General features: G+C 40.0%; 2 protein-coding genes across 3 annotated transcripts; both read right to left on the bottom strand.

Annotated features, from left to right (window-relative positions):
- Positions 1–31,601: 31,601 nt before the first annotated feature.
- COX7A2L (cytochrome c oxidase subunit 7A2 like) lies at positions 31,602–36,037 on the bottom strand. The gene is made up of 3 exons (XM_072332610.1): positions 35,706–36,037; positions 33,434–33,568; positions 31,602–32,614 (listed from the first exon to the last, which is right to left on the bottom strand). The coding sequence occupies exons 1-3, from the start codon at positions 35,775–35,777 to the stop codon at positions 32,471–32,473; spliced, it is 351 nt and encodes a 116-aa protein (XP_072188711.1). The 5' UTR covers positions 35,778–36,037; the 3' UTR covers positions 31,602–32,470.
- Positions 36,038–50,222: 14,185 nt separating this feature from the next.
- Positions 50,223–63,340, bottom strand: KCNG3 (potassium voltage-gated channel modifier subfamily G member 3). Of its 2 annotated transcripts, none has more exons than XM_072332609.1 (2): positions 62,265–63,340; positions 50,223–53,546 (listed from the first exon to the last, which is right to left on the bottom strand). In XM_072332609.1, exons 1-2 carry the CDS (start codon positions 62,915–62,917, stop codon positions 52,901–52,903), a joined length of 1,299 nt encoding a protein of 432 aa, XP_072188710.1. In that variant the 5' UTR covers positions 62,918–63,340; the 3' UTR covers positions 50,223–52,900. The 2 variants fall into 2 exon arrangements, with proteins under 2 accessions (XP_072188710.1, XP_072188709.1); XM_072332608.1 differs by having other exon boundaries at positions 62,298–63,055.
- Positions 63,341–72,089: the final 8,749 nt, after the last annotated feature.

The raw sequence follows: 72,089 nt of genomic DNA, 5'->3' as shown, positions 1-72,089 counted from the left end.
GAGGCCTTTAATACGTCAGCACGATAGCCCTTGTGAGGAAGATAGGACAGGGTTCTTTTCCCATTGTTGTGCTCAGATTCAAGTGATGAAATCTGCCAAGGCACAAAATGTCCTTTGCTAGGAACTTCAGCATATTCTATGACAAGTCTAAGACAAGTTGGAAGGGAGAAGTTGGAGATGGTGTCAGTATGTTACTAATACTGTTTAGATCTATGAATCATTACCAGCAGATGTAGAGTAAGTGAAAAGTTTTCTGTAAGTTACACTAGTGAAATTGTAGAACTACTTTAGTGGTTTTACTTTGGATTTAAATTCATGTGGCTGACAGAGAAATAAGCTCCAAAGGTGATAAACTTCTTAAGAGCCAATGCTTCCAAAATAAAAATAAGTAAATGAAAACCAATCTTGAGGAAATTTTAACTAAAGGGAAATTAATCATACGCTTAATTAAAACAGAAGTATGCTTTGATTGGGATAAACTGGTTAAACTTACTCAGTACTGCTGACCTGAACCAGTTCAAAGCAAAATAAAAAATAGTAACATTGTACAAACCTGCATTTATGTTAACATAAAGCTAATGCCTGGGAAGCCAAGGAATCTTCATTTTGGCACTAGGACACAAATGGAAAGCCTGCGAATTGAATCACCTGGTTATCTTGGTGCATTATATAGAAATGCTTGAAATGCATTTGAAACAAGAATTCAAAACGCAGTTTTATTGAATGTTATAGCTTTCCTCTGCATTGTTTTTTTGTATTTATTTATTTATTTATTAATAGATGATGGTCCTTCTTAGAATATACCTGAAATGAAACTATGAATAGGCCTTATGCTGAAGAAAGCTTCTGTTGGAGAACTGAAATGAATGTGACTGCTAGCACTGCTGTCTGGCTCGCACAAAACATGCCCTCAGCCTTCTCAAAGAAACACATGGCAGTTCCCTTTCAGGAATATATTGGAAACAAGCTATTTGAAGAGGTCTGTGTTTAAAAGATTAAAAAAAAAGGGGGGGGGGGAGGGAGGTTAAAAAAGCACCTTTCCAAAACTGCATTGCATTCATCTGCTTAATATGGAAAACCTTCAAAGTACAGAAGAGGTCATTTCCCCATAGGTGTTGAAACTGATTCTTTTTAAAATATTCTTTTCTGCCAGTTATTTCTGGATCATCAGAACTTTCTTGTTTCTGTGAGGCTTCAGGGCAAATTTTTCCCTGGCCAGTACATGGAAACCTTTGATAATTCGATCTTCATCAGTGCTTCGAGTGCTCTATTCTTCCTCCACCTTTGTGGTGTACAATACTACCTTTTCCTGTCTTTCACATTGAAATATCTTTTGGTTGTGATGAAGAAAAAAACATCAATGACAAGTTACTGGATGAGTCCTCTCTAGCTACCTGGCAGATTGAATAATTCTCTCTATAATAAGAAACAATCTATGACAAGTGCAGATCTCTTTCTGTCTGGAGTATAGGTGGCAGTCTAGTTCCAGCAGTTCAGCAGGATCTTGTACTGTGACCTCAGGTAGCATCGCAGTTCTCTAAGCTACATCCAGAGCTGCTCTGTAAAGTATTGTACCTTCTGTGTACGTGCTTGCTTGTATGTTTTTTCTTGCTGTAGTTCTGCTTTTAGATACAAAGAAGTAGTGAATTTCAGCAACAAACAAGGAACTGGTGAAGGCCAGTAGTATCCTGGCTCTGAAGCTGATAGGCATGGATGTAGGTAAAGTGTCTGGGTAATTCAGGTGTTAGTGTCTCCCAACAGGCTTTAGGTGGCTGCTTTTCTTTGGTGAAACTAACAAACACAAGCTCATGCTTGACTGCAGGCCTTTTAGTTTCAGCCATCAGTAAGTGCCGTAGGAAGGACTGAAAACCCTGAGAATTTTCAGCATAGGAAATACTGTGGCCAAAGGACAAAGTAAAGTTCAAGGCCAGTGCACTTCTGGGCCCCCCAAAATCTTTTCTTTCAATATTTTTTCTCTTCTTGTCAGTTTCACTCTCTCAGTCATTTTTTATAGAGTTCCTTAGAAGCTGGTGTTTATCTACACGCTGAGCACATTTTTGGATATGTACGTTTTTGAAGATTTGGTTTTCATGCCTTGAATCTTTATATTTAGCACGTTTTTATGTAACTGCTTTTTGAGGTTTTATAGTCAAGTAAATTTAGATGTTCAGCTCTACCATTATATTTTGAAAATGATAACTCTATTTCCGGTCCTTTTTAAACGTTTGGATAAATTGAGGAGAAAGAAAGGAAAACCTTTAACAGATTCTGACTTCCTAAAATTACCCCAAAGTAGCAAAGGATCAGTAGAAGTACAAGCCCTTTGATTTGGAATAGGTTTGCTGTAGTTCTCTCCATTTGGTGGTGATCTTTTGTTTTGTTTTGTTGGTTTTGTTTGTTGCTGTTTGGAGGCGTGGCATTGTGGGTTTTTTTTTTAATCGTCTATTATGTGATTGTTTACTGCATTATTATTATTATTATTATTATTGTTATTATTAATGGGAAAATACATTTGTCAATGTAATGAAAACTTCAATGGTTTATATGCCTGTGATGTTAGAAATATATGAGGTACCTAAGAAGTCAGACAACTAGCAGTCAATGAAATAACTGTCTTGCACAGTGTGAGTATGTAGACTACCTATATAACTATTCATGCAAAGTATTGCTTTGGTAATGCTGAACTCACTGGGGTAAGGGGTGTATTGCAACCCATCATGTGATAGAATCTGTGAAAGTCTGTCTCATTTTGTCCTGAAGTGGTTGTACAGTAAGTGTAAAGTTGCCCTAGCTGTCAAATGATTAAATTCCATAAAAAGAGGTCACTTACTCAGTATGGCCCAAAGTTAATACATTTGTGCTTCTACCACTGATGTCCTTGGGCTTTGAAAGGGAGTCACATTATAATTGCTTCTCCAGGAAGGAAGGAAGACATTAAGACTGAGCATTAATGCTTGGAGTACAAGACAAGATCTATTAGCAATTTTCGCTAAATATGCAGTCTTTCTAATTCCTTTGTACACATGAAGAAGCAGTCCTCATGTATTTCATCAATTCCTTATGAATAAGTTCCAGTACCACTTCTAGCCTCAAAACTGTCCTAATGGCTATGAAATGTCCTTAAATATCACTGATAGCCACAGAATCAGAAAGCTTGTTAGGCAGTAATTTCTCTCATGGTTCCCACATGCTCTCCTCAGACTTATGGCGCAGTTTTGCACAGAACCAGTTTATCTTTATGAATGCAAGTTTAAAATTCTCTCCTATATATTGCTTTTATAAAATGGGTTTTCTGATTATTCTACACTTGAACCTTTGAGAGCAAAAGCCAAGCATAATAAGAACCTAATCCAGGAGAAAGAAATGTTCCCAAGAAAAGAGAAAAGAATTTCATTATTTTGTTTAGTGATACGTTCCATTCTACCTGATGTGCAAATAACAATTACTAACAACATGTATGGCAAATAGAAAATCTGAATTATTTTCTTTATACGTTTTACATTCTACTTTATTTTTTCTCCCTCCCTTCTCCACTGGGAATGATTACCTTTCCCTTTAAATTATATATATTTCCCAGTATTCTTTTAGAATATTTCTATTCTTTACAAAAAACCCTTGTATGATGAGTGCTACATGGTTAACTTCAGGAAACTTTGGAGACAAAAAAAAATAGAAATAAAAAAGCAAGTCAAAGGGTGAGAAAAATGGAGCAAGAAGGGACTCCACAGCACAAAAAGGGGCATCAATGAACAAGATTGTTCTTCTAGCATTGGTACAGCCTTATGGCATGGCACAGCAGTATGAACTGAAGCTGAGACTCAGAATTAAGGACCCAAGTGCAGAAATCCTTAGCTAGATCTTCCCCAATGTCCCCAGTGATAAAAACAACCATGAGCTGCATTTCTTCCTCATTCTCTATCGTATACTGTAGGTATGCCATTATTGCCTTGACTTTGGGAGTGTGATGCCAACTCTTCTGAATATGGCTATGACTATATTAGCAAGTAGTAGAGTGCAATAGGTGAATGAAACAGTTGATGCTGTGGATATATCACCTGCGCTGCATGTGTTTGTGGAGACAAAAGGATGGGAAGGGTAGCTCAGACTGGCTCTTGCCTGGTCCTGTGTGCTGGTTGCCTCCAAGTTATCAAAACACATGGGAGGTGCTCCCAGGACTTCTATGAGCTAGGCATGGATCTGAAAGGAGACAAGTTTGATTGCTCTGAGACAGTTTCACGAAGGCCAGCCATGGTGCAGGAACTAGGCATGGCTGGGAGACTTGCTGCAAAAATGCTCTCTCAGCATGATCCAAACATTAAAACACATTCACCTTTTGCCATTCCCTACTTCAGCACCAATACAGAAGGTACATTTCCAAAAACGCACAGCATATTGAATGTTTAAATCATCTGAAGGTATGATTGGTTAGTACAGGCAGATGAGTACTATAGAAATCCATGCATCATCTCCTGGCTTAGTCAGAAAAAAAAATTGCAGCATTGGCCATCTGAAAATGAAGCCAGGAAAACTTAGTAATCTGGGCTGCAGTACTTCTGGGTCGGATGTTTGTTTGTGAAATGGGGTGATGTGACTTACAAATGTATCTGAGATTTTCATTGCAAATCTTGTAAACTCTGGATCCAAGAGCAGAGCATCTTCTTCTCTATTCATGAAGTAAGCTGCAGGGAATGAAGTTAATGGATGCTTGTAACTAAATGCTATGAACTGAAAGGTAGGCACTTAATTTTGAACATCTAATCAATAGTACATTCTTCTATCTGACATTTCTCTCTTTATCTCTTTTCTGAAGTGACTGATTCTAAATCTTATAAACAGCTTAAAGAGTGCTGAGATAGGAATGCATTTAGTAAACAGTTGAACAATATTGCACTTCCCAACACTAAACAGGAAGGATTAAGCAAACATTGTTTTTGATTTTTGTAGGAGGCAAACCTGATGACAGAGGAGATTTCTTTGATAAAGTCATATTTCTTTGGAAATCATGTACAAGGTTTTGTTTCCCTGCATGGAGTAGAACAAAGCCGCAGCAGATTGCTGCTTTGAGCACTGCTTGCAGCCTGCTGTATTGTGCTCGTGATCCAAAAGGTTTTGCTACATAGCTTTTGCTTTGCTTGGGTTCTTTCAGAGTGCTCCTCTCCTTTGTTTCTGTGGCTTTCTATGAAATTTGCACACTGGTGTAGAGAACTCCTGTATTTATCTGGTATCTGTCCACACTCTGTATACCTACACAAGTGCACTATACCATGCAAATTCTTGAGTGGCCTGGCATATGTATTTATATTTAATGATGACACATAACTGTGTTTTGATTTAAAGGTTGTTTCATAAAGAAATTTATTTTCTGTTTTTTAAAAGCTGAAAAACAAAATGAAACACACGCACACACAGAAAACAACAGTTGTAAATGTTTGCACTCGCTTAGATTTATTTATTTATTTATTGCAGTAAAAAACCTGAAATTTAGTGTGAAACTTGTCATCTCTTCAGGTGTTCAAAATGTAAACACATTGATGTGAAGGGCGTTTGTAGGTGGAAATAAATATAAACACCTACCGAAGTGATGAAAATATCAAAATGAAGTTGTTTGTGTAGAAAGTAAAAGTTGACTGCCACAGGCAGGGCTGCCAGCCACTTGATCAAGTACCAGATCATATTGCCCAAGGCCCCATCCAACCTGGCCTTAAACACCTCCAGATACAGGGCACACACAGCCTCTCTGGACAACCTGTTCCTCACCACTCTCTCAGTAAAAAGCTCTGCCTAACAGGGACTCTTAATTTCCCTTCCTTTAGTTTAAAGCCATAGCCCCTTGTCCTATCACTATTAGAATTGAATACCACTATTAGAATAACTGTTTCTTGAGCTTTCTCCATGCTGTGTTTCAACAAAATCAGGGCATTCAAGATTTTATTTTTTAACCAGAACTTGGAGAAATGACATAGCAGCACAGACTACAAGGGAAACATTTGATGGTGCTTAAAGTCTAAGTTTCTGCCTACCAAAACCCTACCATATTACACTGTAATAAACACACTCCGCAAGTGGATATTCAATTTTCTGTGCCAGAGGATTACTTTGATTATTTCATTTATGAAGAATGCTGTTACCTCACTTAGGAAATTAACACACCTTCCTGAGATTTGGTCTACAAAATAACTAATCTTTTGACATACATGCTAATACCTTTCATAATGCAACAGTTCAACTGCTTTCTTTGTGCAACTGCCTTCACCCCTCATCAATTTTGGGTCAAAATACCAAACTAATTTTAAAAACAGAAACTTTCCTTTTGAAGTGCAATGTTAATAATCTCCTGAGAATTCACATGTCAGACAGTGAAGAACAAGCGAATTTAAAACAAGGAGCTGAAGTGTGACAGAGTAAGTACTTGCCCTTTAACACAGGGTTTGCAATTTGTAACTAAAAATGCCTCAAAATGACAAAAGTGGTACTTGCATTGTGATACAGGTTACACAGTAGAAAGGATTGAGTACCTTAAGTTAAGAGAAGAGGATCTGAGGGCGGAGAGCCTAGAGATTGTAGTAATTTCCTTTTTATAGAAAGGTTTGGTAAAGTCATATTTCTGAAAGCTTGCAGAAGATTATCTAAAGGCGAGTTAAATCAGAGTACTGTTCTATGAATAATGGTCCAGAAAAGGAGAGTTAGATTCCAAAGCAAGTCAAGCTACTTCTAAATGGAGAGATGAGTAATGAGCTCCTCTGCTCTGGCTCCAACCTGACAGACATAAGCATTCTGTTGTAACACCTGTGTCATGAATCAGACTGGAAATACCAACTAAAATTATGTCATCTCAAAGCAAGAGCTCTGAATATGGGGCTTGTCTGCATTTGTCCATGAAGACACACTATTAATTTCAGCAGAATTCAGTAACAAGCCTAGTAGGATCTCTCAGCAAATTCTGTCCTCTTCAGAACTCTGCATTATTTACTGCTAAGACAACTAATGAACTTACAACTTTTAGAGGCTTGTAGCTGCTTAGATTAAGTAATCAGAGGGCAGTATTGGTGGTAGATGAACAACTGCACCAGATGACCTTAGAGGTCTTTTTCAACCTTAATGGTTTTATAATTCTATGAGGTAAAGAGTATGATTATTTTCTGTTCTTGTTTCATAGCTCTTTGCTCAAGTTTTGTCAGCACTATATGAAAATGCAGAATTTTGTTATTCCAGGTAAGGCTGGAGGTTGGTCAGGGACAGCTGAGTCCTGGGAAGTCACTTGTGTTTGCAGCACTTGCAATTGTAGTGATAGCCACTATCTGAGGGTGAAGGTAAACCTAGGCTCATCGTGAGCCAGAAATGTGCCCAGCCAACCAAGAGAGCAAACTGCATTTTGGGATGACATAAACACAGCATAGCCAGATATATTGGTTCTCCCACTGTATTGTCATTGGTGCAGCTTCACCTTGTATACTGTGGGCAGCTCTGGGCTCCAAGTAGTGAGACTTGGTGATCTTTGCAGATCCCTCCCAAATGAACTATTCTATTCAGCTCAAGTAATGCTCAATTTGCACAGCAGTAGCAGCCAGATAGACTTTTCAGGTGCTAGCAAAATTAGTGTAGCCATGCTATTTTATAAAGCATTTTCTTTGTCTATGCAGATAATTACTTGTGCATAAATGGATATATTAAGTAAAGACCAACAATTTCTCTGCCCCTTGAATATGATCGTGTTGTTCTTCTTTTTGTAGATGGTAACAGAAATAACACAAATTCTGTCTGCATAGGTCATATTTTACTTTCAGAATTAAAAAATGTCTTTAAAACTCCACAGTAGCGTGATGAGATACTATTGTCAATGGTGTTGTTACCCACTGGTAAAGATACACAAGTAGCACTCATCCATTGCCTGGATACTGCCTTCAGTGGCATGATTATGGATGACTAGTGACTTTCATTTTTTATCATAAGAGCTTTAAGCAGTACGTATCACTAAGTACTGCTGGATGTATAGTTAAGCTTTCTCTATCAGTCTTCAATCCTCTTCTTAAGTTGTAACCCTAAATATTTTTGATCTAACACAGGAAGAGTAATCTGTATATAAATAAAATGACAAGTGTTCAAAATGAAGCATACAAATCTTGAAAGATAAACTCTTATGTAACAGTTTTCAAGAAGGTAGTAGGACTGTGTGCAGCTATGTCTGAATGCCCGTAACTGATTGTCTGCAACCATACCTGTACTACAGATGAATGCCATGGAATGGAAATACAGGGTGCAGAACATCACTGTTACAAAATGGTTGCCAGTAGATATAAAATGTTTTTCATTTTCTAAAACTTGGATGGAAAAACAGGAAGGATGAGATACTCGCTGTGTTGAATGGCAAAGTCCTGCAGACTCCATGGAATAGTGTATTCACTCTAAACTATTTTCTTCCTCTGTCCCTCCATCAGTGGATCTTCTAAGGCCAGGCCAGGATGTAGCCACTACTCAGCAGGCCCCTGGGGGCAGGGATGTGGAGGGCTGGAGAACAACCCTGTTGCAGCCTTGCTAGGCAGGGACTGACAACTGTACTTTGTGTGGATATAGATATATGCTGCAATACATAAAGAGTTGATGTGATAAGGCTCTCAAAACTGTCCATCATATACGGTGCTAGCCAGAGGGGTTAACTTCTGATTTTGGTTTATCTGGTAAAAACTGAGAGTAACAGACATGCTTTATATAAATAGAATTTCCCTTCTCAGCATTCCAGTTATGCATTTGTTCCAAAGCATTTCTCTGTGTTTTGTTTGTTTGTTTGTTTGTTTGTTTGTTTAACTTTGCTTTAGCTGAGTTGAGAAGTGTCCAGTCAGTTGGGATATAAGGAGGTGATGACTGCAAGTAGAGTTCCTCACTTTCAGCTCCCATTAGGCTGAAAAAAAATAAAAAAAAAAAGCATTAGGTGGGATGGCTGTTCAACAAAGTTTGTTTTTACCTATTGTTCTTTTCACCTCCTCATAAAAGAAAAAAAGATGGATACATCCAGCCTGTAGTTTTGCATGTCTAGTTGATATCTACTAAAAGTTGTGAAACGCACTTCTGAGCAATGCCAACATAAGGGCAAGGCAAGGACTCTTTGGTTCTGCCTTTACTGATTGCACTGCCTCTGCAGCAGTGGTTGGGTTGAAGCAAGAGAGATGAGGGAAGGACTGTTGGCAAGTTGTGGAGGCTGTAAAAAATGGGGACCACCAGAGAGAAGGGGAGCAGGGCTGAGTTTGTTTCACGCTGCCCGCTGTGTCTCGTACAAGCCTATGATCAAAACTGCAAGTCAGGCAGCTACCATCATAAATAGAGATTTCAAGTCAATAGCCATCACTAAGATGGATACTTTCAAAGCACCCACGTGGCACTTTTGAAAATGTAAACCTTAAGTTCTTTTTGTATGTAATGGAGTCAAATCCAGATTTTAAAGTAGGCATTTTTCCATTGGCTTCAAAAGGCTGTGAGTTATACAGATTCATTAATGTTAAAATGATTCTATCAAGAAATCAAGATCCTTAAAATGTCATGTTTCCAGTTGTTCTTTCACAGATCATTTTCCCCTTCTTCAGACTATTTTTTCTGTGTCTGTGTTAGATTTGCAGTGAATTAGGAAATCATTAATGATCTAAATCAACAGAAGATGGAGTTTCATTCTGTATTATAATTGCTCATTTAAAAATTCTTTTAATGTTATTGAACTGGATATTGTTTTTGTAAAATATTTCATGGCAACCAGAGTGGCTGAAGATTGTGATAACTGAGCATTTGATCTTTTAAAGAGATGTTGTGCAAATCTTCCTAGAATTACAAGGAATTCTTTCTTTTTATTCATGTCAGGTGGCTTAAACAAGGCAACCCAGTGAGCACTTTATTCCGCATAAAGTCATGTTCAAAAGACAACAGGTTTTGGACTGTATTTGCCTCAAACAGCAACATGACAATTCTAACCAAAACACTGATTTTAAAGAGTGAATCAGTACAATGCTGGTTTTCCTTTTTACTACATAGATTCACAATATCAGATTGAGAAAATGAAGAAAAATAACCCTGGTGACTAATGAGAGACATCCTCAGGCAAATTTAAATGTAGTGAGTAGTACGTGCTATGCAGAGACTAAGGAGACATCATTCAGATTTCTTTGTTTACTCAGCTATAAAACCACCCACAGGACTTGAAGATTAAAGTAAGGGCATATCCAGCGTGCATAGCAGAGAGCACTGAGATTTTCAAGTTATTTTCAGACTGCTGCATCTGTGCAAGACAGTGCACTGCTGGATAGAGAAGCAGCTCAGGGTTTAAAAGGGCTTTGCTATGTCTGCCTGTGCCTGAGTTCAAATGCATCACTCAGCTTGGTTGTGCTAGCTCAGATGCTCTGCCCTGTGCTCTGGAGCACTGTCTAGACATCATAGAATGGCCTGGGTTGAAAAGAACAGCAATGATCATCTAGTTTCAACCCCTCTGCTATGTGCAGGATCACCAAATACCAGACCATCAGACATCAGACACATCCAGTCTGGCCTTGAGTGCCTCCAGTCATGGGGCACCCACAACCTCCTTGGGCAAATATGATTATAAGTCTTTTCTAAAATACACTAGGAGAGGGAGAACTGCAGGTTTCCCTGCTTTTGTTCCTATTTGAATTGGTACAGCATAGCCACTTCTTCTCAAACAATGCTAAGCAATCTCCTCATTAGAAGCTGTGCTACTCCTTGGACAGATAGGAAAGCAATGGGATCCTTGTTACTACAGCTCATGCAACAGTATGGACTCTTACCCATATCCATTCCAGCAGCATCTTATGCTGCCTTTGACCCATTCTAGGCCAGCCCCAGTGCCTGTATCAAAATTCTGCAGAGCAAGTTGAATATTACATGATGTAGGCTTCTTGAGCATTTGATATTCACATAAATGAGGTATAAATGTGTGTCCTATGGCTTATGGCAACTATATTCATTATTGTATGCAAACTACTTCACCTTCATCTGCTTGTAATCTGAACATGTAAGAAGCATTTATTGTCAACACAGATCTAAAAAAAAATAATGCAAACACAATTAAGTGTGTAAATTTTATCACCTTGACAGGAACTGTGCTTTTCTTCTGAAATCTTTAGAGATGGTCCCCATTAATGACATTCGCTGAGACAAATGCACAGCAAATATTTTGACTTTGATAGATGCCTTGCTCAAAAGGTGCAGAAACAACAAAGAGATCGAAGCAGCCCACCAAATCTTATAACTTTTAATTAAGCACAAGCAGCTGCATCCTGTCGTCTCAGAGAAGTCCCATCATTTGTGCTATGTAACATTAACGCTCACTGAATTGTAAAGCTCAAGGGAACCCCAGGCACAATTTGGAAGAGACAAACATTTGTTTTTCAGAAACAGATTCATTATCGTTTGAAGCACTGGCTTAATCTAACCCAAGATCTTATGGGAATATCTTTGAAGAGTTCTGTCTCTGCAAATCAATTTAATTTGTAGGAAAAGGAAATAAAATGACCAAAAAGGACCAGATTAGTATTGCAGAGAGCACTGATGATATTTTCTTCAAGGAAACGATGATATTCTGCCCTTCAGAATTTTGCCAGGAAAAAAATACACCCTAAAAAAACATGGATTATATTCCACCTCATGGAGTGCTGAAAAAAAATATGAAAATGGAGATGGTTTTGGTCAGAATCCCAAAGGGAGTTTTTAACTTCTGTCTTTTCAATAAAACAATCATAAAGTGGCTTAGAGCAGTGCTAATAACAGTAAGATATTTCTCTAGAGATTCTGGCAATGATAGTGAAGCGCAGCCTCAGCTTAGCTCTAGTAATTCAAGCATGGCTTTGGTATACATGCTCACATCCAGGCTATGCTATGCTTCCATTTGCAGAAACTTTTCAAGGGAACCAGATGGATGATGTCATCCAGTGAAGAAGCTTTCTTTGCACAAAGCAAACTGCACTGGATTGGATAAGCAAAATGCATTTTTTCTGAATTGTATTTGATGCCAGTATAAAACAAATCAAGAAAATATATAAAAAGGTTGTACACTGAAAAGCCTCACCAGGGCTGAAACTTTCTAGAGACATGAAATAGAGCCAGAAGATGCTAAAAATTGTCTTCAGACAACGAGTACTAGCAAAAATAGATAGATAGATAGATAGATAGATAGATAGATAGATAGATAGATAGATAAAAAAAAAATAAAATAAAGAAAGATAAAGTGTAATCAAGGGTAGATTTATTGCCAAAGATAGCTGTTCCTATTCTATATACATTTTTCATTTCATTGTATTTGTTTAACCATTTTCAGTTTATTAAAAAGAAATTGCAAGGGATTCATGTTTGTTAGCACCTGCCTACACAACACCAATGCTTCAGGAAGGCAACGTGGCCATGCAACAACACAGGATAAGAAAGACAAACAGATTTTGCTAGCTGAGTTAATCCACTATTTTTGGTATCTGAAATTTTGTATGCTGTTATTGATTTTGATTCACGTTGATATGCTTATCTGAGAAAAGGATGTATGGAGTACAGAGCCTCAGAAGGTACAGCCTGAAACTGTATCATGCAGGGAGCTGTATTAGACACATACTGTCTGGTTAGCATGCTGCTTTGACTGAGGCAGATCCATGTTAGGCTTTTAGGCTGAAAACAATTATCAGAGAGCACAGAACAAATTTAGATCCTATGCTCTGATCCTGGGTCTATACTAATCCCCAAAGCTGCTGGCTTCTCACACTGTAGTAGGCTAGCTCTGAAGGCCTCCCATCTCTTGCTAAAACTGCCCCAGTGGTCCTTATATAAACAAAAAAAGAACAACCAATCTTTTCCATCTAGTGAAACACATTAGTGTGACTGTTGAACACAACCTTCACCTGATATTATCCCATTTTCAAAGTCAGTTCAACTGACAGAGCTGTGATCGGGTCCACAGCTAATTGACTAATTGCTATCACTAGGTAGTATAGGCTGGAGGCAAACGATCTGCTTACTTAAATAGGCATGAAAAAAAAAAAAAAAAAAAAAAAAAAAAAAAAGCTGAAACTGTGTGTCAAACAATGAGCATTTCTTTGTGAATTGCCTTTGAATGAGCATTTTCATAAATACAGAAAATTAGAGCATTTTCATAAATGCACTGTTTACCAAACAAGAATAAACAACTCTGGAAGAGGGAAGACACTGAAGACAAACACACACTGTGAATATGGACTTCACTAACCTCATTAAAGAAAGCACTGCTTGAAAAAGAGGCTGGAGTTTTGGCATTTTTTTAGCTAACAATTTCTCTCCCCAGGTGAATTTAAAGAGTATCTAAGATCAAACCAAATGCCTCATTTGGTCAAATAGCTAACTTTTAATTAGGGAAAAAAAAAAAAAAAAAAAAGAAAAAAAGAAAAAAAGAAAAAAAAGTTCAATGAAAAGAAGTGATTTTCTCTACAGATCCTGAGGCTGAAAAACTCTTCTCCTAAGATAAAAGGAAAACTAATCTGTTTGGAAAAAAAATTATAATTTAAACTGCGAAATGCTTGTGGGTCAATCACAGACCTGAATGCTTACCCTTCCCTAACTTCATTTAACAATTAACTTGCTGATTTTTCTTTGTCTTTTTGTTTGTTTTCTCTCTTAAGGGGGCAAATGATGACACTTGATGACACCAACTTGGTTGGAAGTGTTGATCTGCCTGGGCGAGGCCATACAGAGGGATCTGGACAGGCTGGAGAGCTGGGCTGAAGCCAATGGGATGAGGTTCAACAAGACCAAATGCTGGGTCCTGCACTTTGGCCACAGCAGTCCCAGGCAGCACTACATGCTTGGGGCAGAGTGGCTAGAAGACTGTGTAGAGGAATGTCGTGGTTTTATGACCAGGGTGTATTGATTGACACTCAGCTGAACGTGAGAGAGCAGAGTGCCCAGGTTAGTGGCATCCTGGCCTGCATCAGAAACAGTGTTGCCAGCAGGAACAGGAAGAAATTGTCCCCCTGTACTCAGCTCTGGTCAGGCTGCACCTCAAATACTGTGTCCAGTTTTGGGCCCCTCACTGCAAGAAAGACATTGAGACCCTGGAGCATGTTCAAAGAAGGGCAACAAAGCTGGTGAGGGGTCTGGAGCACAGGCCATATGAGGAGCAGCTGAAGGAGCTGGGAATGTTCAGCCTGGAGAAGAGGAGGCTCAGGGGAGACCTTATTACTCTCTGTAACTATCTGAAGGGAGGTTGTTGTGAACTGGGGGTTGGCGTTTTCTCTCATATAACTGGTGATAGCACTGGAGGGAATGGCTTCAAGCTGTGCCAGGGGAGGTTCAGGCTGGATGTTAGGAAATACTGCTTCTCTGAAAGAGTGGTCAGGCAGTGGAATGGGCTGCCCAGGGAGGTGGTGGAGTCACCGACCCTGAAGGTGTTCAAGGAATGTTTGGATGTTGTGTTGGTTTAGTGAGAACTATTGGTGATAGGCAGGTGGTTGGATTGGATGATCTTGTAGATCTTTTCCAACCTTGTTGATTCTGTGAAATAGCCAATAATGCTCCTGATGTATTCATTACACATAACAGTACACCTTTTAACAAGTATTCTTTCCTTTTTAACAGCCAACCATTTAAGGAAAACCAGGCTTACTTAACACACCCTTGCAAACACAGGTGTGCTGTATCCTGCATTATCTTCTGGGCTTCTCTCAACAACACTTGCAAATCTCTTCACCCAAAACTGAACCCTGAAGTCTAGGTTTACAAAGCTTTTCTTCTCTCAGCAAAAAACAAACAAACAAACAACCAGTCTCAGAACCAACACATTCCTTACATCAGCTGTTATTGTTTCTTACACTTATTAATGTGGGATTAAGGACCAGGCAGGAACAAAGCTCAGATATTCTGAAAAACATGCATATATGGAACAACTACGAATTCTTATTCTTCTTAAGAGGGAAGACTTGAAAGAGGGATAGAAAGTCATACATATGATATTGATAAAGCAATCAGTGGACTGCAGCTGTAACAAGCTTGTTCTCTAATGACCACTTATATGTTCCCTTCCTTTTAAAAAGAAGGATTTAACTGAGCTTTCAGATGTGTTTTTTTCAATGTTTGGTTTGTTGTTTCATTTTAGGTACTATTTTTTCTAATTCTTAAGGATATTGAGGATTTGCTGCCAAAAATAGAAGAAAAGTGAAAAAGCAGGTAAGGTAAAACTGAAATGAAGGAATTAATGCCAGAAGTCAAATAGCAAGGTAACAAATAGCCAATCAACAGAATGTGGAGAGTGCCAGCTGGATATTGCCCTTACTATTTGCTGGGGATTTGTTTCTCCTGTGTTGCTTCTTTCTTTCCTTCTACTGGTATTCTTCCCTGATTTGTTTATCTGCTGCAAGTCTTTCCTCAGCTCAGAATGGCAAGGCTGGAGTAGCTGAAGTGTCCTTAGAAGTAAGTAAAGACCCTCTGAGCTTAGTTTGGTAGTTTCTGTGGAGTGATGGTGGTGATCTCAGAGCCTGAAATCATAAGAGGAGTTATTAGTGTGAATGTGGTTGCAGTACAGGATCTCTGGATCTGCTAGCACTTGCTAATAAACAAGTGTTTAAGCATAAATGTGATCCTGCTAAGGTAGGGCCTAATATGTTTGTACTTACTGAATTTTGCATCGTGGCAGAAGCCATAACATCTGTTAGCTACCTGAAGCAAGACACAAACAGCTGAAAACATGAACTTTGTCTGGAGATCCTTGTTTATAGGGAGGGAATTTTGGATGACCACAGGGAATTTTTTATTGCTATGTGTGAAGGTACTAAAACTGTACTGGCTTTCATATATTCATACTATGTAATAATGTATTGCTGGAAAGAGACAGTTGATGACAATTGTTCAAGGCATGTGAAATTGTTAAACTCAAGCATTACCTTCATTTTTGTTTTAACATTTATTTTTGTTAGAAGCTGTTGAGCTGATTCTGAAAGAAAGTACTATCTGTACTTTTTGTATTATCTACTTTTTGTATTATCTGTGTAAGACTGAGAAGCTCATGAAAGCTCGGGATGCTCAGTTTTGATAGGACAGGAATCTGACAACCATGTAATCTTGATATGCATGGCATTTTCTTTAATAAGACAAATGATGATGTAGGGCTTGTGTTAGTGTAATTGTCGGTTGCTGCAACTGATGTTAATGTAATTGCCCCCAAGCAATCTTTATAATTCTGGACAGAGAGACTGCTGTGGTACTGCAGTTTTCTCCACAGCAGAAGGGAATTTCATCAATTTAGTATCCCTTTATGCTTTACTGAAAGGTTATGTGGATGAACGAAATTATATTTCTTCTCCTAAGTCAAGGGACTCCTATCCTTCAGATTTTCTTCACTTTTCACAAGGTTCTTCCCTCCATAGTTTCTGGATTTGAATTTTCTGTAACAGACTCTGCATGATTCTTGATTTATTTTGTTTGCACTATTTTAAGGGCAGAATATTAACAAAATATCTTGGGGTATATCTCTGTGATGGGTTTCTTGGCCTAGCAGAGAAACTATGGTTAACTAAGTAGTTCTTGATTCCTGTTTAGGAAGTAAGGGTTCCTGTAGCATGAGATCTCTGTGCTTTTTTTGATTGTGTTTTCTCTGTTTATTATTATTGTTTTTTATTTATTATTTATTTTTGTGATTGTAACATTTTTATTATTCAGTTCATCACACAGAACATGAAAGTTTCTCTCTCAGTGATGTCAACCTACAGAAACATTGCTACCACGAATTTTTTTCCAAGCTGTAATTAACATCACAGAATTGCAGGGATTGGAAGGGACCTCAAGAAATCATTGAGTGCAACCCCCTGCTAAAGCAGATACCCTACTATAGGTTATGCAGGTAGTTGTCCAGACAGGCTTAAATATCTCCATAAGCTTTCTGGGCAACCTGTTCCAGTGGTCTGTTATCCTTACTGTAAAATAATATGGCCTTGCTGAATAATTACTCATCTTTTCTGGCATTTTGTGAAGCTATTTAGTCTCTTATTTCTTCGAACAGCAAAAGTTCCATAGTTGGCAGGTATCATTTTTAGCTTCTTTCATAGCACAGAGATAACATTCTCTTTGGGGCATGGTAATACCACCCTGCTCACTCATTAACATCCCACTTATGTTCTCACATACTCCTTCAAATCTTCATCTGGTTGTTTGTACTGAAGAAAGTCATCCACCAAAAAAAGAAGTATTTAATACTTATTTCAAATAATTATATGAAGCCTTTGGGCCGTGGCTGTATTTCATACCACAACCTCAGTTATTAACACTTTCCCTCATGTTAGCATTCTGAAGCCATAACAAGGGCAGAAAAGTAAGTTTGTGTCTTTTTGGCTAACCTTAGCAATAGCCCTGAGGATGCATCTAGGCAGAAGACATTATTTTTCCAGTGCAATGTAACAATGGCAGCCTTCACATTAGACATAGGGTTTTGTTTTGTTTTTTTCCTGTTTGAGTGGAGAGAGGAGTAAGTTAGAAATGCTAATTTCTAAGAAATAACTCACGTACAATTCTTTGTGCCATTAATGAAGTTTAAAAGTAACTAGCCTTGTTGTTTCATTGGCTTGGAACCAAACAAAAGGTGATCATTGTGGACTCTTATGGATCTGTGAAAATAAGTTTTGGCTTCATCTGAATCATGGAATCATCTAAGTTGGAAGGGACCCTGAAAGACCATCCAGACCAATTCCCCTGCAGTGAACAGGGACACCTATAGCTCAACCAGGTTGCTCAGAGTACCCCCAGCCTGACCTTGAAAGTCTCTGGGGGTGGGGTAGCCACCACCTCTCTAGGCTACCTGTGCCACGGCCTCACAACCTTCATTGTAGAAGACTTCTTCCTTGTATCAAATCTAAATCTCCCCTCTTTTAGTTTGAAACCATTTTCCTTGCCCTATCACAATAGACAATGCTAAAGAGCGTCCTTTTTTTATAGCCCCACTTTTGATGCTGAAGGGAGGAAGAGAGACAGGCTTTTCTTCATTTATTTTGTTGTTGTTTTTGCTGTAGTGTGTGTGTACACATCACAAGTCTTCTAAAACTGTAAGAAGGATGACAGCACAGTCTCCCTCCACTTGGACATGTTATACCCCAGAGCAAAGTAATTGAAGGTTATCTACCCAGAAGAGAATTAGGATGGAAACAAACAACATGATAAACAATTTAGTATTAAGGATGATTACCTGGAAGAAGGTAGACTTCAGTCTCATGAAGTCCCAGTGCTAAGAGAAAACATATCAATAAATCTAAAGCAGATATTCCAGGCATTGCCTTGAAACATGAGAGAAAAAGGTGAGACTATCGACAAGAAAGACTTGACCCCTAATTGCTTTATTGAAAGACTAGCTGTCCATAAATACATAGACACATGATCTTAAAGAGTAGGACTTTATATTGTCTATGTTGAAAGAAAGCCTGGGTGAAAAAGCAGGGGAAGGATCAAAGGAAAAATGTAATTTGGACGGAACTGGGGAAGACTGGAATTAGTCATAGAAAACCATATGTTGGAAGGGGCCTCCACAGATCGTTGTGGAGATCAGTGTAGCTTCTTTATCCAAACAAATATCACTTCAACATTAAGGTTGATTCATGTAAATGTTCAGTCTGGTATAACTCGACTATCTTAGAACTGGCTCCCATTTACTAAACACTAGGGAAGGAAAACAAGAAAAAAAAACTAACAGTGGTTGGAAAATACATTTGTACTCACCTTACATTGGTCTAACTCAATAAAGCATCATATGCCAGTTTTTCATGTGTTACTGAGTGAAGGTGTCACAAGCAATGTCATTGAGTAATAGAGAACACTGAAATCACATATTATTTATTTCTTCATTCCTAGATTAATGAAGCATCAGCGGAAGGTGAACAAAGGGAGCAGAACTAAAAGTAAATATCAAGTAGAGCAGAAAGGCTCAGCTCCTCAGCAATAATTCAGCAAAGTGACTTAGCAACTGCTAACATGGAAAAGGAGGCACAGAATAGCTTTTCAAATCTTTTTTTTTTTCTTTTTGTGATTAAAGATCAGGAGATTATGGTGTTAGAAAGATCAGAATATCCACAGATTGCTCCTGAAGTGGTTAGTGTGTAGATAAAAGCTATAATAGATTATATAGCTCAGGCTATAAGAGCTGGAAAAATTTAGTACAAAAACAGGAAGAAGCATTTGAAGGCATTTAAAATAATGTTATTTCAGTGACAGTATGGATGAGTGTTCATTTTGAGGTCTGTGAAAAATGAAGGACAAATAGCATTTAAAAATGTCAGCCTGAAGAAGACACAGTGTTATGCTGTCTGGTCTTATTTCATTTTAAGAAAGAAAAATTATTCTTTCAAAAAGGCTTTTTTTTTTTTTTTTTTTTTTTTTTTTTTTAACCTTTGGGAATGGTATGTGGGTATTTTCCTTCTTTTTTTTCATCATCTTCTGATAAGGGAGATTTTATCTAAATTATTGCAACCTGAAAGGGCTTAGTTGCATTTCCTTTTGCTAGTAGCCAGATGCTGCTGTCCAAGGGGTGGCAGGGCAAATAACAGAGTAGGAACTGCTCCTCGGCTTCAATAGGATACATGCTGTGACAAAGCTTCATACAGCAGGGCATTACTGAGTGTTAGATGATAGAGTATTTAGGTTTCATGCTGGGTAAGATGGTGGGGAAAATGCATGGCAGGGAAAGGTGACACCACAACCTGGTGTTATCTGAAAGAATTGCAGGGGTAGCTGCGCAGATCATGCTGCGGTTTGTCGCTTCTTGTTTGCATTTTGTACACCCTTGCAACTGACACAGCAAGAGAAACGTGAGGTGTCATGAGGGAATACTGTGTCTGAAAACAGCGCGATTGCTGGGAACAAAAGGTTGGTTGCATGCGTGTGCCTCTGCTCACTCACGGATCTGGTGGCCCCCAATGCAGAAATGCAAAAAGTGCTGGGGCTGGGAGGAAAGTCACAAACTGGTCATGATGAAGGCACACAAGATGTGCCAGAGGAGAAAGAAAGGAGCACTAAGCAAAAGGAAGACAGGGTGACCACAGATGTGGATTCTGTTGATCTCTTTTATAAACGTGTTTTGTATGTTTGGGGATTTATTTTTTTTCTTAAATGTTATTTTCATGAAAAACAGCTCATTTTTATCACATACTGAACAGATGTGTCTCAATCTCCTTTTAGATTTCAAACCATCTGTGATGGTATTGGAATCTTTTTGGACTTTTCTGTTTGTTTGTTTTTTTTAATGTTCACCTGCTAGGAGAAGTTGTACTTGCCCCCTTTGTCTTTTAGTTTTTATCCATTTAGTGCTCAGATTTCTTAAATGCAGCCTCAGATAGAAATTTGTCATGTTCCAGCTAGAAAAAATATGAATGAAAAATTAAAAACTGAAATTATTCTTAGTCTAGAAGGGTCTGCACAAGCCTCTCTGTAGACACTCTTACGTAATGATATGTAGCATGTACAAGATTCAGATTCACAGAGGTGAATATAAATGTTTCAATTTTACTGATATTAAAAATTAGATATATAGGGGCCCACTTGTTTAGCTGAAGTTGTGTGGATAGTTGACAACAACATTAAAGAAGAAAATTAATGAGCAGTAATGTGGCAAGATGAAGGAGGATTTAGAACTTGCTAGTACCTGGCCTGATTACAGATGTTCAATCTGTGGATAAATTTAGAATAATGAGTCTTGGAGTGTAGGCTCCAGTGAAAGAATATCTGTTAATTGGAAAGTTGCTGCTATATGCTGAATAGGAGGGCAACTGGTGAGCCAATTTAGAATTATCCCCAGATGATTTCTACTTAAGGCTTAGTGCCACAAAAGAAGGAACGTGTGGATGAGAAACTGGCATTGTAGGTGAGCTGGAAGCTGATTTTTATTTTTTTAATCATTTTTGTCTCAGGCATCTTGTAAACTCAGGACTAATTTTGATTCTGCTTAGCTTTTTACTTTCTGTAAAACATGCTGTATTAAAATGTATCGTTAAGCTAAGGAAGTTCCTTTCCAAATATTATTGTCTCAAAAGACTCCTTAGTCTCCAAAGATGTAGATCCTGTGGCATTGTCATCCATTACATGCATGCAGATATCTGCAAGATTGAAAAGAAAGCATATGAGTCTGATGTTTTGTTCCTACTGAGCTGCACTGCGAATCAGAGCCCCCTGGTCACAGGGGACAGCCATCCTCTGTTTGCAGGGTAATTTAGAACCCTGTAGTTTGTGTCTTGGGATTGATGGTGAACTACAGTGCGAATCTGAGCTTCTGAAAGTAAAGCTACTAAACCAAAGATATCTCTGCTCAGTGAATACTTTTGCAGCTTCAGGAAGATAAAGTGCACGTGCTAGATGTCAGGAGCAGAGAGGAGGACTTGGTAATGAGAAATGCTATTGTTCAGGCTGCTAAAACTCACAAGTATTAATATGCAAATAAATACTATCTGCACCATTTAGTAAGATGTATTGGCAGGTAGGGATCTGGAAGTACTATCATTTGGTATTTCAGTTATTTGTATGTCAGTGTGTGGGACTTTGTGTGAATTTACCAGCCTGGCTATATACCAGTCTGCCACCTCTTGTCTCACCTTGTCACTGGAACAGGAGTGTGCCCAGGGAGTTAGGGGTTGGTGGGACTGAGAATCATCATGCAGCCATTGATCTCTCTAGACAAAAGAGTTTGGACACATTGGGCACGCAAGTGGGGTGAGCTGAAATTGCTTCCACTTGCCTGATTGACCTGAGACTTGAAGACACCCTTCTTTGCCTCACAGTTGTCTCAGCTGCAGGAAGAAGCCAAAGTGCTTCCTTTTATTGAAGGTTGGCTAATGGGAGGCTGTGATGTATACCATCACAGTCTATTTCTTCAAATCTGCAAAGAGAGAAGTGTTTAGCAGGATTCATCATCTTGGCATTAGCAGTAATAAGTTGGGATATGTGTGTTGCTCGTCAGTGGAATTAAGAGGCACTCAGATTGTAGGCTGGCCTTCACCTTCATGTTGAGTATCTCTGAAAAAAGTTCAGGTACTTTTTTCCCCCTGTGGTGGGGGAAAGTGCATTGTACTGGTGGTGTGGTTGAGTGAAATATGGCACAGGTAGGGCTGTGGCACTCAGTGTCTTGAAATGAGAAATTATGGACATCCTGTGTGCATCAATTTTCAAACTTGAAGGAATGAGGCCAGCTCACTTCATCCCATGCTGTGTGATGCAGTGCTCTGAAATAGAATCTCCAAGGCTGGGAAGGACAATTTCTCAGCAAAACTAATTCTTAAATCTGAGCCTTGGTAAGCAGTTTCAAAAGATCTTTGCATGAGAGCAGTAGACTGATAAAGAGCATGAAGGGCAAAATAGGTGGAGCAGAAGTTGCCAGAAGAAGGGGCCTGTTTTGTAGCTTGCCCAGCACAACATAGAGTGCAGTGGTGCCAAAGGCCTTTCCTTACCTGGATTTACTTGGGGAGTAGACTGTTACCAGGGACTGGAGGATTTTTATTCTATAGCAGTGCTTTTACTTATTTTGTTTGTAAATACAATTCATATATTTCCAAGAATTTTCTAGCCTACTGATGGGCCCTTCTGAATAAGGGCTGAGGCACTGCTGTGCTGGGTAAATAGGGGAAAATTCTTCCCTCTTTTGAGAAGAATCTGGGGGTGGAAGCCAAAGGCTAGGCAGTCCTCCTGCCTTATTTCCACTTGCAAGTTCAAAAAGTCAGTTTCTGCATAAAGCTCACTTATCTGTTATTGTGGAAGTTTGGTGGCCCTGCCAGTCAGGGGGGTTGGAGCTTCATGATCCTTGAGGTCCCTTCCAACCTGGGTCATTCTGTGATTCTGTGATGTGCTCAGACTTGAGGTTCACAAGCATGATTTCTACTGGAGGGGAAAACTCCAGTGTACATAGTTATTCCATTCTTCAAAAAGGCTTTAACGTAAGCCTCAGAGCACACTGAAAATATAGGGAGCTGATAGACTTTTTTTTAAAAGGCAATGTGCAGCAGGCTTTGCAGATTCTACTAACAGAATGTTAAAAAGCATTAATGTAATGCTTTTTAATGAGGCACCATCATGATTAAAGCACCACCTGGTGAATGAGAGCAATAAAAAATATTCTGTTTTTATCTTCCAAGTATTGTGAGTTCGTAGCTTGCTAATAACCTTGGGACTTAAAAAGCTAATAATAATGTTTGGTGTTGCTAGGGAATGATGCTGCATGATACATAGTAAATTCTATGTGGAAAGGTTATGCCTGAAGCATGATGGCAACTCATTAAATCTTTTTATTATTTTACTGAATATTGTTTGATGGCCCACAAAGTTGGATGTAGTTTTCAGTGTTTAAAGTTGCTTGTCCTGGTTAAGTGATTAGTTAAATAGTATTTTACTGCATTATAGATATTTTTTTATAGCTTATGATTGTGTTCTAGCTTGATATAGATGCAGTAGAATGCAATGAGTTGGGTTCTTTAATACTCTGGCTGTTGTTTGGCACTAAACCACTACATACCTGGGTGAATCATACCTCCTTGCACCTTTTTCTACAAAGATAAGGCTCATCAGCAAGTATCTTGTGACATCACAAAGTGCACAAAACAATTTGGGTCCTGCAGTCTATGTCATTGCCAGTTACATCAGCACTCTCAGTCCTTCAGAGTGCTACTACCTTGGTGCACTGTCACCTCTCCCCTCCACACTGGTCCAAGGGCTCTCTTGCCAGCTATGTCTTTCTTGACCAGGTAATGAGTTTTCTTGCAATGTGGTGGATTGGTTATGCAACGTGTGATTTGGCCTACTGTTTATCTTTCAGTTGCCAATTTACAGTTTTAAATGTTTTTGCTGATCTCCTTCAAATTCTGGAAAATTAAATTCCTGTAAGCTTCTTAAAAATCAGTGCCTTGACAGAGTAGAGAATTGAGAGACTTATGTTACCACTGTTAGGAAAAGCAGGCAGAACTCAAATGCTGCTTGTGATTTGTTGGGGCTATTTTGACAGTATTGATTTTGTCTTTTAGCCTATCTGTAGCTTGTAATTATCTGTTCCTTGATTAAAATATTAAAGGGATCTAGGATTTTACCTTGAAGGAAAGGGCAAGACAGAAGTTTAAAGTATGAGTACTGCAGAGCAGTCATTGAACTGCACACAAAACACTTCGGCTTCAGCGCTTTCACACTGCCTTATGAACATGCACTGCCCTCTCAGAGCTAGAAATATCCTTTCCAAAGTGGTTCTCAATAGAGATTTATTAAAATACATTCTGTGTTGTGTTTTGACATGAAAAAAAAAACCTAGAAAAACAAACGTGGGGCACAATGAGATTGTAAGGCAGTTAGGCATAATCTGTACAACTGTGTTAGCATGAGTCAGGCTGAAGATCAAAGCCTTATTATTCACAAGTCTTCCACAGATGGCCCCTAACTTTTGTGTCCTTTTGTGCATTCAAAACAGGTAGTGAGGGATTTTTTTCCCCATGTTTTTCAAATGAGATAAATCCCCAAGGTCAGTCTCAGGCAAAGCAATCACGATAGCTACCACACGCTAATCCTGTCAAGTGTTGAATGCTTACTGTTTCCTTTGTGAAGTTAAACTGCAAATGTTCAATAATTTATCCAACAGGGGCTATGGTCTTTCACTGGAACTAAGGACTAAGTCTGAGTTGCCTAGGGAGATTAATAGAGCTCACAGTAAAACATCACAGATTTTCAGAAAAGCTTCCATTACAACAGTGAGAAGTTTTGAATGCAAGAAATCTAGGGAAAATTTTTCGTATCATCAGCTTTCTGTGTTTCCTTTTCATATAGCCCTGTATAAAATATATTTTCATTTCCTCTTCATTCTTAACGCTTCATGCCCTCCTTGGGTACTCAGGGATGTTTTTTTTCTGAAGCTGTGTGTTCCTTCCTAAGTGGCTGTGAGTGTCAGGATAATCTTACGTTGTATTAACATTAGGTATTTTTCAAATTCCAATGAAAATAATTCAAAGATATTATCTCATTAAGTTTTAAATGTTTTTGAAATGGAAAATCACGTCTCATCAACAAGGAAGATAAAAACATATTTACATGAAACATTGCAACATTAAAATTCAATAGCTAGGGTAAAACACAGAGGTCAATCAACCAGAAATTATTTCCAAATCATTCTAGTCAGAAGAAGCAGTATAGTCACTTTAATTAATAATCAAGTCATAAATTCCAGACAGAAAGCATTATTCTATGTTATGTTATTAAGCTCTTCAGTACTCTACATGATTAAAGTTCCACGAAATAGCGTACAAACCAAGTTTGTTTTCAAGTGTTCATCAACAGACTTCATTCTGAGGTCTATAGTCTCAGCCTATGTTTGTTTGAGAAATGCAAATAAACAGCCCTCTTCACTGAGATGTTTCAGTACCCTCGTTGCCTTCTGAGAGGAACAAGCTTCTGCTCATACAAAGCTCTTAAAGGTCTGTAATTGAAGGTCAGCCTTCTACTATCAACTCACAGATGAATGTTTCAATCACAAATGCAGTTATCTGTGTTGGCTCTAATAGAACTATTTGGATAATGACTGAATGGAATGTGATAGCTTGGACATGCTAGGGAAACACTAGAGGGAAATTCACATTGCCATCATTTTTCTTTTCTGCTCTTTGGATGCTCCTTTCTGTTTCTTTCCTAAGAAGAGGAGTCTGGATTTCACCTCACGTGTACTAGTGTAGTCTTATAGAAGTCTGTTTTACTATAAAACCACACTCTACTTTTTCCTCCATACTTTTTTTTCTTTCAGTCCCCATTATGTTAAATTAGCCTTCAGATTAGCCTTTGTCCTTCTTCCCTCTATTCTTCTGCATTGCATATTTTATTATTATTAATTATTGCATCTTTTATTATTATTAATGGTTAGACTGGATGATCTTTTAGGTCTTTTCCAACCTTGGTGATTCTATGATTCTAGCACGTGTACTCTACTGATTTAGCCCTGTGAAGGGTGAACACACTTATTAAAACACCTTAAGACATTTGCACTAGAGGCAGATAAATTTTATTCTGTTTTTTAAAATATCTTCTGTTAAAGGATTTCATCTTAGTGACAGCTAAAAGTTTTTCAGGCTTGGGATAAATTCAATGAAAGGTTTCATCAGCAGGAGGAAGGAAAAAAACAGTAAGAAATATTGAACGCGATTTAATGTGAAGGGCATATTCCATAAATTGTTTGGGTTGGTTTTTTTGTGTGTGTTTTTCTGGGTGTCATTTAAAGCTGCAGAAAAAGCATTTTTTTATTTTTTTTTTCTTCTATTTGTAAGTTAAAGTTGAAGGTTAGATTACCTGAGAGCAGAATATTTTGTTTCAAGATGAATGGACTATTTTAAGCTCAACTTGAAATAGAAATCAATAAGAATTTTTCTTGCTGAATTAAAATGTCATTATCCTAAGTTTATTTTGAACAGATATTACAATTACAGCTGATAAATTGAGAACTAGGCCTCTTTTATTTCCCCAATCATCTTGTGCATGATGTGAAATACATTTCAAACCTTTTATTACTGTATTAAAATGAATAACCTTCACAGTTCAGGCCTAACCAAATATTATTAATGAAGGATTAATAGAATAAATCACATTCAGGTTGAAATCTAAATTTAAAGTAAAAATTAAAAAATAAAAATAATAATTAAAAAAAAAAAAGCTATTGCAATTAATACTGGAGCTTGGCCTACAGTAAACAACAACAAGATTATAAGATGACATCTCATGGCCATTCGGGCTGTGAGATCTGACAGACTCTTCCAGCTCAGAGAACCCAATTTTTCACTACAAACACAACTGCGCAGATGCTTACAGTTGTCAGTGACATCACTGTTACAAAACATCTTGTAATGCACAACTGTCTTTGTATGAGATAAAGGTGCATTCAGAGTAAACTTAAGGAAGTTAATATGCTTTTTCATTTCTCCCAATGTGTCTAATTAAAAACTGCCCTTTGTTGCAAAAATTATAGAAAATATAGTTACTGCAGCACTTTCATGGGGGTTTTTCAGTGGTTGGGGTGTTGGTTTAGCACTTTGTTTTCTCAGATGTGACCATTGTGTTTAATAGAAGCACTGTTTGCATATGGTAGGCTCACAGTCTAACATTTACTGAACACAGCACTGTCCATTCTGCAACCATTCTGCAAACTTGACGATCAGATTTGTGTTTGTTTCACTAGGCAGGTGTGACTGCATAGACCTATGCGGGATACTTTAGATGGCAAAAGGACTGTTTTTTGTACAATTCCTTTATAGTTTGATCTACGCTCTGTGTCCTGTTAACTTTTCACTCCCAAAAGAGCATAAAACTGGGTCATATATATTGTCATATTCACATTAGAACTTCTATTGACGTCAGCATGAGCCCCATCTGGAGCTGCAGACATGTGGCCTATTGCAAACCTCTACATAAAAAAGCAATTGCTCTCTGCAACTTGATCTTTCTGATCAGGACAGATAAAATCAGAAAGAAATCTTGAGGGTGGGTTGGTTATGGTGGTGTTGTAACCTATAGGTACTTGAATGTTTGTATAACATTCCATTGTAACAGAAATATAAAGAACATTTTTCATATGTACATACCATTCTGGCTTAGATTTTGCCAGTTGAAGTTAAACTGGGGGAGACTGCAAAGCAAATCTGAACATTATTATTATTATTTTTGTAATAAAATAGTGGATAATAGTGTGAAAACACAACCTGAAAATGAATTAGCACCTTGTTCTGATTCTTCGTAGAAGAGAGGATCCATCTGATACATGGCAACCTGGTAGAGTTTTGCCAGTTCTGGCCACTTTTCGTGCTGACAAAGCTGACTCTGAAAACGACAGCATTTCCTTGCAGTTTTTCACACGTGCACAACCAGAATAGAAAATGCTTGTTAAAACCTTTCACAAACTTCTATCACTTGTACCTAAGTGCCAACCGTGGTAGCTATACTTATTGTTTGACCAGCCAGAATATCCATTCCCTCCTCCCTAGACAGGCACGTGAGGTGCTAAAATGTCAGAGCAAACTGCAGTCTCACTGTTCAATTGCATCCATAAAAGAAAGAAATTGATGTCATGGAAACAACTGTCTAATTCTATTGCCACCCTATCTTCCTCATTCTATGAGTAAGAAAGATCATACCATCAGCATATGTTTGCTTGTTGCTTCCTCTTCCCAGAAAAAGTGGTAGGAAAAGCACAGACACTGACATCCATTCCTGGAAAGGAGGAGTGGCAAGTCAGGGAGAGGGGAAGGCTGTGATTAATATTGCTTTTGATAGATTTTCTTCTAATTTTTACATGGATTAGTTTATCCCATAAGATTTAAATAAAGAATGTTGGGTTTTAGTCTGAAATCCAGGAAATCATATTTCATAGGTTTTCTCACAATCTGTTGGTCGGTGAAAGTGAAAATGTGCAATGTAGAAATGAGAAATTTCTTTAAGGTTACATGCTGCTCTGAATTATTCAATCACTCTAATATTGTCACACTTAGAAAATGGTGTGTTAGTAAAATATTCACATTTTGTACTGGAGGGATCACATGCAGATTCTCTGTAGACAGATCTAATAGGCATTATCTACCAGTTTCTGCGTAACTAGGAGTATGTCTACACAGAAGTCCAGACCTCTGTCTAAAAGGCTTTTGATTGCTATGGAAAACTGTTTTATAGGGTTTTAGGAAGGCCTCCAGGTGAAATTCTGAGAAACCAGGGAATCCTATTTCAAGCTTGCTGGAAATCTGTTCATCATGTTTTTAAAGCACACTTCTTAACACAGGCTTTAAGATCACAGCGCTGGAAACCTCTGGTTTCTCCACATCTTGGTGATTCTGCTTTGACTCCAGACTGCTTTATTGCAAAGTAAGGTTTTGCTGCTGTTTTATGAAAGCTTGAGAAGATGTCTGAACTCTGGAAAATTCTGCTGGGTCACACTCTTAATTATGAGTGTGCTCAAGTGTGTTTTTTGTTGTGAATATCAGCTTTATTTCATCAGTTCCAATTAGAAGACCAATGTTATTTTTATTACATTTATGCAGTACTAAGTTTAATTAGAAGGGGTTGTTCATTAGTTTTGCTCCCTTGGCTTTAGGTGAGGGAAAGGGTTACCCTGCTCTGCTCTGTGCAGTGCAGCCTCACCTCCAGCAGTAGGTGTGGGTCTGGGTGATTCAATGCAGGAATGACATAAAACTACTAAAAGAAACTACTAGAAAGCTTCCAAAAGAGTGCAGTGAAGATGATGAAGAGTCTAGAGGGCAAGAAGTATATGAGTATATATATATACTGTCATTGCCTGTAAGCAGCAAGTCTTTTGCTGCCCCTACTTCTGTACAGCAGTGTATTGGCTTCTTCAAAGACTTTCTGGCATGGGAAGGGATTCACCTGAATAGCTAAAGCAGATGTGAATTGCTGAATTAGCAACGTAGGTTGCTCTGAAAGTAATGCCTCCTTTTTATTTCTGTGGAAATGACATCAGCTACAAAGAGCAAAATAGCACTACTTGATAGAGCAAATTCTCAGCTACAAAATATTTTTTCAGTGTATATGTATAAAAAAGAGCTTTGATAGTTGCATATATTATATATTTTATGAGGCCTAAGACAGTTCCTCTTCACTCAGTGCAGCTCAAGTAAGCCAAAAGTTTGGACACCTATACTTTGAAGGAAGATCAATTAATTAATGACTTAACATTGAAATAATCAGTCTACTGACAATTTAAAATGTTGAGGCAAAAGTATGTTGCAATGATACGGTCATGCTGTAATATTGGGAAGGAATCCTCTCCTTAGCATACTCTTATTTTTAAAGCTGCTGGAAGACATACTTGCATACTATCAACATCTTCTCAAGTGTGTTTATTCCAGAACGCCCACACAAAAAGGAGATCTTATTTAAAAAACATTTCAAAGATATAACTATTGAATCCGGGTTGCCAGAGAGATCATTTAAGAAGGGAAAAGACTGTCTCTCAACCATAAGATAATGCCATGGGGATGAATGATTATCATGAGATAATTTTATTCCTGAGTATTGTAAATCTCAGCTGCTTTCCCTTCCAACCCCAGCATCATAGAATATGAGAGTATATTACAATTTATTCTCTGCTCTGAATTCAAGCCAAAGCATCTGGGTAGAAGCTATCACTTAAAAAATGCATCTTGTTTTCTTGGACATTGCTGCTGGTATGGGTGTGTAAATTTTGGGGTACGACTGAAAAATACTTTTGTTTTGTTTTTTTAATAAAGAAGAGGACATAGTGAAATTGTATTCTCCAACTCTGATTCTTACTTGTGGGAATGAAGTAGCCTTCTTGACACCAACGTTCACTCATCGTTTTCCTTACTTGTTTTCCTTACTTAAGTCCTTGTTTGGCATCTGGCCAGGGAGAGAGATTATTTAAGTGTGTGTTCTTGATGGCTTCAGGATAAGAAGATTAGGTCCCTCCATCATAAAGACCAATTCATAACACTTAAATCCTCTGAATCCTCATAAGGTCTGTGGTGGCATTCGAATATTTTAATGTAGGTATCCAACAGTTTGTTGTTGTTCTTAGAAAGAAAAAGGATTTATCATGTTGAATTTCCTTTTATGATAATCTCAAAACTAATTGAGAACTGAGGCAGGATTTTCACTCCTATAGTCTAATCCTCAGGCTGCAGCTTCCAAGTTTTCTTCTTCTTCAGATCACTTTATTGTGGGTGTGGGAATAGAGATATGCACGTTGCTCTTTCTCTCAGGACTGCAGCCCCTGCCCAGTAGCTGCTGACAACTGTTAGCACTTTGCTCTTTAAACTCCTCCTTAAGTATGGATGACAAACTATCATGTTCCTTTATCAATTGTTTTGCTTAATTTACATGGTTTTGCTTACTGACATGTTTTCTTCACCTTTCTGAGAGAGATGAATCCTTGCAGAGGCCAGTTTTTATCCAGACTCACTGCCCAAGTGATTGGTAGTGAGAATTCTGTTTGTAAATTAAGAGCAGAATCTATCAAACTGAAGAGACCTTTTGAAAGGACTTGTGTAAAACTTGTGATTCAAGGCTATGATATTACAGGAAAAAAAACAAAACAATGTTTTATCAGTTTGATCTCCACCCACACAGAAAAGGGCATTGATGCTTATGTCATAAAACCAGATAATGACTTGGATTGGAAGGGACACTAAAGCCCATCCAATTGCAATCCCTTGATTTTAGCATGGCTGCTCCCTCCCCCTCCCAGTTCAGGCTGCTCCGGGCCCCATCCAACCTGGCTTTGGTCCCCTACAGGGACAGGGCATTCACACCTTCTGTAGACCAGGCTGTTCCAGCACCACACCGCTTGAGTGAAAAATTTTCTAACATCAAATCTAAACCTCCCCCTTCTAGTTTTAAATAACTGCCCCTTGTTTTATTGCTATCTGCCTGTGTAAAAAGTTGGTCTGCCTCTTGCCTCTAAGCTTCTTCTAATCTCTGGAAGGCTACACTGAGGTATCCCTGGAGGTTTTTCATAGAAGAGGTGATCCAGCCCCCTGGTCGTCTTCATGGATCTCTTCTGGATCTGCTCCAACAGCTCTACATCTTTCTTGTGTTAGGGACAATAACTATGTGTACATAAGTTTGTGTATGCAATGGAAAGAATACACAGCTGAGTTATGTAATACAGTCACCTGTTTCACTAAAACACATAATTAAAACAACCACTGAGTTCCAGATAGGGTTTTAAGAGGGTTAACATTTCTAATAGATTACAGTAAGGTAGATCAACCGATTCTCTGGTTTGTAATCTAGAAGTTAAACCTGAACAACAATGTACCAGTACTACCAGGTCAGCTGAAATGGTATGAAACATTCAATACTTGTCCGTTTTATTATTCATGTGTTTATTTTTATTGCATGAGAGCATCTGACAAATGAAAAGTCCAAAAACTGGTACAGCTGATACTACAATACTGCTGCATACCGTGATGTTCACATGAAATAAATCCAGTTTACATGTTCCAAGGAAATAAGCCCTACCATCAAAGGTACAAGTGTTTATTAATATACCAGTATTTAGAGAAGTTCCACTGTCACCTGCTTATGTAAAATGAGCTGTGTATGTCAGAAATAGGTTCTTGGTATGTCATAATAATTAAATGATTTTCTTTTACTCTTTTGGAAACTAGCAGCAAGCTCCCACTAAGGAACATGGAGCCTAGTCCAGAAAGTAGCACTTCTGTCCCATCTCCAGCATTACCGAAGCTGAGTAGGGAGAGGAAGAAAAAGTTCAGCTTTCTCCAACTTCATACATTCCTGTGAGACAACAAATGCCGAGCTGCAACCGTAAGTTAAGATGATGACTTAAAGTTGTTGTTTGTATTAATTTCTAGAACACATAAGGCAACCGATTTAGAAACATCTTTCTCCAAGAAATTTGATCTGAAAAGATGAACATTAAATGATCACAGAATTAAGATGCGGGTAGAGACAGAAACACGCAGGAGGTCTTTCAAAGAATTGAGTCCTGTGAGTTATGGTTCATCTACTTTTGGCTTCTTGGTTGTGAGGCCATGTACAGCGCTACTAGACAGTAGATAGTCCCGCCTATTGTGAGAGCCATAGTGGTCCGATAAAGCAGCTTATCCGGAACTCCTCGTTTCAGGTGTACAGGCAGCCCATCTGCTTTCTGTGAGAAGAGTTTGAAAATAAATAGAAGAAAATAAGCACTCATATAAGAAGACATAATGAACAAGATAGCTCAGGTGAACTAAGAGATTCTCAAGAGGAAAACCTCCCCACTGATAGGCTACATACAATCAGATATACTAAGTGCTTTTCATTTAGCAGGATGAATGCAAAGCAAGTTAATTGTATTAGTTAAAGCCATTTAAATGCAGGCAAAATATATATATATATTGTGAAATATTTCTAAAGAGGACCTGGGTGAGAAAAATGTCACTACAAAAAAATGTGAAAAGTTAGGTAGAAAAGGTTATTCACCGAGTCAGACTGATATATTCCAAATGCAAGTGGCATGAAAGAGAAAAGGGTATGTTATAAAGCATTGTGTTTTAATTAACAACAGGAAAAAACAATATTTTTATGAGAAGACTTAGTACACTTACAAATTGCATAGCTAACAAGCCGGCTTTGAAAACCTTACTGTGCTCTTTTTAATTACTATACACCAAACAACTATTTGTTTTGCTCCTTCTGTTCTACTTGCAGTCATATGCTTGGATTCCAGATGTAAAGTGCTTCCAGTAGTCAAATAATACAATAAAGGTTTTTCTGAAGCAAATGAAAAGATAAACTTACTAGACTTTTCACTTTCTGTATTTATGCCCCATGCAAGGCTGAGGGAGAAACACAGGTTATACTATACTTCCTTAACTAGAAAAATGTAGGCATTGTGGAATGATGGAAATGGTCCCCCACGTTAAAATACAGCAAGATATGGCTCACTTTTTCATTTTCTTTATTGTACTCTCAAAGTTGCCATTACCTGAAAAAATTTCTGTAGGTCTGGCACCTGGTTTTTACCCAAGAAAGAATCAGTTGCTGGTAAATCTGAAGCAAGTTTAGTTGTTGTCCCAGAAACCAGAGGTGGGGATTCAGTGGAAACTATTGGTTTGAGTCCCTGCATAAATAAAGATTAAAACATAAAGGTATATAATACTTGCAAATGTACTAGTTGTCATGCTAGGCAGGCACACTGCCACTCATTACAAGGATATATTACAAAAATATATATTTGGTATGAAGACCCATGGTTTAAACAAACAAAAAACGTGAAAACTAATGAAAGATATTCTTAGTTACAACTTTGTACTTAACAAACACAATAGAAACTTTTTTTTTCTTTTTAAATGACAAATGTATAGCTATCATAAGCTTTTCTGGGCTGGTATTTGGTTCAAGTTATTCTGGTTTTGTACAAAGTACCTGGGTCCTATCAGCAGTAGGATTGGGAGCAGGGAATCCCCAGCGCTTGGGTTAGACAGAGTGAGGAGACTTTAACTCTTCCTCCCAACTGTTCCAAGTAGTCGCTATATAACTGAGCCTTAAATCATCAGGATGCATGGGTTGGAGGAGAGGACGGAAGGAAAAAGAAAATAGGAAGAGAGGGGAAAAAAAATGCAAAGGAGATGTAGGAAAGGTATTCAAGGATAGTCAAAGCCCTGAATTGGTGGCTGTGTTACACAAGTCTAACAACACCCCCTAATTCGCATACTGCTGCAGCTTTTCATCCCTCATGTACTATAAGGCAGCTCATTTTAATTGCCTTTCAGTTCAGATGGCTGTACTCTGACATACAACCTATGTAATCCTGTTTGACAGGTAAAATGTTAAGTGTACAAAGTCATAGTAGTCATGAGGTGGCCTCCTTACCTTTATTGTTATATTAAGCCATTATGCTTCAGCACATGACAGCAATTTTTTACATTATAGCTCCTGAAACAACTGTACGTTTGTTTTTTTCTAACATGCCACAAAATGTAAGACGTAACACTGCTGTGTTATTCTGTTTGTATTATATTTCAAATAGAAGGAGCAATTGATCTTCACAGTGATCTATGTTATTATGCTGCTAAGGCTGCACTGGAATTCTAACTCCAGCTTAAAGGGCTACTTAATATATGAAACTGAACAATATTTTGAGATGAGAGACCCTGGACTGGTTAGCCTGGAGAAGATCAAAAGGGGATCTCTGCTATCATTAACACAAGCATGCTTTTTGATAGGATCACACGAAGCTATGGTGGCACTGAGATAACAGACTTAAATGCTTTTGTTTCTATGTGAAGTATAACCTACAATATGAAAGGTTACAGAGCAGAGTCTCTCAACCAAGTCTGAGCAACTCACCCTAGTTAAAAGATCTGCGGTTGGTGGATTTTTTTTTTTAATTATTATTATTTATTTTTTTTTAGTAGGTACAAGCAAAGTAAGGTGATCAGCTGAAGATAAAGCAGCACAACAACATTTCTACTTGGGCTACGGTCAGCCTTGAAGAACTAGGGAACAGCTATCAGGTAAAATTAGACGAGCGTTTGCAAATGGTTCCATTATTACTGTTTTGAATACAAGCCAGTTCTCTGAGTGAACACTTTGTACTGTATATGTAATGATCACCGCAGTCGTTGGCCTCTTAAATAGAAGCAGAAAGTTTTAACCTATTTGACTTCTCACCTGCACTGTCTGAGAAAGTTCACATTTATTCAACTGGGCTGAATTATTCATGCAGTGTTACATAGTTTTATTAAGTGCTAAAATAAGGTCTTTTAAGAATACCTTCTAAGACAGAAAGAACGACACAGGTCTCAAGCTAAGGGATTTTTTGTTAGCATGTGCAGTTATGTTACTGTCAGCAAAAGGCTTTCTGAAATAGATAAGTAAGCATCATGCAAAAGAATGCCTGGTTTTGGTGGTTGTTTTTGCTTTTTGCTTTTATCTTCCTGTAAGTAAAACTGCTACGTCCGCGTAGTCTCTGAAACCAAGGTTGTAACGCTTACAGTAGCTGCATTCTCCACATGCACAGACCGGAGAGGCGGACGAGCGCAGTGCTGCTCTGCTGCCCGCCGCTATCCCGCACCGCCTCTGCCCGCACTACCGGTGCGAAGGCAGCACTGCGCCCGTCCACAACCGCCTGCAGCCCCCAGAGCCCCTCCGCCCGCGGGGCTCCAGGCCGCGCCTCCCGCCCCAGGCGGATGAGGGCAGCGAAGGTCACGGCCGCCACGGCGCTTATAGGGCAAGGGCGGCGGCAGCGCTGTTACCTGCGGGTTGTAGGCGGTGGAGGCCGCAGCCCCGACGAGGCGCTGCGTGAAGCCGTTGAACTTGTAGTACATGGTGGGGACGCGAGCTCCCACGACCCCCCGGCGGCGACGCGCGGCGAAGAAGGACCCCGCCGGCTCCTTGCGCCGCCCGGACGAGCGAGGGCCCACGGGTGGCAACAGAGAGCGCCTGCAAGCACCTCCCTGAAGAGAAGCCGAAGGAGCGAGGGCAACAGCGAGGCCCCGGCGAACGGCAACACAAGGCTCGGTGCGCTGCGGTACCGCGGGGCCGCTCCGAAGCCGGGCAGGCAACGGCCGTCAGGCACGGGGAAGGCGCCCTGAGGGAGGGCGGGCCGCTCTGCGCCTGCGCGGCGGCTGCGGGCGTCTGTTGGTTGGGGGTGCAAGAGGTCAGTGGGAGCTGGCTTCATACCCATCATTTAGACCCAAAACGAATCCAGCTCCACAGACCAAGACCCTATGTCTGTTTCGTTCGGGTGTGAGGCAGCTTGCTCTTGGTAGTAAAAGCTTGCTGCTGTTACCCGCGTCTCGCAGCTCAAATGCTGCGTTTGAGTTCTTTCAAGTTGTCTCCCCTAGGCTGACGCTGGGGTCTTTACGTAGTAAAAGATGATCCAGTGGTAATAGTTGATGGTTAGTGGGCTGTGTGGGACTACAGCTGCGCTGTGGGTGCAGTGAGCGCAGAGTGCAGTCCCTGCAGCCCTAGCTGTGCCTGTGAGGAGGTGTCGTCACCAGGAAGGGTGCTGTTCCACTCGGTCCATCTCTGCTGTCCTCTGGAGAGCCAGCAGGATGCTGCATGTGTGACACGGTCAAAACATCTGCTCATGATATTAGGGACATTAAGCAGCAGTGCTGCGTTGTTTGCTCAGTAAGTAGGAGATTTATGAAGGTATTTTGTAAATGTTACACAGGAAGAATGATGAAATCCCTGTAGCTTTAAAGACCAGGAAGTATTAATGAATTGGAATTAGGGCTGTATTTTTTTCAGTGGAAGGGATTTTGCGGCTCAGAATTCTGCTCGTTTCTGGGAAAACTATAACTGGAAGGTGAGCTTGACAGCAAATGTGCCTGTAAGAGAGCAGAGGTACTGAAGATAGGATACACATATTCTGTTAGAATGGAATCGTGGCTATGTTTTGATGCAAGCTGTTTTAGTCTGTGGATGTCCATGAGATCTAGTTTGTACTGTGACTGCTGCGAACCCTTTCCTGGGGCCTGATTTTCTGCATGTGCACCATAGCTCCCCCTGCCCTGCTCAGTCAGTATTTGTTAAGACAAATAGGTTCGCTTAGCAAGCTCTTTTACTAAGGTTGTGTCACATCTCATTCCTCTACATTTTGTTCCAACGTGAACGCATCCAGAATCTCAGAGAAGATTGTGGCAGCTCTCATATGGAGATGATGCCATTTTCCTTGCTCTGCTGAGTCAAGTTCTTGAAATGTTCAGCATTGGCTGAAAGCTGCAGAAAGGAGCTCTGAGGAGGAAATGAAAAATGTGCAAATGCATCACTTATTTCAGCTAACTAATTTGAGTTATAATCCTTACAAGTGAGCTATTGAAGCATAAACCTAGGGGCTGTCTCTCTTTTGTTTTAGCTCAGGAAACTGAAGGTTGGGAATTCTTTGCCTTGCAGAAGAGATGCATGGAAGGACAATTAAAACTAATTACAAGTGGAGCTTCTGTTATCCTCGTAACACAAAAGCACAGAGATATTCCCTGAAAATTAAAATAATAATAATAATAAGATAATATGAAGCCCTTCCTGTTAAAGAAAGAAAGCTGTCTGTGCTTTAGGCTCTTGGTCCAATTTTCTCTTAAGTCTGTGTATGTTTGCTGAAGACTTCTTTGCTTATCAAACTTGCTGACAGAATATGGAATTCGATTGTAAAACTACTGCTATAGGAAGTAACTGGGGGCAAAACAAGGCCACTCTCCCTAGCAGGGTTAGAGGAGGATGGGTCATTTCTGTGAACCATGGAAGTATGCACAGCTAATGTAAACAAAGTGTCCCAGCAGGAAGAGAGCTCCTGCATCAGACTTTAAGCTGAATTCTAACTTCTAAGCAGTGAGATGAGCAATTCTTGGAGACTGATAACTGCAGCCAGTCTGTTAGGGCTGTTTTACCTTCATCTGTGGAGTGATATTGGCAGAAGCTGAAGAAAATACTGGTCTACAAGCTATGCTGTAGTCTAATGTTATCCATTTATTTTTCCAGGATTTTTAAAGTAGCTGATTTCATACAGGCATGATTAAGGTTATGCTTCTAGGGGAATAGATTTCCAGGGTAAATGAAGGAAGCAGAGTACCTTGAGGTTATTCTGGGTTTTTTGTTGATGAAATTGTTGTGTTTTTATTTTCAGTTTGAGGATAAATAAATAAAGAAACAAGACCTTATCCAATTGCTTAATGAGCGACACCCTCGTATGCTGATCATTATTTCAGCACAGATGTCTGCAACTCAAATTCTGTGAATCTGCCCATGCAGATCTGTCCTTGAATTCCTGAGAACAACTGTGTGGGTGGATTTAGAACATGAAATTGCTGTGTGCACTTACGTTTTGTTTATGCAGTACTCATTTTTTTTTAAAGCACTAGATTGGATTTGTTTAATATTTGCCTTGTATATCTGTGTGTGTATGTATAATATATACAAACCTCCAAACTAGATGATGATCACCAGGCATAAACTCTATTAATGTAAGAGACTGTGACATTGTAAACATGTTGTCTGAATCGTTTTATCAACTGAAAGAAATAAATCCTGTGCACAGAATGGTAACTCAAGTAGCAATTGTTGATAAAAGCTACCTGAGTTTATTGGTGCTTTATTGCTCAATTTATTGGATACATCACAGATGACTCTTGGAAATACTGTTGCGAGCTGAAAGAGTTCTCTTCAGCAGACTTGACAATGCTGAAAATTGATTAAAATAGCTTGTAATTGTAAAGCTATCCATGCAACTACAACATGAGTATAAATTTAACCACAGTTTCTGTGCCTTTCTCGTAGAAAAATCTTTATTTTTTTTTTCTTTTTTTCTTTTCCATAAGGGATATAGGGTTAAAGAGAGCCATTTGTCTTCAGTGTGAGTTTAGAAACAATATTGCACTTTTGTTTCATGGGCACTTTTGTCTTCATGTGGGGCTTCTGCTTGAGAAATATTTAGTAGCAATAGCAATTTTGGCATTGTTTGGCATTTGTCATCAAGGATGATGTGGTGTTGACTATAGGAATGAGGAATCATTTGAAATGTGTTGAATTTGATTTAGGGGGATCTACTTCTTGTTATAAAATGGTCTTTTCGGGTTTTGGGACAGAACTTAACTCAAAAAGATAAGTAAGGAATTGAAAACTTGGTGATCTAATTCTTGTAAAGCCCAGTACTTGAATAAAGCTTCTGGGGCAATAAGTTATGCTTTTAGCAGTCTGTTCCTTTGCAATTATGTTGCATGTTTAACAGCAGAATGGAAATTGTGAAAGCAGTTGTTTGTTCCAGGTTAGTGACGAAGTATTGTTTAATTCTTCTATTTTCGGTTGTGAAAAGCATTGTAGGGACCTCCAGTAAATAATACTTTCTCTTTTTCCCAGCTTTGTTGTCTCCGCTTTTTCTTTTTCCCTGTATTATCTGAATTGCAGAACCGAAGGTAAACTTTCCATCTGATTGAAACACCAGTGTTCTCTGTCATTAAAATAATAGTTACCTAAACACACTATATATTTTTTTAAAGAAGGTAGTCTTGAAATTTGTATACCTTCTCTTTATGGCTTACCTTGTGTGTCATTTGTCAAACACGATGCTGAGACAGGATCCTTTGTACTTTGCTTTTGACTGGTGAAGACAACAACACCTCAACAGCACATCTGTGCTTTTCTACTCTGGTACATTTTTTGACTCTACGACCAGAAGAGAAGTCTCAGTGTGGCAGTACCTTTGGCTTTTTGGTCTTTTCTTTCAAATATCATATGTGTAGTGAAATAGGTACCCAAGTGAAGTGAGCTGTATCTCTGAACATCTAGTGGTAAAATTTATCTTCAAGGTTATTTATTTTCACATTGTTGCCAAAATCTTCCTTCATCTCCCTTCTCCCTCTCCCTGGGCTGTGAGTGTTTATCTCCAAACAGTCAACAGTCCACAGCAAATGCTTAATTTTTCAGATTTGTTGTAGATACTGGGAGGATGATGCATTGTCGTCCTATTTCATTTCTTCTTGTCAGCCTTTTCATGTGCAAATGTATGAAGACTGGAGACCAGAGATGACTGCATATTTAAGCAATTTTGTAGCAAATTCCCTAAATGAATCAAGATGATGTATAAACAAACAAACAAACCAAAAAACCTCACAGAAACACGGCACACAAAGTATCCTGTGCAATTTGTATAACATGTGGCAGATAGGCAATATTACAGAGCCAAGCTGAGGTAAGTTTCTCTGCTGTTTCTCCATATTAACTGCTAAATACAATTGTCTTGGAAATGTACAGGGCTATTGATAGCAGGAGGCTTGATTTGAATGCTTAAGTCTGTTGCTTTCTTGCCCTCTCAGGAGTCACTCACACTTATGACTTTAGATATCATCAGCTGCCTATCTTATATGAAATGTTTTGACTTCATTTATCCTTTCCCAGCAGTGACCTAGACTAGAAGTAGTCTGAAATAAACCTACCTGGAGTGTGCATGGTGTGGATGTCTGATCTTCAGCATCCACTTTTTTGTTCTGCACCTCACTCCATCACTTGTCTGCACTGCTTCCCATAGGGGGCATAACCAGGTAAGTTGTGGAAAATAGGATGTGAAGATGGATCTTCTAGATCCTGATGCCTGCCTAGAATCACTGTTGCTACCTCTAGGGCACAATTCCAGGTACTGCCATGAGATAAAGCTATTGAGAGCTGACTGAACTCTCGCTTTACCCACTCAGAACGCCCAGCTTTGCTCAGATTATTTTTCGGCAGGCTGTACTTTAATGGGTTTTTGTTTGGCTGATTTGCAGAAGGCAAAGTATAAAAAGGCATGCTTAAATTTAGTAATACTAATGTCAATTGTGTGGTTACTAGAGAAATCTTTCTCATAGAAAATGTTCTTGTTTTATGAATCATTTAGTACATCAGAGATAACATAATAAAAATAGATTGCTGCCATGTGATCAGTGTCTCCAGCATTGAAAATTGAATAGTTTTTAAAATGTTTATTTTTGAGAATTGAATTCTTCCTGCAGCAGGATCTGTCATGCTGTAATACATTTGTAACTCCCCTTGTTAATTTCCCTGCAGCGTCCTGTAGCTTCACTGCCATCCTGTAAGCAGGTATTCAGTGTTCCAGTGTAGTCTCTTTACATAGTATTGTAACTCAGATATGTTTTTTACAAGTTTTTAGATGTTTTCACCCTTTGTCTTGCTGTGTTAAAGCTGTATTTTTACTTTTTAAAATATTTTAATTGTCAGCTCTTGTGTACCTATCTGTGCTTTCTTACTGTTGTCAGAAGAGACACGTGTAAAACCGGGTGTCGTAACAGATGAAAAAACCCTAACAGCGTTTCCCTGCATAGGAGAAAGAAGTTGGGAAGATTTGGTTAAAGTGGGAGAACACTGAGAAAATCTGGAGTTAAGGGAAAGAAGGAAGTGCAGTAGCAGCTCTGCAGAAATGGGCTGAAGAACACTAGGGTGCTACAAATGCCTGTCTGCTGCAGGCTTTTCACAGTAAACTTTGCTGAACCAACTCTGGCTGGCTTGTCTTCCTTAGGTTTTGTTATAAAAATTTTGTGAAGATTTTCATTTGGCTCAGTATGTAGGAGTCTGGGCTCTTGTAGTGGGAAAATCTGAGTTCTCTTTTGCTAGGGAATATCAGAGCTTGCAGAAGCATTCATAGTGCAGGAATGTTCTAATAAGAGTGCCATGTCCTCCTCTGTAGCTTTCAAAAGATGAGGAGGTATGGAAACTGAGTTTTGGCAGCATGATTTTACTTGCATTTTAATTCACATATTCTTGATTGTTTCACATCCCTGATTTAGTTCTCCTTTTAGATTTTTGCAATGGGATTATAGTTTCCTGATGGATTCTCTGTGTCCTTTTGACAAGAGCTCCTGTTGCTCGCTGTTCAAAGGCAGAATAGAAACTTGCTTCTATGTGTCCTCAGAATTGCTGCTTGACCCCAATTAAATTGCTCATCTCAAATCAATTTGCCACCAGACAGTATTAGATTATGATAATCTGAGCCTACAGACTCAAGCCTCTCAGCACTGGCTAAACACTTGCCTAATAATGTGGAGATTACGCTAAGACAAAAGGAACCATATTACTTTAGTTTCTTTCCTAGGTTATTGCATTATATTATCATGTTTGTGCTGTTTCATTGAGAAATGAATTGAGAGCAAGATCTACTTTCTGTCCTTACAGAACAATTTGATGGATATAGACAAGGGAACTGCTCTCCAAACACCACTAAAAAGTTGTTACTTACGGTCCATATATACTCAGTTAAGAGCTGACTTTGCTCTGCACATCAACTGGTTTGGAACAATACCTGGCTGTATGTTTTCACTTTTCTCCGTTTGGAGCATTTTCATCCCACAAGCTTGAAAATTTCTTGAAGCTGGTTACAAAAAAATACGCAATAGTGAAATATGATTTACATATTTGATGGATGAAGAGGAAATAGAAAACATCATAGAGATCTTGTGGTTCATTTACAACTACTGGTAAATAACTGCATGTTTCTATAATGGATTTACCCTGTTTTTACTCTGAAATGTACCGTGTGCATTCAATGCCTTTTGTTTCATATCTGCATGTTGTCTTTGAGCAGTGAAAATGCTTAATGCAGTACTGTAGTTCTCATCTCCCTGCTGTGGTCTCCAAGACAATTCAACTGAGCTTTTGTTTCATTCTCTTTTGAAAAGCAAATTAGTAAGGATTGTTTGTAGTATACTGTGCTTTAAAAATATCAGGAGAAAATTGCTGAGGATGTTGCTTGGGAGCCCAGATTCAGGAACTGACCACAGCAGACTTTGCTGCATATGTTAGTATTAGCCTGGAGTGCAAGAAACTGGCTGACATGGTGCTGACTACAGCTTCAGCTCATGTAAGCAGCAACAGGTTGTGTTTAGTCTATCAACTGTCATGATTAAAAGCTAGAGGACGGACTCTCCATGCTGAGATGACACATGTCCATGGAAATTTCCAGCACTCATCTCAAAGGAGATGTAACTTTTCTGAGCCTTTAAGTCAAAGCCCTTTTGTTTGCTTTTGTGTGTATTTTGAGTGACAGCCTGCACAGACCAGTCCTTGGATCTCCTTGCTGCGGATGCCATATGTTTTTTGGTAGTCATTATCAGCCGATGGAAAGAGAGACAACTGCTGAATGGGATGGGATGGTGCTAGACTGTCTTCTCTGTGATATGAAAGATTGCTTCTGTAGGCATACACTTCTACAAGATGTTTAGAGGGAAACAGTAAATCACAAATTGCCAGTGTGTAACCTGGAGAAAGTGTTTAAAGTGTTCCTTCTTAGTAAAGGAGTCAGATTCCCACTGGTTTATGCTTACAAGAGATGAGTGGACTGCAGAACTGCTTTTTAATGCAGTTCCTTGAAGGGTAGGACACTTGATTTCCATATATACCTGCAGAAATGACAGTAAGACAGAAAGAAATAGGCAGGATGGGAAAGCAGACCATTTCAGGAGCATCTGGTACTCGCACAGAGGCCAGTGCAGCTGGTGAGAGAAAGAAAATGGGGCAGCTATGAAAAAGAGTAGGAACCAAAGAGGAAGGGAGTTGGGCTGAAAAAGACTAGCAAAGGAAAGGAGAGATGTGTTCTCAGGAAGGGCATGGCAGGACATTAGCAGTGGTGGGGTGGAAGGCTGGAAAGCACAGTGAAGCCCTATTGTGTTTGGTGTCTGGGAATCATCTGTATTGTCTGTTCTTAATTTTTGATGAGTTGCTTTTAGAAAGGACTTCATAACTGTCTCAGAGCATTTTGCACAGAGTTAGTACTTTTAACCTCTGCCTATCTCTCTACTCCTATCTCTTTTTTCTATATATTTTTTTTTTTCTCTCCATTAATCAGTCTTCCATCTGCTCTCTGTGATGTTCTTTCAATTTGCACAACAGTCCTCGCCTCTAAGTAGGGATAAATGCCCCCAGGCCATGGAATGTAAAGTAATGAGTCCTCAACTGGGTCTGAAATTGAATTCTTTAACACCAGGTGAAAGGAAAGCATACCAAGTTCTAAGCTGTCAGTCGCCACTAGTATTGCTGTTGCACACTGGTGGAAAGGATGGACATGCGTTGTTTCAAGCTGGTCTTATTTGCTTTGCAGATGCCTAGTAGAAGTAACAGCTTACAGTAATAAACCAAAAAATAAAGGAGTAAATACTGAACGTGAGTCAGCAGTGTACACTGGCAGCCAAAAAGACCATACCTGGTGTGTCCCAGACCTAGCATTGCCAGCCAGGATGTTGTCCCACTTTTCTCTGCACTGTGGGGTCTCACCTCAAGTAGTTTGGGTGCCACAGTCTAAGAAGGACATAAAGATGTTACAGAGTATCCAAAGGAGGGCTACTGGAATGATAAAGGGTTTGGAGAACAAGGTTTATGAGGAGCAGCTAAGGTCTCTTGATTTGTTTGGCCCAGAGCTGAGGAGAGGCTCATGGCATCTACAGCTCCTCACAGGGAGCAGAGGGCAGCACTAATCTCTGCTCTCCATGACAGTGACAGGACCCGAGGGAATGGCATGGAGCTGTGTCAGGGGTAGGCAGTTGCAGTCAGGGACAGTCTGCTCCAGAGGGTTGTGGGCATGGAACAGGCTACCAGTGGTTATGGCCCCAAGCTGCTGGAGTTCAAGAAGTCTTTGAACAGCTCTATTAGACATAGGTTTTGAATCTTGAGTGGTCTTAGGAGGAGCCAGGAGCTGGACTTGACTATTCTCATGGGTCCCTTCCAACTCAGGGTGTCCTAATTTTTATTTATTTATTTTTTTTTTTTTTGATACTACAAATCAGCAACATGAACATTCCATTGGCAATACCTATTCAGGGGCCAGGTCATCTAATGTTGGTGAGCTTTAATGCAGATGTGTAAGTGAGTTTGAATGGGCTGCAGGATGTGAGTGCCCAGGCTGAAGTTGTAGGCGAAGGGTAGAATGTGGATGATTTGGACTGTTCTGTATTGAATTGTTAAACCTTTGTATGACTTAACTGCTTTGCTTTGCATGACTGTTTCTTTCCCATTATATGTGACAATTATTGTGGAGGAGGAGAGAGTTTTTTTTATCCTACACTGACACAGAGAAATGTAATGGATATTTGCTCTCAGCTATCTAATCTGAATAGCATTTCAATCATGACTGGGACAATCTATGTGAAGAGAAGGCAAAGGTAAGAGGTGCCTCAGTTGTGGGATGTTACTGTTTAACCTTAATGCTCTTTGAGTGAGGATCAAGCATAAAGAAAGTCCCTTAGCAGGATAGAGATGCTGAAGATGGAGGGAAACCGGTGAGCTTCACAGTCCCTGGTCTTGCTGAGGATAATCTGGCAGGTATGTGCAAGCCTTTGTCTTCCATAATTCAGATGTGAAGCAGATTCTCTAAAAGCAAAGCAAAATTATCTTAGCTACTTTTAATTCTGTACTCATTGCCCATCCCTGATTTTTATTTTTTATTTTTTTCTCTTCAGATGTACCTGATTCTTAAGTTTCTTGAAGCAATGTTGATTAAAAAAGCTATTGTGACCCAGCAGGGGCAGCCTGAAGTATACAAAGGCAGGGATACTCAAGGAATCCATATAAATTTGAAGGCTATAAGTCAGGCTTTGTGGCAAGAACCCACGCTTTTAGATTTGAATTTATTTTTTTTTTACTGAAATAATTTTGTTACTGAATATTTTCTTTTCAGTGGGCCTCTGCTTGGCTGTGCTTAGAAATTACCCTGTTCAGATTGTTTCTCTTCTATAGCATTTATGTAGTTTCTATACAATAGCATCCTTACATAGTGTCAAGGATTCAGAATACTATTCAAATAAACAGCCTTGGTTTTAATTCTTCATAGCTTTCCATCAAATGATTCAACTGACATCCAGTTGTAATATTAAACCCTAGCAACGAAGTCATGGCGAGAAGCTGTGTTATCTTGGCACAGCCAGTACTGATTACAAAGGTGTTTTAGCAACATAGGAACGATCAACTTTTAAACGCTGCATCCTGTGTGAGCAACTCTAAAATGGAGGGGGAGGAGAGGAATTGTATTTGAGTACTTAAAAGTATACCAGACTCAACAAATTACTGATGTTCATGCTGCAGAGAAAAACACTGTTGACTTGCTTGCACTTTCATCTGGTTACCTATTTTGTGTTGTGTTTTGGTCTTGGATTATGGGTTTGGGGTGTTTTTGGTTTTGTTTTTTGTTGGGTTGTTTTTTGTTTGTTTGTTTGTCTTGTTTTGTTTTTGTTTTTTGAGCAACGTAATTATAACCCATGGCTGTAGATTACTTAGGAAAACAGAAGCCTGGTTGATCCTCATTATGGTTCCTATTTGCTACTTTAATATTGGTAAATTAGCAATGAAAAGAAATAGAAAAACAAAAAACTGAAGTCAAGAATTTCTGGCATACAAGGAAAAGAATGTCATTTTTTAAGTTTCTGATTTTCTAGATTTTATTGAATCTCTTCACAGTCTTTTAGAAATGATTCCTGAGATGGCTAGAATCCTATTTAACGTTTTGGTATTCAGTATATTTGCAGTTGCATCTTGGATTGATAGGAGATGCAAGTGCTGAAAGTGTCTGTAAAATAATGTGTTAAAACATTAAATACAGAGCTCCTGCTTCCAAAATATTTCAGAAGTTCTTTTAGCAAAATGTTTGCAAAGCATCCTCATGTCATTAATTTTATGTAAAAACTTAGAAAACTGATAAATAAGTGAGAAGTAAAAATACTCATGAGTTCTAAACAAAAGTCTGTTCATTTTCATAATAATTCAGTGGGCTGATGTCAGAGTAGTTGATAATTCATAGATCTCTTAAAATATTCAAACTTTATTCTAAAGAACATTAGTTGTGTTCATATTTGGATGCAGACTTGAAATGGCTGCACTTAATGAATCACCAGAGTAAGTGCACTATTCTTATTTCATCCCTCTAGTCCCTATGATGAGCCACAGTAATGTAAGCATTGCAATGGGGGACCTTCTTGTTACTTTGAAACTCCAAAACTGTTAATTTTTTCCAGTGAACTTGAAGCCAAATTCAATCAATTGTTCTAGATTTGTTCTTCTGTATAATTCCCAAGGAATAACAAATGTATTACATGGTTCCTTTTTCTTTTCTGTTGTTGTTTTGTTTTGTTTCTTTTTTTCAGTAGTTCTGTTGCCTATAACTATCATCAACATGGAACTGTTTGAGTTGGAAGGGACATTTAAGGGTCATCTAGTCCAACTGCCCTGCAATGAACAGGGACAGGGACTTCACATCTGGACACAGGACACAGTACTGAAGGTGAGGTGTCACCATCCTAGGGGCAGGATCACCTCCCTTGCCCTGCTGGTTTCTTTCGATGCAGCCCAGGATACAGTTGGCATTCTGGGCTGTGAGGGCACATTGCTGGCTCATGTCCAGCTTGCCATCCACCAGTACTCCCAAGTTCTTTTCAGCAGGGCTATGCTCAATCCTTTCATCTGCCAGCTTGTACTGGTAGTGGGGTGACCATACACTTGGATCTGTTGAACCTCATGAGGCTCTCCTGGGCCCACTGCTTAAGCCTGTCTGGGCCTCTGGATGGCATCCTGTCCCTGGGTGCACTGACTACACCGCACAGCTTGGTGTTATCTGCAAATGTGCTGAGGGTGGACTCAGTCCCACTGCTGGTATCACTGATGAAGATACTAAAGGACATCGGTTTCAGTACTGAGCCCTGTGGGACACTGCTTGTCAGTGATCTCTGTCCAGATGTTGTTATAATGATATTCAGTTGCTGTTGCTGAAAATAATAGCCCTTCTTCATTTATTGTCTCACAATAGCTTGTGGATTAAATATGCAGATTTTCTGTTAAGTAAGGCTTTGAGGTTCTAAATGACAAGCTTCTCAGAAACCAAGATTTATTAAAGGAAGAAAGTTTTTGCCGTGGTACCAATGTGAATACCCACCAAATTTGATTGTTAAAAGTAAAACATTTTATACAGTTAAATGTGTTGGTCTTGACCCATAGCCCACAAAACGTTTCACAAAATCAGTAAATTTTATTTTGTGATTTTAGGCATCTAATCCTGTATTCACATCAAGAAAACATCCATTACATTTCCAAATGATAGCATACATTTTTCTTAACAGAGAAGCAAACAATATATAAATGTTCTATAAAATTATAAACATTTGAGTTTGTAAAGAATAAAGGAGTCTGACGTGTAGTTGCAAACATTCATATTTTATTAATTTGACTCAAGATTTATATTATTCATCTTCTGTGGCTCTTAAAAGTTTCTTGTTAAGCATACTGGCAGTTGTGCTTGCTCCCAGTGCAGCCTTCTTGATGCTTATCCTATTACATCATCTGTAAAATGATGTAATTTCTCCCTACTTTATGTTGCACTTCGGAGACTATAGATGATATTAGTTTTCTACTATAAAAGTGGTGTTTTGCTGTTTCTTCCACTTGTGTTGGGACACATTTTCAGCTAATATAAACTGCTGTCTGTAGCTCTAGCAAAGCCAGGAGACCATTCTCGCTTAGGGACATCTCCTTACTACAAACAGAAATCTGGTTTATATAGCAAGATCTAGTGTCCTATATACTAATGTGTATGTTTTCTTTCACAAACAAGTAAGAGAAAGAGTTTTGTGAACAATTTCCCTTCCTAAAATTAGTGATTTTTTTGTTTGTTTGTTTTGATATTTATTTTTTTTTATTATTTTCTTTTTCCAAGCACAGCTAAGGTTCTTTTCTGGCAAAACATGAGCACAGGGGAAAGGATAATATTAAAAACATGAAGGTACCTCCAGAGACCAAAATTCTAAATGGTTGTTTTATCCTGAACTTCTTATGAGGAAGAATGTTCAGAGCTGAGCAAGCAGACCATGTTCATCTTGCTGGCTTGTGGAGACTCACTGTTTTGAATATGGAATTCAGTGTCTGCTGTGTGTGTATTGCTGCCGCTGGCAGGCTCTTGAAGCTTTTAAGGTTTTCTTGTCATTACTGAGAGGGCAAGAGACAAGTGATTTGAACACATAAGGACGTGAGTTTTCTTTCTGAAACAGCAAAGTTGAACACTAAAGAATTTGGAGACTGATTCCTTCACAGGGACTAAATTTCACAGATAATACAAAAACCAAGAACCTTTTGCTTTAAATGCATAGGTATCAAGAAAGGTGTATGGGATTTTTATCTTCAAACTTGCTGCTGTGTACAGCAACATCAACCACTGTGCAGTAAGAATGAATTCCACATGTTTAAATGGCTGATCCCTGTGATAATTATTAAACTGTAAAATCACCAGTTGATTAAATTAATTGGAGTTTTTCCTTTGTTTCCTTTTTGCAGGTGTCTGTGAAATAAATGTTACTTCACAGATTTACATCAAAGAAAACTGTCTTTCATTCTCTGCAGTTTTTGAGGATGATGCTCCATGAAGAACTCTAAAAGGAAGATAGATGTAATGTGGGCACCTTTCCATTACAGTGATTTCAGTAATTATCAAATGTTTAAGTGGCAGTGAATACCCTGAAGGTCTGCAGCCAGTGTACAGTTCCCAGCAGGTCAGTCATAAGGATCAAATCTGAAGTTTGATCTTCACTAAGTTATGATTAACCTTTGCTGTTTTCAATGGTACTTCAGAATTCATTGGCATTGATTTAACTTCAGGTGAACAGAAAGGCTGGGTCACAATTGTAAGTTTTCTTCATTCATCTTTGCTTTTATTATTTTGTTTTTTATTTAATTTGTTTCAATTGCAAACGTTTCTAACAACCAGAGAGGTACCAACCATTGAATATTTCTATTGTGTTGGATTAAAACCGGCAAACACTAGAAATGAGCCAGTTTGTCCTCATTTGGCATTGACATGCTGTATTTTAAAAGAAAGCATTGTATCCAATGGCTGCATAAAACACAATCTCAAGTACACTTTCAGTAAAAGTTTCACCTGTTCAAATATGTTCTTATTTTTTACCACAATTCATTTTATTTATAGTTTCACTAAACAAAACAGAACAAAAGAGAGAGAAAAAAAAAAAAAAAAAAAAAAAAAAAGTAAAACACTTGTCCATAGAAAATGGTATAACATATACTGCTAGAAATCAGGAACCCTAATTGCTTAGTTTAAGATTCTCTTTTAAGGTTACTGTTGAGATCATGTTACTTCAACTTGGTTTCTAAGGAAACCAAAGTCTACATGCTGATAATCATAAGACACCAGCAAAAAAACCAAACCAAAACAAAAAAACAACTAAAATACCCCTACAACAGAAGAACCAACCCAGCAGTATTTCTTCTTAGTTGTCTTATAAAGAGAGCAGTTTCAAAATAATATTTTATTATAGCTGAATTAAAAATACATAAGGTCATTCTGTCCACATTTTGCCATACAAAAAATTGAACACAAACTATATAAAAAAAGTATATAATCTCCACAGATTTATTCCTTTACACAATTATTTTCAGTAGCTAATCTTTTTACACTGGGGAACAGATTAATTAGCTGGAAAACAATTCATGAAGGACCAAACATTTTGTTTGTGTACCAGATATAACCTGGTATTTTCATCTTTGAAAATTTCCTGTACTTAATTGCTTATACAAAATGATTCAATGTGCAAATTGATATTCACAAGTTAATATATGCATTAATTTGTTGTTGTGAGTTTTGTTTGTTTTTTTTTTTTTCCTTTATACAAGCATCTAAAAGTTAGATTTATGATAGTATTGAGTAGTAGTGCAATGTGTTTTATTTCGTCTTGGAATCAAGATTGCAACATACTTTAAAGTACATTTCCATTGTATACTGATTCCAAACAATTGACATCCTGATGATGAGTTGTTTTGTGGGAGAAGGGTTCTACCCCAGAGTATTGATTTGATCAAGGAACAAAAGACAAAGTCATTTTTAAGGGCATTTACTGGTACTTTTCCAAAGGGAAATACCCTGACAATTTGTAGGTAGAAGATCTTAACTGGGTATTGTTTTTTTGTTCGTTAGTTTGTTTTTGTTTTTCCATTTTTAAAGGAACAGAAGATGGAGAAAAGTTTAAAAAAAAAAAAAAATAGAAGTTTTCTCCTTGAAATTTGGATTATTTTTATACTGCCAAAATAAACTATTCATTAAAAGATAAAAATATCATTTTCTTCAAACAGCTATGTTTGGATTTAAGGTTGAAATTTCAGTTTTATCAAGGAGGAATTTTTTGTAAGGAGGAGAAAACATTGCAACTGACTATAATATATAATATATGCAGGATATATATAGGTACACATGCAGGAATACAGAGCCAGCATCTTCACTGGTGTAAGACATCTCTGAGTGTCTCTGAAGTCGCTGCTTGCCTAGCTAACATCAGCTGTGAATCTCACCTAAGAATTTCTTGCTTAACTGATATTCACCTCTCTGTGGTTGCATGAGCACATTTCTGAACTACATAATTCTGATACAAAAGGCATAAGTATAGCAGAATAGGGAAGTTTACAGCTGACCACCTGTGCACCAGAATGCACCAGTGACAAGAAATGGAGGTATGTCTGTAACGTTACTCAATAATACATTCTTTTAAAACTGCTGAAGGAAAAGTCAAGCTTGTCTTTGAGAAAGCTGCTAAAATTCTTTTCAGGTCTTCAGAAACATTTTATTTTTCTATGTATTTCTTTAGGACTACTTAACACTGAGACCGCATAAAATTCTAATAGATTGTTCAAGTCTCAAGTGCTCTTTCAGGGTAGAGCCTTCAACATACCAGTCACTGGCCAACATGATATTTCTCTCTGAGCGAGCAGTTCCACATCTGTGTTTTCTAGGTGGTATTCATTTTATTTCTAAAGCTGTTAACAAATACGTATACAAAAGATGCTTCTACAGCGCAGTAATATTAAATGCATTATTTTAAGGCAAGCACACCGAATTCAACTATGCTGACAACTCTGAACTTTGAGGTTAGTAATAAGGTTCCTCACTGATGTTTATTGGTACCCAAATTTGTAAAGCTGTACCTAAAAGTGTCTTAGTATGTAACTGCACAGTTCTATATAGCAGCTTTTCAGAATTATACAGTACAAGGCTATTTAGCAGTACTACACAAGAAATGTAGTGAACAGCATTTCAGAACCTAACTTGATTCATTTTAATTTGTAGTTACACTGGAGAATATTCCCTTTTGCCAAGTGCAACTTGCACTTCTGTATTTCACTTCCTCTGATATCTTTTGGGCAATTGTTTTTAAAACTTCCATAAAGTGTATCACTTTTGTTAAGGATTGCATAATCTAAAGATAATGGAGGGTCTCATGTGACAGGGAGAAGCTACTTTTGTTTTCCAGTGCTTTCTCCAGATTATTTCAAGTGATGAAATTTTGTAATTTGACTTAGAGAGCTTTCGCTATGATATAGATAAATGTCTAATTAAGTGGAAAAAAAATGCTTATGAAGTTACGTAACTTCAGGTGGATGGAGTTGAACTGAGTGTATAAAAAATTTGGATAGCTCTCCCACTAAACTACCTGAAAATATATTTATCAATGCCAGTATTTTTATGTTGATCTTCATAAAGTACAACACTTCTATTAAAGGTTTGATTGCAGAGAAGAAAGTAACTGTGGTTAGGGAGGTCTTTGCTACAACATTCAGAGCTGCATGTACTTCTGCTACACATTGCTCTGAATGATATAAGATGTAATTATGGGAATGATGGACCTTGGTGCTAAGCCCATTTATTTGTTCTGCTTTTGTGTGGAAAGGCAAACTGAAGACCAAGCTGGCCTGGTTGAGGACTTCTGAATCCTGTTCTGTCATTTTGTTCTCTTGAATTTGAAACATCACTCTCTCTCCTTGCAAGATACCCAAGGTCAGTAGCCATCCTTCCTGTCTGAATGGTGACGGGTTTTCTCCAGGCGGGCGAGAATGTTGTTCCATAGGACCATCCAGACAACATGAAGGGTCTTTCCACCATTCTCTTCTAAGACAAAGCTTAGCAAGTAACTACAACAGAATTCAAGTTGGGTCAATTTAAGAATTCAGCAGAGAGGCTTCTACCATACCTAGCAGATCGGAACTTGAGCTCATGGTAACACTGCACAAAGCTATGATAAATGAAAGTGATAGGCAAGGCTAGTAAAACGATGCCACTAACCACGCAGATTCCTCCAAGAATCCTTCCCGGTACCGTGATGGGACACATGTCACCGTAACCAACTGTGGTCATAGAGATGATCACCCACCAACAAGCAGCAGGGATGCTGGCATAATCCTTATTCTTTGTTCCCAAGTCCAGCCCATTTTCAAGCAGCTGGGAAAGTGCACTGAAAATTGCCATAGCAACACAGATAAAGACAAGGAGCATCACCATCTCTCTGTAACAGCGCTTCAGAGTCAGACCAAGTGTTTGAAGGCCAATGAAATGACGAGCCAGTTTAATCACCCAAAAAATCCTCATCATTCTTAAGACCCTCAAGGTGACTCCAGCCCTCTGGAGCTGTGAATTTTCCCCTGTAAAAACTGTCATTAGAACAGAGATGTAGTAAGGAGTAATTGCCAGTAAATCAATAATGTTGAGAGGTCTTCTGACAAACTCACACTTGTTCTTTGACACGATGAACCTCACAATGCACTCTGCAGTGAACCAGCCTATGCAGATAGCTTCAATTATCCTGTCAAAAGAAAAAAAGTACAGCGTTTATGTTCTGTGGAAGGGCTTTAGTGGGGGTTTGATGTTTTTTTGTTGTTTTTTTTTTTCACAGACATTACCAAAATTGACATTCAGACCTTCACAAACAACAAACAGAAAGCCACACTATTTTTATTCTGAGCATGAAGGACCAGGTTTCAGCAAATAACCTTAGGATCTAATGAGGAGTTTAAACTGATCTGTGCTAAGAACTCATTCGCTGATCATTTCCTATGGATTACATATGCCTATCCTAATACTGGAGAAATATGCCTACAAAATCTGGGACCTAAGAGAAAATGCTGTGCCACCAATGCCAGTGTGTAACATAATCTAAAATACTTCTTGGTTTTGTTTTAAATCCGCGAGGCTTGATCCACTTAAGAATACCAAGGACTGTGGATCGGTGAACTGGCAATGTGTTGATCCAGACTGCTAAACTAGAATGAAAGTGAAGATGGAGTAGGTGGAAATCATCTATTGCATCAGATAATTCATGCAAATTGGCTCTTCAAGAACCAGCTGAAACCAGTCTTATTTGCATCCCAAACAGGGGCTTACCTAGAACTGTATTCAAGATTTCATAGTATTGCCACTAAATACAGATAGTATTTTATTCACCTCTGGGTACACATAGCACCAAAGTAACAATCTGGTGTGCCTTCGTTTACCACTATGCATAGCATTACTGAATTTTATATTTTCTTTTAAATGTAACTCCCTCTAAACTGTGCCATAGCAAAATGTCAGGGGAAGCAAACTGATAGGATCGTCTTCTCGAATACAAATAGCTGCCTTGATAAAAGAAAGCACTGCTGTCCTGGAGGGTGATTTCTGTACTCTCTTGAGTGTTTTGAAGTCCTGTATGAGCATGTGAGACTTGAGAACATTTTCAAATTGAAACACTGGAAGGTAGAAACAGAAGATAATTTTTCTCTGCAATTATTTGATAACGGTTGTGCACATTCTATTGAATATCACATCTCAAAATAACCCTTTTCTTTAGGAATTCAAACGGTTGTCACTTGCTTAATATTGGGTGGAACAGGAGCTAATATTTCTCTCTTTCCTTTGTTTGCTTTCACTAACTTTTTGCGCAAAGAAAAAGCCACTCACCAATGCCATCTCTACCAACAGGTCTGACACCTAAGTGATCGTGGAATGGAGACTTGAAAATGCTAAGTTCATCTTTTTCTACTGCATGTTTTCCAGTAAGTTACTGTCTATAGAAATGATAATGACTTGTAAGTAATATTCAACTTTCATTTAAAGCACAAAGTTTTGTTTCTGTAACACGTTTACATATACATACATATTTACTGTTACTGAAATCTGTTGACATTATTGTTAAGACAGTGGGCTGCTAGAGAGACAGATTCTTTTATAACTGCTGTAATTATGTTAACAGATGATAAAACAACCTTCATAAAAGCTTCACACACTAAAGGTTTAGCTTTATTTCTTTATTCACTTCAGTTATATACTAAAAAGTAAAGACAGTAGTGATAGTTGATGTATATTCATCATGTATGCTATAATTCCAGCCACAGACCTTGTTATAATCTTATTCGTGTTTCACAAAAACCAATGAAAGCCCTATAAGCAAGGTGCCTTTCTTAATAAAGGGCTTATAAAATACTTGTTCACATTAGCAATCTCTGATGTAGGGACCTATGAATTTCAAAAATAGCTTTCCCTTAGGAATTAGGTGTTCTCTTAAAAATTAAGCCTTTGAAGACACTGGTGTTCCTGATAATAATAGTGAGTGGTGACTATGTCAGATCCCGATTTGGTTTTAAAAAGGAAGTTCAGATCATAACGCCTTCTAAACAAGTCTTGTACAGAATATATGAAAGTTATTGTACAGATGTGAATTTTTATTACTCCGCATTGAAAAATCAAGAAAAAAAATGTTAGTGGGTCAATTCACTTCAGTCATTTTTACCTACATGACTAGAAAATAATAAAACATCACGTAGCAAAAGAAGCCAAACAGCATGGTTATAGTAATGAACAAACTGATGAGGGCTGGATGTGCTTCTAAGTTGGCTGAGTCTTCCTGTAATTATTCCAAAAAAAAAAAAAAAAAAAAAAGGAGCTGGAAATAAATTTGCAGCCAAGAGTATTTTACAGTGTCAACAAACTTTGTTCCATTCCATCTGATGAGATTTTCTCTGATAATTTTGCCTGTGCCCTACGACAATGAGCATTTAAATGAAAAAGACATTCTTAATTTTACTATTCAAAATTGCTTCGTGTGGTATTTCCTCCGGATGCCCCTAAGACAGTGGTGGTGTAATTCCTCCACTGTATCCCAAATTGGCAGGTTATCTGTGAGTCAAGTCCTGAGGAAGCTAGGTCCTAATCATTGCGACTAAGTAGAAGTTAGCTTTATGAATCACTGTTCATTCATTGCTCTGGCATAACTTTGGGAAACAGTTGTGCAAGTAAAAATCCATGTTAGATGAAATGTGATGAATCCATTCTTCTACTCCAACAGTCCTGAGCATGAGAAATACTGTAAGTCAATTATACTGCTTCAGGAAGAACTGGAGAACCTTTCATTGTAGACTACAAGAGAGCTAGGGAACATCAGTGATGTAAAATGGTAAAGCAAGATCCAAAATAGTGGAGCTGCATTACATCTTCTTGACAATATATTGAGCTTCCATTTCTCCATTTAGTTTTTGTTTTTTTTTAATCAATCCCTTTTTCACATCAATTACAACACATTCTGGCTTGGGAGGTGACAAAGAAGGGTCTTGTCTTACTATTTAGACACAATTGAAGTGTGTTGTTCCTCCACTTGTTCCTCCTCTCCTCGCTTTTTTTTTCTTTCACCCATCCTAATGAATCACCTAAGCGAGTGATTTGGTGAGCACAGCTAGAAACCTCTGACCTGCTGTGAGACCTAGAGCTCTATATACTGTGTTTCCACCTTCAGATCGTCTCCATCTTCCTTATAGTGACTTATCTTTATAACTAAGTTATATCCTTGTCAATGGAGAAATAATATCTAATAAGAAAATCAAAATCGTTCAAGGAATTTAGTATCAAGCTAAGGGCAGCTGAAATTCACTAACTGACTAAAGACTAATGTTACCAAACTGTAATCAATTCTTAAAATATTGCTGCAAGTTCACATGACAGACTGCCTGTTCCTGAAATAATGAGCTGCATTAGCATCTGTATCTAAGTGTACAATTAAATCATGAGCTTTATTTGGTAAAATGTAATACCTATTCCAGTTTAATGTTTGTTTTGTTCATTCAGTTTTAAAATAGCTGATATCCAAAAAGGGGAAAGGAAATTAAAAACAAGCTCAGTACAGGAAGTATTTATTTGGTGATTCCCCCACAAAATCTGGATAGCCAAAGAATATGAAGTTCTAGTTTTTAATTAACAATAGGTTATTTCTGCTCAAACTTACTGTTCATTGGCCCAGACCCAAGTTGCATAAAAGAGGATGGGATTTTGTTGGTTTTTTGTTTTTTGGTTTTTTTTAGAAATTGCCTCTTGATACTTAATGAGTCTTTTGGCCATAAACTGACAATGAAGCTTTTCTGAACCTCACTTCTGCTGTAATCCAGTCAGTGTTTAATCTTCTGTTCCATCTAATAACTTCCTTTTGGAATAGGCACTTTTATGTTCACTAAATTAAAGTGCTTGCAAAATATTTTTCAATCACTAACAAGACTAGTTTTGCAATATGATTTAATATTATTTTTTTTTTTAGTATAATAGCATCATAAAGTGTTTGAGATTATTATTAACGCCTTGGCGCAATGTGCCAGTTTGTACACTTTCAGTATTCCCTCATGATTCAGCTGAAATCTCCCCAAAATATTCATTTGTGGCTCTGTTACCGATTGAGTTTCTAAGTAGAACATAAACATCGACAGGACACGAGGAAAACATGAAACGGTTAAAGACAGTCTATGACGGGATTCGAGGCTGTCAGCACCGATGTGTTAAATTGTTGCTAAATCCTATTCCCATGTCACCTGAAGAACATCCCAAGCAGTAGCCGGAAAGATCAAACTCCTGCTCAGGAAGACTTGTCATCATTTCAACAAAAAGCCTTTTTTAATCCTCTTGAAATCAACAGTACTTCTGCCTACATACAAAGTACAGAGCAAGGACCAGAGAACAGCCAGTTTTGCAGGCATTTTCCCCTTCTATCCCTGCTCTGGTAGCAGTATCTCTCAATGCATGAAATGTCGGTTAGTGCCTGCCTCTTGTGGGGAGGTGTAATGACCAGCACTGCCTGGAGAAGGGGAAAATGCTTCTTAGCTTCCAGGCAACATCTGGATAGGAACATCCCAGCCCTGAGGTCCTCAGCATCTTTGTCACAGTCTTGGAGTGTGTGATTAGCACCCAGCCCCGGTGAGATTGTTCAGGTTCTACTGTGGCCAAGGAGCAAAGCGTGTCCATTCTTTGTGCTATCTCAGTTTTTCTAAGATCTCTTAAATTCACAAGAAAAATCCCCATCTTTGCTTTTAAAACTAAACCTGGAGTTCTGCTCATTACCTTCAGCCTGCTTTTACAACCAATTTTCTCCAAGAAAGAATTGCTTATGTTTATGAACAGTTGTTGAACGTGAACGTTTGGGTGTTCTGAATTAATAATGATTTCTGTGCCTCTGAAATTCAAATGTAACTTTTTAAGCTGATGTTTTGCAGACATGAAAAAGAAAAGAAAAAAAAAAGCTGACTGGCATCCGTTGAGAAACGCTGTTTAAATTCTTTTGCTTAACAACACAGCAATCATATGCGTGTGACAACAGAGGGATTTTTTCAATATCAGTTTAATCGTAAGTGGAAAAGAGGCAACAGACGCTTTTTATGCTACCTAGCTACCCATTTTAGTCTTAGAAAAACAGTTTAAAGACAGGTAGGTAGAACTGCGCTGGCTCTAAGTCAAGCAGCTTCAAATTACTTCTTGTCACAGGCTCAAACTCCCTCCAGAAGGTGATGCTTCTGGTCAGTTTAAGGATGGGTCCGTGATCAGAGACTCTCAGTATGTGACATTGGCATAGTTCAGAAGAGAGCAAAGATGGCTTGAAATTGCCAGAAGCAACAGAAGGGAGACATGTGTCCCTCCTGTCTGCTCCTAAACTGTGCAGATCTGATGCAAATCTTTAGTTCTGGTAAGTGAAACGTGCCAAGTTGGGGAAGAGAGAAATCATAGAATGCGAGAAAATTTTAATAGCTCATCCTTCATCCTAAACGTGGACCTGAGGAAGGCGAACCCTCTGCAAATGAGGGAATTATATTGGCCTTGAGATCTGTGAAATTTGGAGGTCGGGTTCTTCATCTCTCTCTCCTTTAAAAGCCTTGGAGTTCTCTGTTGCCCTCTAAAGGGTGTTACTGCAAGGACCACCAACAGACGTATGCTGCTCACCCTTTGACGGTGCTATCGCAGTGAAAGGTCATAGCAACATAAGGGTCGCTGAGAAGGATATGGGAAAAATTTGGTGGACTCAATTCCTCTTCTGATGAAGAGGTTTTGTATAATAGGAAAGGTAAGTTTGTATAATAGGAAAAAAATCACCACCACCACCACCAAAAGATATAAACACAGCTGGTATTAATTAGCAGCAGTAGTAACCCTTACTGCAAACATCATTAAAGAGGCTGACTTTGTACATTATGGAATTTGTTACCACCTTGCCCTTAGAAACAATGTTCAGATATAGGGGAGACACCCTGACTGAGCTGTTTCCACTACAGCTGCCCTAAGCAGTTCTGTATGTGGTTACCTCAGTTCAGCCACAGAAACGACTTGTGTGGCACCTTTCCAAGCCATCAGTAAAGCAACACTGAGAAAAGGACAGTTGTTATTTTCATTGGTAAACCTATGAAAGAATGAAAATATCAGCAAGATTTTAGAGCCACTGAACTTCCTGAGGTAATGCTCATCTAAGCACTGACTGATACTGATTTGAATAGTCAGTTCCATCCATGACCTCCTTTCTGATGAGTTCTAGATAAGCTCATTCAATTTCTATTTCTAAAACTTTCTGAAATGTGTTTTTAAGGATAATGCGAATTCTTTGTACTGGTAACTACAGTGCCATATGTCAGAACCCACCTCCTTACAGCAATAATGTCACAGTTTCTCCTGGCAATAATCATTACTGCATATTATATGTTACATAGAATTTCTCTGTTCCAGTAAGATACCTCGCTTAATGAACAAAAGACAGAATTTCACTTGGAACTTTAGGATGGCTCTGGAACTAGTGGAAAGTTTCTACAAGCGCTCTCACTGACAGGCGGTGCTGCCACAGTAAGTCTCTCCATGCACTGCTGTGCAATTTCTAAGGTCAGACTTTCAGGTAAGCTGCTCAGGTTTTGGTTACTTAAGGAAAGGTAAATGAAATGATGTCAATTGACAACCAGGCATATATTCCAATCACCAAGGTTGGAAAAGACCTAAAAGATCATCCAGCCCAACCGTTCACCTATCACCAATAGCTCCCACTAAACCATGTCCATCAATACAACATCCTGTCTTTCCTTGAACACCCCGGGGGTCGGTGACTTCACCACCTCCCTAGGCAGTCCATTCCAGTGCCTGACCACCCTTTCTGAGAAGTAATATTTCCTAATGTCCAGCCTGAATCTCCCCTGACACAGCTTGAAACCATTCCCTCTGGTCCTAGGTCAAATCCTCTGGCAAGAGTTGGTAGATACAGTTTAACTGGATCACCCAAAAGCAATGGTGGTAGCTCACTCTTTTTCTCTAGACATTGCAGGCACTTTAGTCATGATGCGGCATGCAGAACAAGGGAAGGAGTGGCTCTTCTAAGGGGACAAGGCCACATCAGGAGTTGACAAGCTGTGGACAGGAAGGAATACACTTGTATCTGTTGTCAGTGTGTTCACATTAAATTGCTGTTAATTCACGTACAGAGATGATAGCACACGGGCTAAGACACACATGAAATGAACCAGCCTGTGTGTTTGTGTACAACAGACTTTTGTGAGAAGGTTAGAAATTATTCACAGCAACTTTTATAGTTATTATTGCCAATCCATAGACTGCTGCAGCTGGTCCTAGGGAAACACCCTGACACTGGCAGTGCTGCTTTCCATTTTAAAAGCAGACTTCCCTGCCTTGGCAGGCTCTTGGCTATACAGGAAAACTCATGAGTATTTAGAACCCCAAACCTTGTTACACAGTATACAATCAGAGGAGTTAAAGTATGCGTTTCTATACATGTTCTTGAAGATGAAGGTAATGTGAAAGAAAAACTACGTCATCTGCCTTGTTCACCTGCACATTAAATTCTTAGCAAGTGGAAAACTGTTAATGTCCACATCATAAAGATGTGATCAAAGATATGGCCAAAATGCCACATTGATGTTATGTTGCTCTTGCACGTATTTTCCTGTATCTAGTGGGGATATCCAAGCAACGTGCTGCCTTACAGAGAGGTCATGCAGAGAATCCCCCATCTGAAGTAACTCTGCAGAGGTTATGTAAGGCTTCCTAACTGGAAGAACGTGTAAGAGCAGCTTCTGACATAGCTGCATCTGGGCAGGAACCAAGAGCTTCTCAATCTGTAGCTGCTTTCTTGTTGTTCATACAATTAATGCTTTGGCTCGGCTACAAGCAGAAATACAGGTGCACTTTCCATTAAGTTAATGGAAACTAGGAAAATACTTTCCAAGGAATTAATTTGGCTGAATGTGATATATCACATTCCAATTAACTCTATGGTAAAAGATGGTAATTTCGTAATGACGGGGCTGCAGTTTCACTGTGGGGCCCCTTGAGCAGAGTAGAAGCTGAATCCACTTTTCGTTGAATATTCTATTGGCTTTAAACGAAGAGATGTGGGAAATACAAGAAGCATTTACTTTAATCTGTGTTGTCTGAGGCTTATTTATGAGAGGACTCTTAGTGGAGCAGCGCTCATTCTGTTCTCTAGGAGAGCAGAAGATGGAGAGTGGTGATACCGAAGTCGGCAGAGTTACATGGCTGTAACCCCGAGCTGAGGTCACAAAGAGGGAAAACAAAGGGGTTGCTCTAGCTTGGAGGACTCGGAGCTGAGCCTAAAACCCGTGCCTTTCTGCAACTGTTTCACAATGCTTAGCGTGTTTACACGTGTTGTGTCTATAGGGAACGTAAACATCTACATTCGCCCAGCGGGGTACGGGATGGAGCGTTTCAGGAGCTCCGTGCTCAGCCCGATAGGTCCGCTCAGAGATGCTGAGTGGCAAAAGGGGAAGGGGCGAGGCTGCTCCCTGCATGAAAGATTTTACCGGGTCAGATCCGCCACACTGGGTCTGCTCCAGCAGAAGGACCCGTGTGAACACCCGAAGCGTTCTCCCCTACGGAAAAGAGAAGCGTTCGATTTCCTAAGCAGACAGTACGGTCTAACGCGATTTCCCGAGCGTGCGAACCTCTCTCTGTGGTTAAGGAGCCCCGCGGCTTCCACGAGGGAGGGCGCGGCAGCTCCGAGACGCCGCGCGGAGAACGGAGCCGCGCTGCGCCCGCACCGGCGGATCCCCCGACAGCGGAGCGCGGAGCCGCCCGGGCCGTCGGGGCAGAGCCGTCTCCGCAGCCCCCGGCTCCCGTTCCGGCGTTTGGGCTTTCCCAGCCGCGGCTGCAGCTACAGAGAACGAGGACGAGCGGCAGGACAGACGGGACGGGACACACGGGACAGCGGGAAAATAAAGGATCCTCCTACCCTGAGGGCTCCCTGACTGACTCTGCTGTGTACCTGCTCTGCTCCTCCACGCTGCGGTTCTCCGGCGCCCGCCACTCGGGCAGGGTGCTGGCGCACAGCACCACCATGGACACGATGACGAAGAGGATGGAGACGGTGGCCAGCACCTGGGCTGCCAGCGAAGACGTGGGCTCCTCGAAAGTCCTCCGCATCCTCTCCAGCCACTTCCCTCCCTCGGCAGCAGCACGCCGGGCTTTGCCCCTCGGACCGGCGCTGGGCTCCCCCGGCGGCTCCTCGGCCGAGTAATAGGTGCACGTCTCGGACATGCGGTCGTCGAGGCGTCGCTGGCAGCAGTAGTCGAGGTGGGAGCCCTCCAGCCCCCAGTAGATGAGCTCGTTGTAGAAGGAGAGCTCGCACATGTGCGGCACGAAGCGGAGGTGTCCGTGCCGCACGTAGAGCATGATGAAGCCGAAGGCCTCCGAGTGACGGTCGAAGAAGTACTCGTTCCGCTCCCGGTCGTAGTCGTCGCACACCTCCAGCACGTCCTGCTCCGACAGGCAGCCGTGCAGGCGGCTCACCCGCCGCAGCGGGAAATCCTTCAGCACCTCCCGGGAGAAAGAGTACCGGGTGCCCCCGACGTTCAATACCACGGCGGGGCCGCGGCCAAAGTTCATGGCTTGGGCGGGACGGAGGAGGGGGGCGGGCAGGGCAGGGCTTCGAGCAGCGGCGGGGGGCAGCGGCTGCCCCGGCCCCGGCTCCGCTCGCAGCGCTCGGCGACGGGCCGGGGGGAGGAGGAGGAAGGAAGGCGGAGGGCTGCGCTCCGGCGCCCAGCGGCCGCGCAGGGCTCGGACTCCGCTCGCGGTTGCGGCCGCGGGGCCGGGAGCTCCGCTCCGCACCGCTCCGGTGGCGGTGCCGGGCGGGCGGGAGGGAGGGAGGCGGGGTAGGAGGGGAGGGGACGCGCCTCCCCCGTGCCGCGCGGAGCCCCAGCCCTCGTCTCAGCGTCCGCCCAAGCGCTGGAGAAGTTTGGGGCGTTTTATCCCCCCAAAAAGCTGAGAGTTGGGATTCGAGCACTGCTCGCACACCGCGGACGGCGGCTGCCCGGCTCCGTCGCTGGGCTCCTTCAGCCCTCCTCTCCTGCACAGCTGGAGGAGACGGCGGCGGCGGCGTTCTCTCTTCTTTCTTTCTTTCTTCTTTCTCTCTCGCCGTGCGGACGCCGCGAGTAGTTCGAAGTGTCAATCAGCGCCTCGTGCCCGCGCTCCTGGTCCAGCACGGCAACATCACCCCGCCAGCAGCTGGCTGCTCCCCAGCGCTCCGGGCTCACGGGTTCGCATCATGCGCGGGGAGTTCCTTCCCACCACCCTCTCGCTGTCCGTTCGTTTCCCCGTCGCTCTACCACAGCTCTCCCAGCCCGGCGCAGCCCGTGGAGAAGCTGCGGGAGCACCCCCGGGTGCGAACGGCGCTCACCTTCCCCGTTGTGTGTCGCTCGGTACATGTGTACAAATCTTTACGGTTGTTGTTGCCGCCACGTCACTTTCACAGCCGAGGTTTGCACACGTGTGAAAAGAAATGGACGGCCGAGCGGTTCAGTAGCGGCAGCTGTGATTGAAAGGAGGAGGCGATGAAGCCGGCCGTGCCCCAGCGCCCCGCCCGACCCCGCTCGGCCGCTAGAGGTCCCCGCGCGTCGCTGTTCTGCCCGAGAGCGCCGGGAGGAGCGGGAACCACCCCTCGCCGGTTCGGAAGGTGAGAGTGTTGGTTCCTCATCAACATCGTTCTGCTCTCTTTTGGGCATGCTGGTGGCTTTTGTTTTTCATACAGCTGGAATAGTGTTTGCTTCCAGCAACCGTCGCTGGTTCGTGTGCTTTGTCTGCTCGTTAATTTTAGAAGCAACAAAGGCTCTCCCAAATCTCTGCACTTTGTTTGTTTGTTTTAATGTATGCTTCTGCCCTTCATTCTTCCTGAAACAATCATTAGAATATTTGGTTAAAGAAAAGAGAGAGAATAGCAGAGACTGTCTGGAACTGTGTCAGCGATAAGGTGTTATCCAGGTGCCTTCGGCATCACTGTGTGCTGTGCCTCCTGCTCTGTACACCTCACCACCCACTACTTTGCTGTGAGTTTGCAGAGGAGGGGAGCGGAGCAGGCAGGGCTCTGTGTGGCAGCTCAGGAGTGTGCCTTCAGGAGATGACTCTGAGGCAGACGGAGCTCTGTGCACTTCGAGGCCTGGTGGCAGAGCAGTTAACGTGCTGGGAGTGCTGCCGTCACCTTGTAGCTTGAAAGTGACCCAGCGGGTGAGGCAATACAGGTTGCTATGTGAGCTTGTCAATTTTTCTGAATACGGTGATTTTCTCCTTCAGATCAACACGGGTGAGCAAAAATAACCTGACGTCGTTTGCCATTTTCTTCCCTCTTTGTGGTCAGGCGTGTTGCACTTCAGTTATTTTAGTTACAGTTTCCACCTTTCAATAGTGATTTGTTCTAGCTAGCTGGTGTCAGTGGCTGTAAGCCACACGTTCCCTCACCGTGAGCAGCAATTAGCCAGGAACAAACACTCGGATTTCAGACAGCAGTTGTGATTTCCCAGTTGTAATTTCCAGCAGCTGTGTTTTGATCTGTGGCCCTCTGCGGCTGGTCGCACTGCTGTAGATATGGAATAGCAGCTTTATGGATCAACTCGTGGAAGTTCGGATGCTTTCATGTGGGTTACTCGGGTGTTACAAGTGTCAGCTCAGTGTGTTATTTCCCAGGAAGTACCAGTGAGTAGAAAAGCCTTTTTGTTGCCTTTCGTGAGTGAAGAAACTTGAAGAATAGGATGGAGATCCTGAAAAAGAAAAGACACTTAAAGAGTCTGAGTGCGACCATAAACAGAAACATATAAGCACAAAATGTAAGTGCAAATATAAGCAGAAGAAGACACTTCTAACGGCTGTGGTTGGAGAGCTTAAAGTGGTTCTCTGGTGCTACTGAGCTGGCTGAAAACCTGAAGCACAGTGAAGCCCTTTCTCAGGAAGTGGTTGAGTTCAGCTCTTCAGGTGGCTGGGGGCTCTTCTCTCTGTGCGGCTCTTGTTTTAAAATGCTCTGGAAATACACACTGACTGTTGTATCAAAGCAACTGCACTTTTCCTGGTGTTACGGTTGTATCATTTGCTGCCCAGAAGGAACTTCACAATTAATAACCATTGCGTAGAAGTAACTTTTTATGTATCAACATTTTATTTTCGTGGCTTGCACTGTGCTCTTGCCTCCTAAGTGTATTTCATGAACTTGAAATATTTTCTGCCATTTCCAAATCTTTCTGGCCTCATGCTGAGCCCGTTGCTCTGTGTTTGGAGTGCAGCACTGTGCTTGCTCTTTAAAACAGAGGTTCTTTGCTTCAGTTTTTTATGGTGAGTGAGTCGGCGTGTTTTGCTGGCAGGTTTTTCTTGTAACTCCGGGTCAGGCTGTGCTCCAGTCAAGGGAGTTCCTGAGTGCTGTTGGTGCAGGCACCATTGGCTTCTGGTGTCTTCCCTCAGGATCCTTACTTGTTTTATGACCACAGTACCAGGAGCTCCAGTTGTCAAGCAGGATCCCCTGGTGATGGCTTTGTACATACAGAACTAATGATTTTCCTGCTTAGGTAGCATGCAGCATGTAATACATAAAATTAGGAGAGGAAAACTGTTTTTTCCATATTAAAGGGGCTGCTTTGACAATATTTATCTTAATTGCTTGAAGAGGCAATAAAGAAAGAATAGAACAAATGCTTCAGAAGGTTCGGTGAGCACAGATGGACTGTGGTTTGCAGTTATCTTTAGTTTAGATCTTGGGGGAAAAACAATTTCTGCTAGAACCATTTTCTCAATCTGGCTTCTCTGCACCAGAGTCTCACTGCTTCAGCACGGTTTGTGGGCTACCTGGGAAACCTATGAGGAGAGATCCTATTGCCATGTCAAACTGCAAAGCAAAGTCCAATGACAGATGCAGTTGGGATTGTCACTGGCACCTGACATGAGAGCACCAGTTCCCTTGTCACTGAGGCACTTATAAAAATCTGAATAATTTTGAATATGAATGTTTCTAAAAGTGGCTGAATGACATTTAGGAGAGAGCTGGGTACTCACATATATCTACATGTGCACAGAATACAATCTGTGGTTGGCATTTAGAATTAGACTAACTTATTGCATGAAACATGCTAACAATTTGGGAGATTTGGCCGTGAATTAATGGGTTTTATATCAGGGGGGCTCAGTGTGGTTCAGAGTGATCTTTTGTAGTGTGAGGTACAACTGCATTCACTGTTGTCTTTCACCTCCATGTTGAGATAAAGTCCGGCAAAGATTCTTGAACGTGATGCTGGGCTAATGATTGAAAATCACTATATTTCAATGGTCCTATGAAGCCCTCTTGATCAGAGGTGGTTGAGCTCAGCCAACTTGTTACAGCGAAGCATAGGCAGGAAGACACCAAGCACAGACAGGAGGACATTGCCTGCCAGAGGAGGGTGATTAGTAGGAGATTCACTAATGGGGAATTCAAAGGCATGAGCATATTTTCACAGTGCTCACAGGAATACATTTCACAACACAGGAATACATTTTCACACCACTGAGATCCTTTGCAAAATGCTCACCAAGAGGAAGGGAAACTCTGCAGAGATGGAGAGAAATGCTGGAACATGGGGAAGCTATGTTCAGGGGGAGGCTATCGTTTGCTCTGAGGAAAGGAAGAAAACTGGGCCTGATGAATGCATCTTTTTATTCTGCTGGTATCTTACACTTTTTGTATTAGCTAATATAAAAGGTAACTGGGACTCTGAATTCCAGAGCTGGAGAGAGTACAGAGAGCTCCTGCAGGGCCAGCAGAGGCAGCACAGGACCCCTGCCTGCTCATTCATTGGCAGGTGATGAGCACCAAGGGCTACATAGGAAAGACTCAAGTACAGCGAGTTAGTGCCCCTTAAGTAGAGTTCTACCAGATTTGTGAAAAAGTATTCCAAAGAGAGCTTTCTGAACATACTGGGTAACGTGTTTTGTTCCTTAGTGAGAAACAGTATAGTCTTCCATTTCAGGTCTTTAAGCTGGTAGGTGAAGGAGATGGGACTTAGAAACCCTGTAACTGTTACCCTTGAGGATACAAAATGTAATTGCTCCGACAGTTTGTGGGCAGGTTTTCATTTGGAAAAAGAACGGTTCATCTTTCTGTCTAATCCTACATGTGCTTCCAGGAATTCCAGATAGTCTCCTTGTTGACTACAACTTATACAAATTATCACCTTGCATACACTGAAAAATGTTTGTGTAAATATTTTAAACCTAAAGATGCTCACGTTCCTGACATACTAAAACTGAAATCAAATACTTATCCAGTTAAAGTTAATAAAACAGCAGTGTCTTTTGTTCTGTTCATAAAGAGATCCCTTTGCTTCTCAGTGAGGAGACCTGATCTCCTTATAAAAATCCTCCTTTTCTGACTCTGTGGCGGCACTGGAGGATTCAGTGTGTTCATATCCTTCCTCAGGACATTGGCAGACCTGATTCAGCAGTGCAATGAGGTGTTAAAGCCTTTGCGCTGTAAAAGCCTCAGGAACAACTGAAGCATATCTCCATTACAGCTACAGAGAAGCCAATAAAGCTTCTCCAGACTGAGTTTACCCGTAGGAGGGTGAATGGAAGTTTGTCTCTCATTGCTGTCAAGATAGAAGCTAAAGATCCCTCAGTGTTTTCTGCAGCTTATCTAACTTACCTTTAATGTGTTGGGCAGTACTCTGCTTCTGGCAAAGAGGCTCTGTTATCCCCAGATGCTTGTAAGCAATTTTGTACCAGTCCTCCCCAAGTGCTGACATAACCTTTCTTAACATCCAAGCAAATCACATGGATGTTCCCTGAGTTCACTGCTGCACTCCAGTTATGAGTTAGCATCTGCTTCTAGGAGCACGAACTTCTCACCCCATATATAAAATGATTCCTTCCTCAGTCATGCCCTGGGAGTGATCATCCCATCATCTCCATTGTACGGCTAGAAATGTCCCTTCTGGGCAGAAAGAATCTCAGTTTTCCTCTCCGTTCATAGAATCAGGGAATCATTAAGGTTTAAAAGGACCTCTAAGATCATCTACTCCAGCCATCAACCCATCACCTCACCACAGGTGCTACATTTACACTTCTGTGGTGATAGACTATTCTTTATGATTTCTGTCAGGAGTGACTTCAGGATTATAGCAGATGTTGTGGATCAGGTATGAATACTTGCATCAAAATCATCACAACTATGCAGCAGACTGTTAACTCTCTATGTCTGAAAAGTGATCAGAACAGCTGAAGAGCTTTTGAGATTAAACCAACCACATGAGAAAATGTTCTTTTTCTTTTTGCAGTGTAGAAATATTCATCTGTGTACAATTTGTATGCAATGCTCTCTTCCAGACTAAGTTACCGTATCTTCATTCTGTGCAATTACTGATTTCAATGTTCTTTTTTTTTTTCAAGCACATTTTTGCCTCTTTCAGCACACTTTTGTTTCTCTACTGGTAACTGCTGACCCACCTACATGCAGGCAGGCCTGTCCCCATGCTTTAGGTTCATGGAAATCACACTTCTTGGAAAGTTGTAACATGTTCATTAATTTTTCTTGTCCTGCTAATGGCAGAGAAGGAAGGTGGAGCGCTCCCTGCTCTGCTCTTGGGGAGGGAGGAGTGGGATTAAGAGAAGAGGGCAGACAGTGAGATTCCTCTACCATGTGGGCCAAGCCCATAATGAAACTGCAGCTGGAGGACACATGTTCCTTTGCCACTGTGGGGTGTGTGCTCTCAGAAGTGGTTGTGTCACACAAACCCCAAGCGTGCCACTCATGCTGCTGCAGGGGCCAGTGCCACTCTGACTCCTCTGCCCGTGTTCCTGCAGGGAGGAGAGCTGCAGCGTTTGTAGTTTCAATAGCCCCTAATTTTCCAGCTTCTTGCTGGGACAAACTCTAGCAGCTGAGGTTGGAGGGGCTTGCACCCCAACTTTGCCATCAGTTTAGGGTCAACTCCAGCCTGAATGTGGTACCTAAACAAAATTTCACAGTCTTGATAACAAAACAAATCTTGCCTGGCTTAGAAATAATGGCTGAGAAGCAGATTGGTCCTGGTGTCTGCAGAGCTATTCAAATTTACTCTGATAAAGATCTTTGGTAAACCTTCAGTACAATTCGGCTTTTGTGTGTGTCAGGTACCGGGCAGGTTTGTGTGCCTTTCAATTGCAAGAGCAGGAATGAAACAAAACGCTTGCCTCACATTCTAAATGAGGTCTACTTTTGGTAGCCAGAAGTTTGTGGTTGTTTTCTATTTTTGGAGGGATGGGGGGAGGGGGGGGAGTAGGGCAGAGGGTGGGAAAGTCCATTGCACAAACAGGATGGAACACATACTCACAAATGTAATAGGAAGAAATGTGTATGTGTCCTTTGGTAAAGCTCAACACCATGTAATGAGACATTCTGCACAGTGTTGCACTTCAGTGAATACAGTATTGCCCTGGTTCTGAAAGGTGAGAAATTGCAGGAACAAGTTTCTGTGGCTGATCTTTCTGTTCGGGAATTGGAGCATTCCTTTGGTGTGGTTCAGAAGCTGGAGGAGCTTCTTTCTTTTGGGGGATTTGGACTTCTTTTAATTATTATTATTATTTGTTGTGGCCTCATGCTCAAGGCTGGAACACATGACCTTAAGATCATTTTTCCTCCTTAATTTTCTGAAGGATATTGTGGTAGGATCATCAGTACATTGGGTTGTTTTCTTTTTCCCTCATCAGGTTTAAATGTGACTCTTATTTCTTCTCTCTTTTTAAGAAATTTCATCTGTTTAAACATTTGTGCTGCCAAACAGGCTTTGCGCAGGGAACATACATCTCACGTTTGCAGTGCCTTGTTTGTTTGAGTTCTTTCCTCCCGTGGTTATACCTTTAGTTCTGTCTCATTCAGTAAATCAAATTGCCATGTTGTTGTTTTCTTAATTTGTCTATTAAAAATTATTCCTTCTCCCAGAGAGAAAAAGCATGGGGAAGGAAAACATTTTGGTTTTCGTTTGTTCGATTTAAAGAAAGAGGTGCAAAAACAGGGAGCCCTTTTGTGACTGTACTACTCAAGAAGTGATGAGTTCTTTCTCTACCTCTTTTGTGCCTCTGTGTAACGGGAGGAGTTCCCTGCTCAGCCTGCGAAGCGCAGAGGGGTGACTGCGCAGAGGGGCTGCAGTCACCCATTCAGGCAGAGATGCGGTGCCTTCAGGGCTGTGCTGGAGGAGAACAACCTCCATCCAAAGAAAGGCAGAGTTGCCATGGCTGGGTCCCAGCAGGACCAAGCAATGTGCTGCAGCCTGGTGCTCTGTCTCATTATTTCCACAGATTAATTGTTAAATATTCCTTTCAGTCTCCTTGTCTCTTGAATTCAATATTTCAATGACTTAACAAAATGTGAAAAAATACTCAGCACTGCCAAAGATATAATCAGATTGTCTGCCTGTGCTGCTGCTTTTTATTTTATTATTATTTTTTTTAACAATTTCTTAGACTGAATTTACTGAGAGTTGGTTATGGCCCAGCATTTCTAAGTCTCTGTAGGCAAATAATATAATACATTTTCATCACTAGTAACGATAGTCTGTCTACTACTCCAATATTCAATGTATTAAAGTAATTTTTTTAGCTTGCAGTACCAAATTCCATGGAAAAGAATCTGCCTTGTATAAAGATGTGGCCATTTAGGCCGACGAACATGAGAGACAGCTATTTTGAGTAACAATACAATTATTTCTCACTGACAAATTCCTTGGTGCAGCTGTTTGCAGGCATTACACTCTTCGTGTATTTTGTTGACAGAAAAGCAATCTTCTCTGTTTCGTACAACCAAAGAAATAATTCTGTAGTTAAAAAAAATAAAAGGAACAGAAAGAAAAGAAAATAGTTCCTGGGTTCCTTAAACTTCACAGGACAAATTTCATCCTAGTACAAACTATTGTTGCCAAGTTATAAACCTTGGAATAGAGGCTGGTAATGGAAATAGCAATGGAGAAAATTCTAAAGTTATGAGCGGTGACACGATGGGTTCTCTGGGCCCAGAAATTTCGCACTCAGAGGGGATTGCAAGACTGATGTGTCTGAAATAGCAACACTACCCTTTGGTGTTCAGAACAGCAGACAGAAGGTGAATTTCAATTTAATACTCAATTCCAGAAAGATCGTGAAAAAGTTGAGTTACTTCTGTCCTCTGTGGTGGGGAAATAGTTTTGGCAGCCTGTGAGGCTTTCCCAGGGCGTTTAGGAAACAGCTCACTGCTGAACAACAAAGTGCTTGAACTGTGCACTGCCTCCAGAAATGGACTTGAATTTGTTAAGAGCTGATAAAGCAGCAAATACTGCTTTCTGTCCTTGATAGACAAGAATCTGTAGGTGATTTAGGAAGCTGCTCAGCAGCACGGCTTCTCCCATTTAAAAGTATATACCCCCTCTTCTTTAAATTGATACTTTAACTCGCTTCTTTTTACCTTTGGGTCTATGAGGAAAGCAGCATATATAAAAGCCCTTTAAAAAATGGCTGGTCGCCTTTAAATAACAATTTCCTCTAAAAGTTTTAAGTAAAGAAGATATTGTGTGCTCAGTGGATTTCATGAAGCTTGTTGAAGTCATGATAAAACCTCAGATTTTGTAGTGTGAACTCCTTGGCATTAGCATGCCATCCTATAGGAGGTGACACCACACCCCTGCACAAACACCATCTCCCGCTTCTCCCATCACAACAGATCACGAGGCTATATTCAGGGATTTGTTATTTTGTTTTCTAAACAGAAAAGGTTGATAGCTGAACACATGATTTGTGTTCTGTGTCAAATAGTCACTGAATAATC

The sequence above is a fragment of the Excalfactoria chinensis genome, chromosome 3 (assembly GCF_039878825.1).
Source record: "Excalfactoria chinensis isolate bCotChi1 chromosome 3, bCotChi1.hap2, whole genome shotgun sequence".
Lineage (NCBI taxonomy): Eukaryota > Metazoa > Chordata > Aves > Galliformes > Phasianidae > Excalfactoria > Excalfactoria chinensis.
Note: the sequence above shows the minus strand (reverse complement) of the source record. Positions and strands in the feature narration are given on the sequence as shown.

Excerpts from the sequence above, each read along its gene's own strand:
- COX7A2L (XM_072332610.1), bottom strand. The coding sequence starts at position 35,777 with ATGTACTACAAGTTCAACGGCTTCACGCAGCGCCTCGTCGGGGCTGCG. Across the intron at positions 33,569-35,705 it reads CCACCGCCTACAACCCGCAG|GGACTCAAACCAATAGTTTC; the intron begins GTAACAGCGCTG and ends TTATTTATGCAG. Across the intron at positions 32,615-33,433 it reads ACCTACAGAAATTTTTTCAG|AAAGCAGATGGGCTGCCTGT; the intron begins GTAATGGCAACT and ends CTCTTCTCACAG.
- KCNG3 (XM_072332609.1), bottom strand. The coding sequence starts at position 62,917 with ATGAACTTTGGCCGCGGCCCCGCCGTGGTATTGAACGTCGGGGGCACC. Across the intron at positions 53,547-62,264 it reads TCAGTCAGGGAGCCCTCAGG|GATAATTGAAGCTATCTGCA; the intron begins GTAGGAGGATCC and ends TTCTTTTGACAG.